The sequence below is a fragment of the Lissotriton helveticus genome, chromosome 4_1, assembly GCF_964261635.1.
Source record: "Lissotriton helveticus chromosome 4_1, aLisHel1.1, whole genome shotgun sequence".
Taxonomy (NCBI): Eukaryota; Metazoa; Chordata; class Amphibia; order Caudata; family Salamandridae; genus Lissotriton; species Lissotriton helveticus.
The window spans coordinates 963,096,870-963,168,958 of record NC_136063.1 but is presented as its reverse complement, the minus strand read 5'-3'; the positions used below and the strand labels follow the sequence as shown (position 1 = coordinate 963,168,958).

The 72,089-nt window shown below is 40.5% G+C and overlaps 1 pseudogene; it reads right to left on the bottom strand.

The window, feature by feature from the left end:
- Nucleotides 1-34,571: 34,571 nt before the first annotated feature.
- Nucleotides 34,572-54,573, bottom strand: LOC144828096 (uncharacterized; annotated as a pseudogene).
- Nucleotides 54,574-72,089: the final 17,516 nt, after the last annotated feature.

The following is a 72,089-nucleotide window of genomic DNA, read 5'->3' as shown; positions in this document are numbered from 1 at the left end:
CCCGTGGAGTGACGAAACTGTATCCGCGGGACGTCGGCGCCAGCCTCACTTTGAATTACTAGAATCCTGCAGACCTCACTTCCGGTGAAAGCACAGTGTGACCCGGTAGGAAAAATTGTTGCACCCCCTCCCCTTTTTGACTGATAGTTCAAACCACCGATCCTTTCCTTTGCCCTTTTAACGGAACTTTGGACTGCCTCCCCCTCTTTTACATTTTCTAGAGAAAACAAAACATTAACCACTACATTAGCATAGCAGTTGACACCAGAACTGTTTTCAAATTGAAAACCAACAACATCTTCAACAGAATCCTTTTTGTTTCTGCTGTGACCCTGCTCCAGCACAGGCATTGTCCCCAGCAGTAATTCTGCAATGCCGGTAAGAATAGCTGTGGTGCCTACTGGACTCACTCACCCCCGCGGCGCCCCACGCCGTTATTTGCTGGGCGGCAACTTGCTAGACATCACCTTCGTGACATCCAGATTTCAGCGCGTTCTGCTGCCTTGGAACTATTCGCACAACAGACCGCTACTGACAAGAATATTTCATTATTGGTGCTGTCAATTTCAATAAATCTATTGGATAATTCAAAAGAAATTGCCACGGTCTCTTCGTTGTTTAAATGTTTTTACTGTTTTTGTTTTGTTGTATATATTTATATGTTATTAAAGTTTTATATTCCTACTACTTTGTTGGAGTGCTATATATTTTTTATGTGACACATAATTGTAAAAACTTTGATGTACAAAGAGTCATTCCTGGAATCTTCCGCTTCAGGCTCGGTCCCCTCCCCAATCACAATACAGGATAGTTTTCAGATAGTAGGAACACGTGTGGTGTGACGGATCTCATCGGGTGTGGGCCTTGATCTACTATAACTCCTTTGAAGAGGGGTGATTCTTTACAGCTGGGGCCATAAACTACATCTGCAGGGCTAGCTGATAGCCTGGACAATCGGACACAGAGGAAGAGGAGTGTCACAGGGTGCGGTAGTGAATAGGGCGAAAGGGAGGTGTCGGGCGGGCACAGTGTGATTCTCAGGGAAGAGCAGCGCAGATGGGGGGAGGTTTATTGCCCATGCATAAGACAGAGAGCGGGGGTGACCAGTGCCTGGGGAAGATGCTTGCGAGGGTGAGGAGCCATGCTACGAATCGACAGCGTGCAGAGAGTGGGTCTGGTCAAGACATCTAAAATGGCTGCCGTGCACGACAAAAGTGTGGCATTTCAAAAAAGGCAAGATGGCGCAGACAATGTTTTTCAACACTTCCTCATTTCCTTCGAATCGAACGTTAACAGACGTTGGGGCATATTACCAAAGTTAAGCGATATTTATCGCTAACGATGCTTACCAACCAATTTTTTACCACTAAGCATCGTCAGAAATTATCGAAGATAAACCTTACTATTATCAAGGTTTATCGCAAATGCGATAATAAACGGCCGCAATGCATGAATATCGCTAAAAACTCAGCGATATTCATGCATTACCGAGCTAATACTCTTAGCCATGTTATCCACCTCCCATTGGATAACATGGCTAAGAACTGCTCAGGGCAGGTGTTACTTTTTGGAGATATTCGCGCTTAGCGCGAATATCTCCAAAAGTTGGTAATAGGAGATAGATATCTTGCATGTTGTAATGCAAGTTATTGTGGTATATGGAACTCATACCATAATCTCTCAGGAAAGCAGAAACTGATCCTTTTGGGACCGCCTAAAAAGGCCTAGGGGGTGAGGAGTACTCTACTTTGCCCCCTTTTCACGTTCCGAACTATTTTATTTTACTCTCTTCTGTAATTACACAAAATACCAGCGATAAGATGCATCGGAGACACACAGTGAGAGAAAGGAGGCCGGAGATGAAGAAGACATGTCAAATACACATTGGAGATAATATAGTGGCAGAAGGGAAGTAAATATGAGTAAACTTACCATGTAACATAAAAATGTTGCACTCTATACTATAAGTCTCATTTTATACTACAATCACTTCGCTACAACCTCATAAATTAAAAATAAAAATAAATAATGTCTCAAACAATTTTTGATTTCTAAATATAAATTTATTCTTCAGAATTTTCTAAATTTGAAACAACTAGTAACATGTCCTCATCAGTAATTTCCTCTTCAATCATCTCATCTGGAATCTCCTCATTAAAAGTCTGCAATGATGATTCTTGTAACTCTATGGTCTCCAAACACTCGATAAATTCGCCATCAAGAGATTGATCAAAAAAATCATTCAAGTCATCTCCTCCTTCTGACAATATTTCATTATTGGTGCTGTCCATTTCAATCAATGTAGTGGAATCATTCAAGTCATCTCCTCGTGACAATATTTCATTATTGGTGCTCTCAATTTCAATCAATGTAGTGGAATCATTCAAGTCATCTCCTCCTTGTGACAATATTTCATTATTGGTGCTGTCCATTTCAATCAATCTAATGGAATCATACAAGCCATCTCCTCCTTGTGACAATATTTCATTATTGGTGCTCTCAATTTCAATCAATGTAGTGGAATCATTCAAGTCATCTCCTTGTGACAATATTTCATTCTTGGTGCTGTCCATTTCAATCAATCTAATGGAATCATACAAGTCATGTCCTCCTTGTGACAATATTTCATTATTGGTGCTCTCAATTTCAATCAATGTAGTGGACAATTCAAAAGAAATTGCCACGGTCTCTTCATTGTGAGCCATTTTATTTTGAAATTGCTTGCTGTAAATTGCAGAAAAAAATAATCACTTTCATTTATCGTTTTTAGTAATACATAATATAAAACTAACTTCATCAAGTATTTAGTATAACAGAAGGACTGCAAATAAATAACAGAAAACATTTTTCAAATTATCTTCAAGTGTACAACATAGTTCCCCTTACAAATTAACAACTCACCTTTTTAAAAGTAGCAGAAGTGTTAGTACTGTGTAAATCAAACACCAGAAATTCACCACCAAAAATTCCTCACAAATGTACCTCAGACAGTAGTATCACAAAATGGCTGTGGTTTCCTCTCATTTGACATATATACATAACCAATTAACTTTCATCACACACAAATACAAAACCAAAGTAACATTTTAATTGGTTCTAAATTTCAACACTTTCAAATGTGTTTTCCCCATGCAATTTTCCATAGGACATTTACATACGTCTACAGCCTGAATGGCTGAACGGAATTACACCAAACTTGGCAAAATGGTACATCAAACCTAAGAGGTCAGGAAGGATCTACTATGCCTCCTTATGGTCATTTCCCCCTTCGCTTTGGCCTCCTCTTGTCTCTCAATCCTACCGAGGGACAAGATGGCGGCCGCTACGGACTGTTTGGAATGTTGACAGACGCCGGAGAACCAATCAGCTTCGCAAAGCTCCGTAACGCGAAAAGTACGCGAAGCGGAGCGCTGTTACAGATATATATCTTTTTTTCAACGTTAATTTCTCAAAATCCACTGGAGCACATATATTGAGACCTAGCAAAGGCACATCGGGCTACCAGTCCCTAATATTTTGCCAAGTTTCGTGCAAATCCATTCAGCCGTTCGATTATTATTATTTTGTTTTTTTTTTGCCCCGCGAGGCCCTTTTAAAACCTCCACATCAAACCTAGGGGGTCAGCGAGGATCTACTATGCCCCCTTATAGTTATTTCCCCCTTTGTTTTGACCTCCTCTTGTCTCTCGATCCTACCGAGAGACAAGATGGCGGCCGCTACGGACTGTTTGGAATGTTGACAGACGCCGGAGAACCAATCAGCTTCGCTTCACAAAGCTCCGTTGCGCGAAAAGTCCGCGAACCAGAGCGCTAACCGGTCCGCTGTTACAGATATATATCTTTTTTTAAACGTTAATTTCTCAAAATCCACTGGAGCACATATATTGAGACCTACAAAAGGCACATCGGGCTACCAGTCCCTACAATTTTGCCAAGTTTCGTGCAAATCCATTCAGCCGTTCGGGCTAAAAGTGAGGCCAACCGCCCTATGGAAAACTCAATGTTAAAAACACGTTTTGGGACCCCCCTTTTTTCTCGGCCCCCACTGGACGAACCCCCCCCAAATTTTCAAGGGCTGCTCAGAAACAAAATGTGCCATTTTCCTGAAAATTTCAGCCGATTCCGTCCACAAACGCCAAAGTTATTAGACATAGAATTTTCAAAAAACCCATAGAGAAAAAATCCTAACTATATATACCTACTGGCGACCGCCAGTAGGTAATATATATATATATATATATATATATATATATATATATTCACTGAAAAAACCATAGGTTATAGACCATATATAGTTAGGAATTAGCATTTACAAAACCTTAAAAATTCACTGAAAAAACCATAGGTTATAGACCATATATAGTTAGGGATTAGCATTTAAAAAACCTTATTTTACTCACACAAAACCATTGAAATTCCATATATAGTTAGTTGTACTAACTATATATCACGCACCCGCAATCCACTGCTGATGATGTCACATATTACATCATTCATGACATGGTCAGTGACATCACTGATGACATCACTGATGACATCTCAAATGACATCACTGATGACATCACTGATGACAACATCCAGTGACTGTATTTTTCTGTAAAGTTAAAATATGTCTTACATATTTATGAATGAGTCGATGTATAAGTGTCTGGACGAAGGATTTAGTAGGTGCATGACTGAATGTATGAGTGAGTGATTAAATGTGTCTCACTGAGTGCATGGGTTAGTGACTAAACTGTCTTAATTTGTGCATCATTATGTCTGTTGTTCTGTAAAGTGCTGCATGTGTTGATCAGTAGCTATATGAGTAACTATATAGGTTATTGATTGGTTGCACAAGCATTTGTATGGGAGACTGAGTGTGTGTGTGGGTGGCTGGGAAGTGTATGACTCTGTGCATAGATGTATGGATTCAAAAGTGCATGTTGGAAACAGCTGTATGGGCGGTTGACTGTGTGCATGACTGTATTGGTGAGTGAATAGATATCTCAGTGCTACATGTCAAATTAAGTACATATGTAAAATACAGTACATGTGAGAGTTGACATATATAAATAACTGTGCATAAGAGCCAGTGAATGTGTGAGTGGCTGTATGGATCATTGTGAACTTGTATCCAGGATTGTATAAGTGAGTAAATATGTTTTAGTATATGTTTGAATAAGTAAGGTGTGTTTAACTGTATAGTTAAGGAAACGGAGGTGTGATTGATTGTTTGCATGACTGTCTAGGTGTGTGTGTAACTTCATGGATGAGTGACAATCTGTGAGTCTGTGTTTACACTGAGTGTATCTAAGGTTATATTAGAGTCTGAAGAGGTTCATCGTATTATCACATGAATGATTTTATCAGTGATGTCATCAGTAATGTCATTTGAGATGTCATCAGTGATGTCATCAGTGATGTCATTTGAGATGTCATCAGTGATGTCATCAGTGATGTCACTGACCATGTCATGAATGATGTAATATGTGACATCATCAGCAGTGGATTGCGGGTGCGTGATATATAGTTAGTACAACTAACTATATATGGAATTTCAATGGTTTTGTGTGAGTAAAATAAGGTTTTTTAAATGCTAATCCCTAACTATATATGGTCTATAACCTATGGTTTTTTCAGTGAATTTTTAAGGTTTTGTAAATGCTAATTCCTAACTATATATGGTCTATAACCTATGGTTTTTTCAGTGAATTTCATTGGTTTTTTAATAGCTAATATCAAAACCTTTACAATGTATTATTCTTTAAAAAGAAAAATATTTTTTACATGTTTTTTATACAATTTTTTTTTTATTTTTTTTTGTTTCGCTCCCAGTACGCGTACCGGTTAGCTTCCCGTTAGCTCAATCCGGAGGCGCGACCCGGTACGCGAACTGGTAAACGTTCCTTTAGCGCACCTCTCGCGTTACAAAACAACATCGCGACGCTTCGCGTCAGCATGACGTTTCGCGTTCTCGCGTAATACGTCATATTACGTGCTACGTTCGCGTACCCGGAAGCGCAGCGGTACGCGAACCGGAAGCGATCCGCGGCGCGGCGCCGACCGCGTAATGTAAACATAGCAGGTCATGTGACTCGATAATAACACTTTTCATTGGTTCATTTCACTTTTGGTTTCCTAATGATGTAATACAAGGTCATGTGATCTAAAATGGACACTTTTCATTGGTTTAGAACTTTTGTTTTTCCCAAATGATGAAAACCCCTCCTTCTTTCATCACTCTGACTTTCATCTTGGTGAGAGAAAGACCCTTTATTGAGACTTTGTGATGGCTTCATTAGTAGCTTCAGCTGGTGCTAGCCCACCACCTCCACCAAATCCAAGAAAGAGAGGACCACCTGCAGAAGTAATTCTGCAAGAAGAGGAAGAACAGGAAGAGGAGGAAGAGGAGGAAGAGCATGAGTTTTTGCCAGAGGAGCCCAGGAGGTACAATCGACAGGAGAATTATATCTGGCAATTCTACAGAATTCCTGAGGGGCAAAAGAAAGTGAATGCTCGTTACGTGTTTTGCCGCATATGCGGTGACAGATTGTCAAGGGGCACCGATAAAAAATATAGTTATGGGAATCATACTATGCATCGGCATATGAGTAGGTGGCACCCAAATAACTATAGTGCTGCCCAGCTACGTGACCAACAACAACATCCCCTCCAAATGGCAAGAAGATCGGTGGTTCCAGAGGTGTCGGGACCAGAGGCGAGGGAGATGATTGCAAACATCCAAATGTTGTTTGGTCACGTAAAACAAGTGTGCGTGGAATGTGGCGCTTTCATCTGCTACAGAGAAAGTAGCATCACTTTGATTTTGCGAGCAATTCAAAATCATATTAATGTTTGCACAAAACGCACCAAAAAATAAATTCTTTTTTTTTTTTTGCTCCTGTTGAGCCCTTTATAATGGATCGTTTTTGTTTCCCCCCCCCCAAAAAAACCAAAAAAATTTTGAAAACGTTCAGAAAATACAAAAAAAGTAAAAAAATGTTCAAAAAATACTAAAAAAAATATAAAACAACAAAAACATAAAAAAAAAGTTCTTTTCAGAACTAACTCCCCATTATAAAAAAATTGGTAGAAAATTTGGAACTCTGCCAACCTGTATTTCTCTTAGTTCGCTCCCGGAGCGCTACCCGGTACGCGTACCGGAAGCTAACCAAAAAAATATTTTTTAAAAAAGAACAGTAACTATAAGGGAAGGAAATACACAGTTATGTTAAAAGAAAGACAGCTCTAGGGAGTAAAATAAGGATACTGTTACCTACAATCCACTGTTGATGATTTCACATATTACATCATTCATGACATGGTCAGTAACATCAACAGCAGTGGATTAAAGGTAACAGTATCGTTAGTTTACTCCCTATAGCTGTCTTTCTTTTAACATAACTGTCTATTTCCTTCCCTTATAGTTACTGTTCTTTTTTAAAAAACATTTTTTTGATCAGTCATAAACAGTGACATTAATAGAAACAGAGAGAGTGAACAAGAGTGAAGAACTATGGTCCTCCTGAGCCACCCTCAGAAAACCAAGGGGGTCAAGATACATCTACCGTGCCCCCTTCTACCTATTCTGAACATTATTTGCCCTCCATCTTGTATCTTGATTCGAACGAAACACAAAATGGTGGACTGCCATAACGCTGCTGGTTTGCGAACCGGGCAACTTCCCAGGAAGCGGTCCCCAAAAAAAAAAAGTTGGGAAAGTAATTCACAGACACTAAGAGTAATAGAGATGGAGTGAGTGAACAAGACTGAGGAACTATGAGAACAGAGGGACTGAGAAAAAGAGTGGAAGGAGTTGAGTAAATAAGTAATAGAGAAAGGAATGAGGAAAGTAGCAAAGGCAGGAAACTGAGGATTAAAGAAGTGAAGCAGTGGATCTAATAGTAGGTGAATGTGATAGAAATGTAACGAAAAGAGTACAACTATTTACCTTGTAATTGCCGTTAAATTAATCACATTTTATTTCTATACTTTCAATCTGTGAAAGAGAGAACCAACATTTGAAAAAAAATTAAAATATGTATTTAAAAATTACAAAAGACAAGGGAAAATATTGAAGGACAAATAGTTTTTCAACAACTTTGACACTGACAGAAGCTTCTGCTTCTCCAGGTCCTCTACACAATGCTAAAGATATACATTTTAAAGTAACAGTATCTTGATGCAGATGAAGTGAGGCCTATCTTAAAACATGGTGCATCTTTTGCATTGCTCTTGTTTCAGAAAAGTGTCGCTTCAGTATGCCAATAACATGTCTCCTATCCAGAGATTTGTTTGAGGTGAGGCCTACTCAGAGTTCAAGATGAGATTTACACTTGTTGAAGTGTACAGAGGAGATAATATCTGTGAAAGTCTACTAATGAAGTGAGTCATGTCCACTGCACTCTTCAACAAAGTAGAAACCTCCTATGTTTCCCTGGACAGACCTAAACTTGATCTGCACAATGTGATTCGTAATGATAGGAAACTCAAGTGATGTAATTGAAATATGTGCAATTTATTTTGCTCATTTCACAATCACATCACTTGTGTTTCCTTTGCTTAGGTATCTCATTGTGCAGATGTAGTCCAGCATATGAAAGAATACGTAGAAGTGCAGCACTGCATACAATAAATTTAACACTTACAGAAAACTCACCTTCTCCATGCCTCCTACACAGTTCTACATATACATCATAAATGCAAACAGTACAGAATTAATTATACATGTTAAATGGTTTATTTTTGCTGTTCTCAGAATGTATCAAAATTCACTAAAAACAGTGACTTGAAGGTATTCATCATGTAACAGCGGGGAAAAAAAAACACAATCAAAATGATTGTGTTTAAAAAACCCATACAACATCAGAAAATAAAATTCAGAACTCCTTAAAGTTAACTTACTTTCCATGACGTCCAAGGATGTCCTATGAACAGCTTACACTCTTTTGTGCTGTTATTACTTTCAGCCCGCCACTTTCTGAAAGAAAACCTCCATCGTTTTTAAAAACACGTTACATGCAATAAATGACTTCTTGCTCTCTACCACTATTTTCCACAAGGCCAAATCTAGTCAGAGATATTTATAACTCTTGGATTTCTTGTAAGCCAATCCCATCATTTGGCATTTCCGCAACTTTCAGAATTAAAATGTTGAAGATCATTTTCACAATCCTGGAATAGTAATATCTTCCCCTTCTTGGTCAGTCATGTTCTACATTTCCTATGACACTGATACTGCTTAATATGAAGCAGACTTACACTACCTCTATGAGTACTACAATTATTTAATTCTCTACATCACTTTTAATCACAAAGCAATGTAAAACAGTAGACAGCATTGCAGACTTACATTCCCTCTACTCCATATTTTGATTGGCTGCTTCAATTAGCTTATGAAAAGAAACAATTTTTCTGAACTCATTTAAAGTGCACATACATCTCCATGATGTCCAATCCTTTGATTAGAAGTTATGTCTCTGAACTACACTTATCCTCAAGGCCAAATTGTGTAGGAGCCATTAGAACTTCTTGAAATTCCACAGATCATATCCCGAGATTATTTTCCTAAAATTTTGGTTTTAAAAACACCAGGTAAGAGTTTTTAAGGTCATACGGCAATTTTTTTTTGAAAATTACAACAGAATCATTACAGAATGACCAGCCATTTCTAGACTTTAAATAAGCTGTGTAATGTCCTGATGATATTGAAGGGCCGTCATGATATATAATTGCTGTAGTTACAAAAGTCCTTCCTGATATTGACAACTGCGAAGCTACAAAATTTTTTATTAAAGTTGTCAATTTTGTTCCATCAGGCCTACATCGTTGGAACATTAAAATGACGTACTTGCCATATGTTCGTATAAATAATGTGGACATCATTTCAGATTTACATTGGCTACACTCCATGCTGTGATTAGCAGCTTTTACTAGCTTATTAAAGGAGACTGATTTACTGTCTGGCAAAGTTAAATATATAAATCTTTCTGAGTCTACACTAGTAGTACTTGATACCATACAGTTCTCGCAGTCATGCTGCCATTGATAAGAAAGCCCAAACAGCTGATCTACATCTACACCTTCAGCATGTAATACATCAAGCATATACATTAAAAACTCCTGACAATCTTGCTGAATATTTTGAGAGAATTGTGTTTGCCCTGAACATCTGTCTAACAGGTTTCGAATTTCAGACACACTTTCTATTTTTGTTCTATCTGTGCTACATTTCTCTAACACAGAATTCAACAAACTGCAAAATCTTTGATCAGAATTGACCACAATCTCTTCTTTTACATTTTTTAGAGAAAACAAAACATTCATTACTACATTAGCATAGCAGTTGACACCAGAACTGTTTTCAAACTGAAAACCAACAACATCTTCAACAGAATCCTCTTTGTTTCTGCTTGTAATTTTAGGTTCATTCACTTTTTGTCTTTTTGCTACAACCTCCCCAGTATTGTTCTCATTTCTTCGTTTCCGGCCTACCAGACGTTTCTCAAACAAAGGAAACTGAGGCAAATGTGGCGCATACTCTCTTCTTAACCTATTGTATTCCTTAACACAATCTAGATCAGCACAAATGTTTGTGACATCACACTCAATCAAGTACAATCCCGATAAAGTCCTAACTCGTGACAATGCCACATATGCCATACCCTCCTTGAACACAGAACTGCCAATATTCACCAATGCACAGTCTACACTTAAACCTTGCGATTTATGGATTGTCACCGCATATGCCAAGCAAACAGGAAACTGCTTACGGCGAACATATAAGTCTTTTACAAGCAAAAATCTAGCAGAACAACGAGCAATTAGCTGTACTTCCTCAATGCCATCAAATTTAATTTTTAAAAATTCAATTCCATCTCTATTTCTGTATTTCACAAAATCAACAACATTACCCATTGATCCATTTACCAGACCTCTTTCAACATGTAAATTCCTTCTTAAAATTATACGGCAGTTCAAGCACACATTCAGAGTCTTTTCAAAACCTGCAGTTTTAGATATAGTCTTCTCTAATGAATCCAATTTTGATTTCAGATTCTCAGACAAAATAATTGTTGATCCCATATGCTCTACTCTATCAATAGCTTCCACTTTCACAATCTCTTGCTTTTCTAAATGCAACATTTTGTTGTTAAATTTGGCACATTCTGCAAGAGTTGGCATCAAACATATTCCAGATTTCTTATCAGTAATTTTCTGAAAAATATTCTCAGGCACAACATCTTGTTCTGGATATAAATTTGACAGTAATCGTGCATGTAAAGCTTCTTTCCCATGCTCGGTCACTTTTCCAATTCTAACATCTTGTAGAATAGTCTTGTAAACTTCATCCTTTGCCTGACGCATATTTTCATGCAGTTCAGCATAATTGAAGTTTAACCATATATTGACGTTGCCAATGCTGCCTAGGCACTTCCTGGTATCTTCATGCGTGAGCATTTTGAACACAGGTTGCCCTTTCACTGGTGTCAGCTGCAGAAGATCTCCGAAAACAATGATGTGTTTGCCACCAAATAACACATCATACTCTGTTTTGAGAACTTCTTGCATCCTCAAATGCACAAAGGCAAGCATGACATTGGAAACCATGCTTACTTCGTCAATGATAAGAAGTTTCATTTTCCTCAAGATTCTTGAAACTTCAAAACAAGCATCTCCAGATAGCTTGTGATATTCTAATTTGTTGTCATGCTCCACTGGCAGCATCAGTAAACGATGTAAAGTAATCCCTTTAATATTATGTGCTGCCAGTCCAGTTGGAGCAGTGACAACACAAGACAGCGATGACTCTGTCCTTTCCTGCAAATAGCATGAAATTGCTTTAATGAGGAAACTTTTTCCAGTTCCCGCTTCTCCACTCACGTACAGTCGGACAGGCTTCAACGACGTACATGAGCACTCTTTCTTATCATGACTTAATCCATGATCAATTTGCATGGTAACTTCGTCATATATTTTCCTCTGCTCAACGTTGAGTTGCCTTTCCAACTCTTCTAAGTTAACCGCATCCTCTTGAGCATGTGCCATGGCTCTTTCCACCTCATTCATAGCAGTGGCAGCTTCATTTTCAATAAGAGGTCCTCCTAGTGGATCCTGACTCAATGAAGCAGAACTCTGACTGTCCTGAGAACTGTCTCTGGCAATCTCGGCTGCAATCGTTGCTTCCTGCTCAATTTCCGCATTCAACATTTCTACATATTTCGGAAAAGCAGGACATTCTATGGTCTCCTTGGCGGCATTGAAAGAGTCTTCATAACAGAGGAAATCTCCAAGCAGTTCCTCTTCTGCACGCCAAGGCTTGAAAAGTTGCAAAAGTGCTAAATAGAAAAACTCCTTTTTTTCAGGAGATTCGCCACTCAATTTTCGATGGTTTATCAAGTGGCATTTTCTTTGCTTCACCAGACATCCCTCACTTCCTATTACAGCATACACTCCTTTCTCAGTATCTTCTTTGATGTTCCTCTTGAACATGTAATTTTGCAGAACCTCATACAGACAAACATTCTCTAGGTGACTGCTTCGATTTGGATAATATGTATCCAACATGTTTGTCTTCAAAATGTCGGTACTGTTTGGCTCCTTTTCCGCCAAATACTCAATTTCCCGCACAGGTTTGAGAACTCGATTACGCGTTGCAGCAAGACCAAGACTCGCCCAAACGATACTCCTGGACTTGGCATAGAGACTTGCTGAAGACAACCGGTCAGAACATTCGTACGCTCCGATTTCTCGATGCGACAACATCTTCAGACTGAAACTGTACAACTTCTTGCTGAGGCTCTTTTCATGGGAAATGTCCTCCCACATATCCTTCAATTCTGTCTTCTCTTTTTTGGTGATGTAAGACGTCACATACCGAGCCACAGCCATACAGTTATCAGCCACAAACTGTATATCCATGTTAGCATTCCACATGGACAAAATCACCGGGTTGTAGTCGTTGATGTACTTGGACTCTTCGTTCCTCTTCAAATTGTAAGTGTTTTTAGGTGATTTCTTCATGACATTGTGTCGCAGCGAAGACATCAAACTGTTTACTCTTCCTTTAGAAATCACCGGTCGTGGAAAGCCGAAACGACATTTAGTGTAGAACTTGTCCTTGTTTCGGAATTTACGACGGCAGTACTTTCCACATCGATGGCTTTGGAAACGCAGAACTTTTTCTCTTAGGCTTTTCTTCTCCTTTGCGTTTGGAACAGCACACGTAGAATACTGTTGGATGAAACTCATCACTGAGTCATCTGGATCCGTTCCAAATTTAGGTGCATCCTTGATCCACAGCAACATATGTATATGAGGAGCACCTCTTGCTTGGTACTCCTTTCTCCAGAAGAAATCCAACACCTCTCCAAGAGGTGGATTCTTCTTATTCATGATGAAAGACATCATAGCTTCAAATCTATGATTGAAGTACCTACATACATTGACTGGATCCAAAGAGCACAGTTCTCCGGGTGTCTTGAATTCGATGTTTTCTACGTTAGCATTTGCCTCTCGTAGAAATTCAAGTAAGTCTTCCCAGCCATACTCGGCACAGCTCAGAGTGAGGAACCATGTGGGAGTACCTAAGTTCCTCAGCATACATTTTAAATCACCATGACGACGGTACCAGTACTCATTAGTACCACGCTGACACGCCATGAGATTAATCAGGTGAGAATCCAAAATACTATCTTGGACATTCACTTTATCCATAAAATCACTTGCCGAGATGTTTTGCATGTGTATACCACTTTTCAAGATGTGGTTCACTGCATATGACAGTCCAGACAGATCGCTTTCAAACAGGAGATGAAACAAATATGGAATGCATTGTCGAAACCTAGCATCTCCTGCATACAATCGCAAAGTCCGGTATTCAGAAGCAGGAATTTGATGAGGTCGCTCATCATATCTTCCTCCCTGACCTGTTGGAAAAAGCTGTGGGAAACACCGAGCTTCCAAACTTTCCTCCCAAACACTAATGGGACTCCCTTTGGCTTGTTTCATTTGAAACAACTCAATAGCATTCCCCATGACTTCCTTTGAATGCAAAGGATGAACACTATAATGTTCATATATTTCCTCACTAGTAGAGGGTTCTACTTTCTCAATTTGACCAGCACACAAATCGCTATCCTCTTCCTCACTTACTTCCTCTTCTTCAACATATACATTCTTATAGTATTTATTATTTTTTTTCAAATACAATGTTGCCTTTTTAACTTTCCTAACATCTACTAAATCTTGCCATATTTTCTTATTCTTTGTCGGAACCCCATTAACTAAGATAACCAGAGGTTCCTCTTCCACTTTTTCTACTCCAATTGTGTTAATGTTTTTCTTCAAATCTAGAGGCAAATAAACAACTCTTCCCTTTAATCCTCTCTGTAAATCTGATGGAGGCAATTTCCCTGTCTTTGGCTCCATTCTTACAATAGCCTGAAAGGGATGGATACTTTGAATCAAAATAGATTCATAAGTATTTAAATCCTTCAATTCAGAAGGAATCTCAACCAATTCCAGATTATTATGAACTGCTCTAGCAGGCATCTGGTTTTGTTTTAATTTGTTACAACAATAAGTACACACACGTTGATCCAATCCCAAATCAAAACAATTTTCTACCATCAAGTATGTTGCAAAATCCTTCCATTCACTATTATTTTCCCTTTCACTTTTTGCATATAAATCCACTAACTTAGTCTGATTCTTATAATAAGTGCGTCGACAACACACACAAGTGAAATTAGGCCTCTCACTTGATTTCATGTCAAACGTCGCAATTTCCCTCTGGAAATTATCTGTACTGGAAACATGTACAGTATCTTCCAAATGACCCTCTATTTCTTGCTCAATTTCAACATTGTCCTCTTTACTTCCAAAGTAACAAAACTCAATTTCTTCACATATATTCTTCACATCTATTTCAGAACCATGCAAAAGAGCAGCACATAATTTTTTAAGCATAATTGCTGGACTCTTAGCATAATACAACATTCTAACTAATTTCCTCACTTTATTATGATGCACTGCTAGCATCCTGAAATGATGAAAAACACTCTGGCATACTCTCCTGGAAAGACAAGCCAGTGAATGACCATGCAAACCTGTCACTTCTCTCACTCTGCAAGGATCTAATTTTTGCAACAACCTCATTTTCTGCTTCAAACTTTTCTTGTTAAATGACCGTACAAAATCACAAAGCAAATTGATGGAATCCTGTCGCACACTGCAAATACTACTACACTTCCAGGTGTACACAGGACCCTTAGCACGTCTTCCTAAAACCTCATTACCTAACAACTCTTCTGCCTCTGTTGTCACAAGTTTTTCTTTTTCAACTGGACAACCATCTTTCACTTCATAAGCACGACCACTGATGTCAACTGCATGCACCAAATCATTATCCTGGAAATAACTCTCTTCATTAAAAAATGCCTCACAGCTTGAACTATGTATCCATTCTCCAGAAAAAACTTCACAAAAATTACTACGATTAACTATTCTCTTCCATCTACTATTTCTTTTGAAATCAAAAATTGCCTTGTTTAGCTTCCTAATTCTATTGATTATCAAAATAAATAACTTACGTTTAATTTCAAAAGCCTGATCAATAACTTTCTCAACTTTTTTTTTTCTCCTATAAAAAACTAATTTCTGTTGACCTTTCTTAATATTTTTTAACAAATTGCCAATTATCCTGTTACGGAACATTCGTTTACGAATCTCCGTAAACTGTTGTTTCCTTCTACTATCATGCACAGATTTATCTCTTGCTCTAGCAGTAACATTTTCATTTGTCCTTTTCTTTCCATTTGATTTACTTGTGTTGTTATGGATTGAAACATTTTCTGTACTAATATTTTTTTTATTAGAAATATTTTTTATGAAATATTTAGAGCTCTTACCCGGTGCTTTCTTCATCGCTTGAGAAATCTTTTTGTTAGAGGACTGCTGCATTTTTTTTTTCTCCTGCTGTCTTTGACGTTTTGCAGCCTTCATCTCTCTTATTTTTGTAGGCATAGTTGAATCTGAGGAAAAATATAATAAAAATGTTAATAAAAAAATATTATCAAACAGTAAATCAGTAATAGTGATCAAAAACATAACACACTACTTGACATTTTAAATAGAAGATTTTTTAGTCCTTGCAAATTTACAATACAGAAGTAGCAGAAAAGAAATGAGATTTATATTTATGTTACCTATGCTATTTTATATGTGAATCTGATCTAATTTTATGAGCATATTTTAATATTTTATTGAAGACACTACACATAACCTGTTTTTGAAGGTGTCTTTATTTTTAAATTAAACGGTTTACCTTTTTACTTTTTATTGATTATAAATTTTAAAAATAAATGTTTATAATTCCAAAGGCTCAAGCAGGTCAGCTTCCCATCCTATATCATATAATTCGGACAAATCTGCATCCTCATCACGCTCTTCTTCATCCTCAGGATTTAAATCATCCAATGGATCAACATCCACTGATGTTTCAATTACAAGTTCAATGATGAGGTCAAAATCAACTGATTGCAGATTGTCGCTCATGTTGAGGTTGTCTTTATCTTTAAAGAAAGACAACAACAATGAGATGTTGCAGAGTAAGAGACAAATCTCACAGATTATAATAGTAAAATTATTTAACAAGAGTAACATTTTGCAGCTATTATTTAGCCATGTCCAGCGATGCTGAGCAGGTGAAGCCTATGTCTAATTTTTCACTGAACAGGACTCATCTGTTCTTAACCTTGGATAAGCCTCAACGACTCTGTGTCCCCTGCACATACTCAAATGTTAAAGTGCAGATTTATATTAAATGGCACATCCCCAGGCATGCACCAGTTAATGTGCACCACTGCTTTACCACCCATGGTGTGCCGCATTTACAATCAGATAGGAGAAAGCTGCTTCAAAACCCTGCACCTGCTTGAAGCTGGCATAGGTCTTGACGCAGCATTGTATAGATGGGGCACCCCTGATCCTTGCTGGAGCTGCATCGCACTTACGATACAACTCCAGCAATGCGCCACCTTTACAGCACAGATGCGTCACGCATCTGTGCCTTTTTTGCCCCATGCTGCGCCGCATTGTAAATGCAGCACACCATGGGTGGCGGAACAGTGGCGCAGGATGACTGTCACATCCCTGGGGATGCGCCACTCATCATAAATCTATCCCTACGCTTCTTATCTTGTTACAGATGAACTGCCATATGTATCATCAAAATATTTTACATATTATAAATAGCAAATTTTAAGGAATAAATAGCGATTCTTTACTATTCCTAATTTGCAATGAGCAAATTGCTAATTGCAAATTACCCATTCATTTCCATAGGCTAGGAGGCTCATAGGAATTAATGTTGCAAGTTGTGATTAGCAATTAGCTCATCACAAAATAGGATTTTTTTCAAGCGTGCAGGGGTATCTCAAGAACAACCTGCTGCACCCCTGAAAAAGAAATTTGGGAGCACATGGCACACCTACATGCCCTAATGGCATGTATGGGCGTCATATGGGACCTTTTTTTTTTTAAAAAAAAAATTCTTTTTGAAAAGAATTCGCAAATTACCACAAACTACAAGTTGGTGGTAGTTTCCAAATCCTTAATATCATTTTTTACATATTTTTTTTTTATACATTGCATTTAAGGAATCACAATTTTTGAATTATTGACATTTTAAGTAATTTCCACATGTGCACTGTTTTCTAAATATAATTTGAAAATCGTTTTTGGGGAAAAGTAATGGTTTGCAAATTTATGACAAGGACATAATGGTGTATGCTTCTCTATAAGGCATTTCAGTATCTCTAATGTCATTTTTCCCATATTACATTATAAGACCTTTCCCCATGAAGCACATTCCTTGTAAATATGCTCCCACCAGTGCATTGCAAATTTAGATTTTGACTGTTTCAGACACATAGCCATGTTGAAAGTGACCCAAAAAAATTGCAAACGTTATTTAGCCATGTCCAGCGATGCTGAGCAGGTGAAGCCTATGTCTAATTTTTCACTGAACAGGACTCATCTGTTCTTAACCTTGGATAAGCCTCAACGACTCTGTGTCCCCTGCACATACTCAAATGTTAAAGTGCAGATTTATATTAAATGGCACATCCCCAGGCATGCACCAGTTAATGTGCACCACTGCTTTACCACCCATGGTGTGCCGCATTTACAATCAGATAGGAGAAAGCTGCTTCAAAACCCTGCACCTGCTTGAAGCTGGCATAGGTCTTGACGCAGCATTGTATAGATGGGGCACCCCTGATCCTTGCTGAAGCTGCATCGCACTTACGATACAACTCCAGCAATGCGCCACCTTTACAGCACAGATGCGTCACGCATCTGTGCCTTTTTTGCCCCATGCTGCGCCGCATTGTAAATGCAGCACACCATGGGTGGCGGAACAGTGGCGCAGGATGACTGTCACATCCCTGGGGATGCGCCACTCATCATAAATCTATCCCTACGCTTCTTATCTTGTTACAGATGAACTGCCATATGTATCATCAAAATATTTTACATATTATAAATAGCAAATTTTAAGGAATAAATAGCGATTCTTTACTATTCCTAATTTGCAATGAGCAAATTGCTAATTGCAAATTACCCATTCATTTCCATAGGCTAGGAGGCTCATAGGAATTAATGTTGCAAGTTGTGATTAGCAATTAGCTCATCACAAAATAGGATTTTTTTCAAGCGTGCAGGGGTATCTCAAGAACAACCTGCTGCACCCCTGAAAAAGAAATTTGGGAGCACATGGCACACCTACATGCCCTAATGGCATGTATGGGCGTCATATGGGACCTTTTTTTTTTTTAAAAAAAAATTCTTTTTGAAAAGAATTCGCAAATTACCACAAACTACAAGTTGGTGGTAGTTTCCAAATCCTTAATATCATTTTTTACATATTTTTTTTTTATACATTGCATTTAAGGAATCACAATTTTTGAATTATTGACATTTTAAGTAATTTCCACATGTGCACTGTTTTCTAAATATAATTTGAAAATCGTTTTTGGGGAAAAGTAATGGTTTGCAAATTTATGACAAGGACATAATGGTGTATGCTTCTCTATAAGGCATTTCAGTATCTCTAATGTCATTTTTCCCATATTACATTATAAGACCTTTCCCCATGAAGCACATTCCTTGTAAATATGCTCCCACCAGTGCATTGCAAATTTAGATTTTGACTGTTTCAGACACATAGCCATGTTGAAAGTGACCCAAAAAAATTGCAAACGTTATTTAGCCATGTCCAGCGATGCTGAGCAGGTGAAGCCTATGTCTAATTTTTCACTGAACAGGACTCATCTGTTCTTAACCTTGGATAAGCCTCAACGACTCTGTGTCCCCTGCACATACTCAAATGTTAAAGTGCAGATTTATATTAAATGGCACATCCCCAGGCATGCACCAGTTAATGTGCACCACTGCTTTACCACCCATGGTGTGCCGCATTTACAATCAGATAGGAGAAAGCTGCTTCAAAACCCTGCACCTGCTTGAAGCTGGCATAGGTCTTGACGCAGCATTGTATAGATGGGGCACCCCTGATCCTTGCTGGAGCTGCATCGCACTTACGATACAACTCCAGCAATGCGCCACCTTTACAGCACAGATGCGTCACGCATCTGTGCCTTTTTTGCCCCATGCTGCGCCGCATTGTAAATGCAGCACACCATGGGTGGCGGAACAGTGGCGCAGGATGACTGTCACATCCCTGGGGATGCGCCACTCATCATAAATCTATCCCTACGCTTCTTATCTTGTTACAGATGAACTGCCATATGTATCATCAAAATATTTTACATATTATAAATAGCAAATTTTAAGGAATAAATAGCGATTCTTTACTATTCCTAATTTGCAATGAGCAAATTGCTAATTGCAAATTACCCATTCATTTCCATAGGCTAGGAGGCTCATAGGAATTAATGTTGCAAGTTGTGATTAGCAATTAGCTCATCACAAAATAGGATTTTTTTCAAGCGTGCAGGGGTATCTCAAGAACAACCTGCTGCACCCCTGAAAAAGAAATTTGGGAGCACATGGCACACCTACATGCCCTAATGGCATGTATGGGCGTCATATGGGACCTTTTTTTTTTTTAAAAAAAAATTCTTTTTGAAAAGAATTCGCAAATTACCACAAACTACAAGTTGGTGGTAGTTTCCAAATCCTTAATATCATTTTTTACATATTTTTTTTTTATACATTGCATTTAAGGAATCACAATTTTTGAATTATTGACATTTTAAGTAATTTCCACATGTGCACTGTTTTCTAAATATAATTTGAAAATCGTTTTTGGGGAAAAGTAATGGTTTGCAAATTTATGACAAGGACATAATGGTGTATGCTTCTCTATAAGGCATTTCAGTATCTCTAATGTCATTTTTCCCATATTACATTATAAGACCTTTCCCCATGAAGCACATTCCTTGTAAATATGCTCCCACCAGTGCATTGCAAATTTAGATTTTGACTGTTTCAGACACATAGCCATGTTGAAAGTGACCCAAAAAAATTGCAAACGTTTAAAAAAAACACATTCATGTGTCTTAATGACATTTTAATTCATTTCCCCATGGACAATGTTTTCTAAGTGGCACAAAAGAGGTATACACCTATCATAAATCTGTCCCTAGAATTATAAATGATTAAATCAGGATGACAATAAGATGTGGCCTATCCAGAAGTTTGTTTAAGGTGAGGCCTACTCAGGATTGCAGATTAAAGTTATGCTTGATGAAGAATACAGAGGAGATAATTTATTGTAAAGGCCTACCAATGAAGTAAGTGATTTCTACTTCATTGCACCAGTCATCATAAATGTATCCATAAGCTTCTTATCTTGTTAGACATCAACCGCCATATGTATCATATAACTATTTTGCATTTCCAAAAAAGCGAATTTTAAGGAATAAATAGCGATTCTTTACCATTCCAAATTTGCGATGAGAAAATTGCTAATTGCAAATTACCCATTCATTTCCATGGGCTAGGAGGCTCATATAAATGAAGGTGCAATTTGCGATTAACAATTTGCTCATCACAAATTAGGAATTTATTCCAAAAGTGCAGGGGTGTCTCAAGAACACCCTGCTGCAACCCTGAGAAAGAAATTTGGGGGCATATGGCGAACATAAATTTTAACAACATTCCTTTACCTCAAAAACGATTTTCAAATCATAACTTCAAAACACTACACATGGGAAAATTACTTAAATTGTCCTTAAGACACATAAAAGCGTATTTTGATTGGCTTTCCTGCATGGTAGGGTCACTTTAAACATGGCTATGTAACATAAACATTCAAAATCAAAATTTTCAATGTACAGGTGGGAGCATATTTACAAGCAATTTGCGCCACAAAGAAAGGTCTGACATTAAAATGGGAAAAATAACATCAGGGACAGTCAATTGCCTTATAAAGAACCATACACCATTATGTCCTTCTCATGAATTTAAAAACAATTCCTTTTTCCCAAAAACGATTTTCAGATCATAATTTCAAAAAACTGCACATGAGAAAATGACTTAAAATGTCATTGAAACACATGAAAGCGTTTTTTTATTGGCTTTCCTGCATGGTTGGTTCACTTTTATCATGGCTATGTAACACAAACATTGATAATTAAAATTTTCATGCACATGTAAGAGCATATTTACAAGCAATTTGAGCCACAGAGAAAGGTCTTACAATAAAATGAGAAAAATAACATCAAGGACAGTCAATTGCCTTATAAATAACCATACACCATTATTTCCTTGTCATGATTTTAAAAACAATTCCTTTTCCACAAAAACGATTTTCAAATCATAATTTCTAAACACTGCACATCAGAAAATGACTTAAAATGTCATTAAAATACATGAAATCATTTTTTGATTGACTTTCCAGCATGGTTGAGTCACTTTTAACATGGCTATATAACAGAAACATTCAAAATCAAAAATTTCCATGCACATGTGAGAGCATATTTACTAGCAAATTGCGCCACATAAATCATAATTTTCTCCTTAAAGCACACTATTCTCTATCTAAAGTAAAGAAATATTTTCTCACCTTAGCAAATACTTTGAGTTTGAAAACAGTCTCAGAAACACACCAATTTGTCTTCAGCAGAGCAAAAGGTATGCACTCCAGAGTCTGCAGCTATCAAAAGCACAGAAATGGTGTAATTCTTCACACATATTTCTCATGTCACCCAATCAAAACTCTTCCCTCACTTTTTTTCAAATGAAAACCCTTCCCCCTCTGCCCTTTCTGCCTATTTTCCATAGCAACCACCTCTTGGAGAAACTCTGGTGTTTGCAAATTCACACAACAATGTTGCAATTGAACTCTGAACTCTCAGTGCACCTGCATATCCAGTGCTTTCTTTCATTTAATGATTTTTTATTGACCACTCAAAATACATCTTTCAAAGAACACATCTCTACACCCTAACTTTCTGTTTTCATCAATCAAAATCCACCAATCACTGTTACTACTTCATGAACACAGAAACTCCACAGTTTTTTTCATTTCAAACTCACATTTTTTCAACTGCCATTTCATTGCCACACTTCATCTGACTGCAGGAGAACCTTCTCTCACCATGTTTTCTGTCTGGATTGTTGGTCATAGTTATATTCACTGGGCTCAAAGGTACGTTGAAAGCAGGAATTTACCTAACCTCAATTTACAAGATGTGGAAATTAAGTGGTTTGGCCAGAGAGGATTAAAATGTCACCAATTGATACCATTGGTGAAAACCTTTATGCATTTGCCAAAACCTGACCTGTTAATTGTGCACTGTGGAGGTAATGACTTGGGCACTTTGACTGGTGTAGGTCTGGAAATGCTTTTAAAGGACACCTTTGAGCAATTAATGGCACTTTTTCCTCAGACTGCCTTGGTATATTCAAATATATGCCAAAGACAGAAATGGAGGTGGTCAAACCAATTTTGTCCACAAATTGAGAAGTCGAGGAAGCATGTAAACAAATCTGTTTCAGCTTACATGAGAGACCATGGAATGGGCTCCCTGTACAACAATAACTTGCGTTACTACATGCAAGATATCTACAGAGGAGATGGAGTTCACTTCTCAGATGAGGGCAACAGAGTTTTCACTCTGAATTTAAAAATGTGCATTGGTACCTACTTATAAGTACCTAAATGTACCATAAACCCAAAAGCTCTTCTCAGAGCTACCCTACATCTAATCACTCACAATTATTTTTTTACTCTAACTATTTTCACTAATTTTCAACAAAATACGCTCCCTGGTGCGCTACCCGGTACGCGTACCGGGAGCTAACCTCGCGAAATTTTTAAAAAAAATGTTTCTTTTTCCGCACATATGGGCCTCCTCAGCCACCCTCACAAAACCTAGGGGGTCAAGATAAGTCTACCGTGCCCCCTTCTACCCATTCTGAACATCATTTGCCCTCCATCTTGTATCATAATTCGACCGAAACACAAAATGGTGAACTCCCGTTACGCTTAAGGTTCGCGTACCAGGGCGCTCACCGGTTCGCGTACCGGGTCGCTTCCTGGGAAGCGCACCATCAAAAAAGGTGGGAAAGTAGTTCACAGAAAAGCCACTGGAGACAATTTCACCAAATATAGAATAACTCATACTACATACCAATCCCTACCATTTTCACAAATTTGATTGGAATTCCATTTAGCCATTTAGCCTGTAGTCCTCTCTAAATACCGTGAGGTAAATTACTTCACAAAACACATCTGAAGTGTTGGAATTGACAACCAATTAAAATGTTACTTTCATTTTCTACTTTTTTTACATGATATTTGATTGGTTATGTACCCGAATATATATAAAGGAAGAGAAGGAAACACAGCCATTTTGACTACTACTTCCTGGTGTACATTTCATTTGGATTTTCATTAATAACTTCAACTTCTTTTTAAAGGTAAGTTGTTATTTTTAAAACTGAAGTATATTGTGCACTTTAAGTTAATATGGCAAACTTTTTCTGTTAGTTATATACTATCCCTCTGTAGTACTTATAAATTTAGATACACTTTTTTATATTCCTACTTCCACTCTGATACTATACACTGCCCAAAGATAAATTCTCTGATAAAAACTGCCTATCTAAAATTAATCCCAACAGTGCCCTACCTCTACTAATATATATTTTTTTTATGCAAATTTCAGGAAAAATGGAAAGTGAACAAAACATTTCATTTGAAATTGTCCTTCCAGAGTCCAACACAGAAATCATTGATCCAAATGAGATTGAATTTATGGATGAAACATGGGACCAAGAACTACTGCAATGTGTGCAAGCAGTAGATAACCTCCTTGCAAATGAGGACATTTTACAACCTCAGAGACTACAATCTATATTCCATGATTATGAAATTTCTGACAATGAAATGTTAGAAAGTTTAATAAATTATGAAACACAATAAAAAAAATTTAAAAAAAAAAAAATAATCAACAAAACCAACAATCAATTAACATACAGCATTTGAAAAGTCTATCATTCATTTTTTATTGTGATACGCTCCCCAGTACGCTTCCCGGTTCGCGTACCGGGCGCTAACCACGAAAAAAAACAAAAATTTTTTTTTATTTTTTTTGCTTAGCGGGGCCCCTTTAAAGCCTCCACATCAAACCTAGGGGGTCAGGGAGTATCTACTATGCCCCCTTAAGGTCATTTGCCCCTTCGCTTTTGACCTCCTCTTGTCTCTCGATCCTACCGAGAGACAAGATGGCGGCCGCTCCGGACTGTTTAGAATGTTGACAGACACCACAGAGCCAATCAACTTCGCTACGCGAAGTTCCGTTACGCGTCAAGTACGCGTACCGGGGCGCTGCCTGGTCCGCGCTTACAGATATATATCTTTTTTTGAACGTTATTTTCTCAAAATCCACTGCAGCACATATATTGAGACCTACAAAAGGCACATCGGGCTACCAGTCCCTACAAATTTGCCAAGTTTCGTGCAAATCCATTCAGCCGTTCGGGCTAAAAGTGAGGCTAACCGCCCTATGGAAAACTCAATGTTAAAAACACGTTTTGGGACCCCCCTTTTTTCTCGGCCCCCCCTGGACCAACTCCCCCCAAATTTCCAGTGGCTGCTCAGAAACAAAATGTTCCATTTTCCAGAAAATTTCAGCCAATTCCGTCCACAAACGCCAAAGTTATTAGACATAGAATTTTCAAAAAACCCATAGAGAAAAAATCCTAACTATATATACCTACTGGCGACCGCCAGTAGGTAATATATATATATATATATATATATATATATAAAAACATATTATTAAATAAACATATATAACATTTTTAGCGTAGCATAGAAAATGGTTAAAATTTATTGTTACAACTATAGTGAGTTCAACATTAGCAAAAGTGTTGGATAGCGTAGAGGTAAAATTTACTATTCCCACTCCAGTGGGTGCAACAGTAGGGAAAGCCTGGATAGCGTAGGGGTTAAAATTACTATTCCCACTCCAGGGATGTATGACGTTACAACGCATACTTTTACAACGCCTACCATTACAACAAAACTTTTACAACGCAAAAACTTTTACAACGCATACATTTACAACACAAGATTTTACAACGCATATACCTTTACAACGCATACCATTACAACGTAAGTATTGGTAAGTATATAATATTTTTTTTAATATAAATAAATTAAAAATATTATAATATAATTTAATTTTATGTAATTTTATTTAATTTAAATGTAATTTTACTTTATTTTTACAAAGTACCCCTGTACCCCAAAAACCCAAAACTGACCCTGAACCCTAAAAATACCCCTTTACCCAAAAACTGAAAACTGACCCTGAACCCTAAAAATACCCCTTTACCCAAAAACTGAAAACTGACCCTGAACCCTAAAAATACCCCTTTACCCCAAAAAACTGAAAACTGACCCTGAACCCTAAAAATACCCCTGTACCCCAAAAACTGAAAATTGACCCTGAACCCTAAAAATACCCCTTTACCCAAAAACTGAAAACTGACCCTGAACCCTAAAAATACCCCTTTACCCAAAAACTGAAAACTGACCCTGAACCCTAAAAATACCCCTTTACCCCAAAAAACTGAAAACTGACTCTGAACCCTAAAAATACCCCTTTACCCAAAAACTGAAAATTGACCCTGAACCCTAAAAATACCCCTTTACCCAAAAACTGAAAACTGACCCTGAACCCTAAAAATACCCCTTTACCCCAAAAACTGAAAACTGACCCTGAACCCTAAAAATACCCCTTTACCCCAAAAACTGAAAACTGACCCTGAACCCTAAAAATACCCCTTTACCCAAAAACTGAAAACTGACCCTGAACCCTAAAAATACCCCTTTACCCCAAAAACTGAAAACTGACCCTGAACCCTAAAAATACCCCTTTACCCCAGAAACTGAAAACTGACCCTGAACGCTAAAAATACCCCTTTACCCCAAAAACTGAAAACTGACCCTGAACCCTAAAAATACCCCTTTACCCAAAAACCCAAACATATAACATTTTAAAAATAATTATATACTTACCAATACTTTCGTTGTAATGGTATGCGTTGTAAAGGTATCTGCGTTGTAAAAACATGCTTTGTAAATGTATGCGTTGTAAAAGTTTTTGCGTTGTAAAATTTTCGTTGTAATGGTAGTGCATAGTAAAAGTTGCGTTGTAAACGTTGCATACCCACTCCAGTGGGTGCAACAGTAGGGAAAGTTTTGGATAGCGTAGGGGTTAAAATTACTATTCCAACTTCAGAGAGTGCAATAGTAGGGAAAGTAAATACTTCACAAATAGATACAAATAACATAAATAGTAATACCAATTACAAATAATTAAAATATTTTACAAGTGTATAAAATATATTAAATATTTATTTATAAATACAAAATAAAATTATTTAATTATAAAAATTGCCTACTCATACTAATTAATTACCTATTAACAATAAATTAATTTACAATTTAAAAATTAATCGATTAATTTTAATTAAAAATTATATTTTAATTTATTTCCTAATAATAATTAATTAACAATTAATTCAAAATAAATACCAATAAATTAAATTACATATTTAATTAATCAGAATTAAATTACTTCCCACCCTATTCCCCTATAAACCAACAACCCGCTACAGAAAATAAATTAATGAAATTAATATATTTATCAAGTAATCAATTAAAATTATTTACCAATTATATTTTAATTAATTACCAATTATTATTTAAGTAACAATTAATTCTAAATAATTAACAATGAATTAATTAACATATTTAATTAATTATAATTAAATTACTTCCCACCCTATTCCCCTATAAACCCACCACCCGCTACAGAAAATAATTTAATAAAATTAACATATTTATAAATTAATCAATTTTAATTAATTACCAATTATATTTTAATTAATTACCAATTATTAATTAATTACAAATTATTTCTAAATAAATATCAGTAAATAAATAAACTTAATTCCCACCCTATTCTCCTATAAACCCACAAGCCGCTTCAGAAAATAAATTAACAAAATTAAAATATTTATCAATTAATCAATTATAATTAATTACCAATTATATTTTAATTAATTACCAATTAATAATTATTTAACAATTAATTCTAAATAAATATCAATACATAAATTAACATATTTAATTAATTATAATTAAAATACTTCCCACCCTATTCCCCTATAAACCCACAACCCGCTACAGAATAATATTACACAAAAAATTAAAAATATTATTAACTTACCTTAAATTCGATATTTTTGTTGTCTATATTATGTCTAGTCGATATTATGTCCATTCTATATTTTTGATTCGATATTATGTCCATTCTATTCGATATACATTTTTTCTAGTCGATATTTTTGTTGTCTATATTATGTCTGGTCGATATTTTGTCCATTCGATATTTTTTACTCGATATTGTGTCTAGTCGATATTATTAACTCGATATTATGACTCTATACCCTTTTTATCAGCTTTTTAAATAGAAGGGGGATGGGAGCACACTGCCTCACATCCCAGCAGAATTTACCCCTTGTAATTTCTAATTGTGAATTGCATTCACCATAATAGTTATAAGTTCATGACCTCAGAAGGTCTAAAGGTGTCAAGCCTCTGCGCTCTGAAAATCTCAAGAAGCGAACTAAAATGGGCTGCACTTGCTACAAATAGATTCGTGAAAATTGCAGCGATGCTGAAGGTGGGTAAATTTTGAGTAACAAAGTCATCCCACTTACTAAAAAGGGGAATTGAGAGAGGCCTGTAAGAGAGAATCTAGGATAGCAGACCTCAATTACGTTGTGAGAAAACCCTCTGCGAGTTATATGCTAATGTTTTGGGACAACCTAAGGAGGTATCCTTTCATAGCAGCATTTCTGAACCCCCAGATCCGCATGTTGGTAATAAAATGCTTCGGTGGCTCTGAATTTCCAATATTTAAAAGTGGAGGTATTTAATGCATTTTCTGACTCTGCGAATAATTGCGCCTGTGGATTACGGTTGACAAATACAAATGTTCATTTTTAGTTAGGGACAGCCTGCACTTTTATAAGATACAACGTCATATTTTAAAGTCGCTATGTTATCTGAAGAAATAGAGCTCTATTTCTTTCCAACTGCCAGAAGAGTCTCTACGGTTGTTGTTGGTATTTAGTAGTATTGGGCTGTGTTTGGAGCCCACTTTGTGTTATTAACCAATCACATAATGCTTTTTTCTTAATTTTATTTCTTATCTATATTTCTATTTGTTTTCATTGTCATATGACCAGAAATGTATGTTTCAATCATCATTGTTGTACACTAGCTTAGTTTTTTTCCCTTATTTTGGTTTTTGGCAGTTTTGTGCTACATTTGTTCCCCAAATTGTGTTCAAGCCAATAATTCTCCTCCTTTCAAAATTAAGTTGCTATAGAGGCTCTAAATTATAATAATCATTGAAGCCCAGCCATGGAGTTTTGCTCATGAAGAATGATTGTAGGATACACAATGGTCAGACAATACTGGCAGTATCATTACTCCTCTACTCTTCACCCAGCTACAGAAACAATTGTATAAGACAATAACATGGTACCCACATGGAAAATAAGAGGCTTTAAGCTTGCTAATGGAAGGAGTGAATCCATAGTTTTGAGGAAAAAAGATGATGGGTAAATGGAAGGAATGGTCAGAAACAAAATGCCAAGTTTAGAGTTTGGTGGAGAGGCTTCTCTGCTGGAACCGTGATGAAGCACCCTCTACGCCAAACTAAATGTCCACCCACATGACTTGGCGATGGTTCAGTTTTAAGAGACGGCTGCCAAGCAGGTGGCCAATCCACAAAACTCTAAATCAGGCCCAAATAGAGGAGGCATATGCCGGATTTGTGTTCTGCTGAAAAAGGTTAAAACATTACTATTTTAGAGTACTTTACTCCTATCATACAGAACGTCATCCTCCTGCCAAATTTAGAGATGTGCACCAGCCCAGGGACATCTCCTAAAATTTGCGCTACCGCCATGGCAATAAAGTCTGAGAAGAACTTTTGTTGCACTGCAGTTACAGATTGACCCGGAGTCATATTGGTTCAAAAGTTTGACCTACTCCTCCTTCAACATTAGAGGATCATCTGTCAAACTTTGAACATGTTTTTGTATTTTCAAAAACAAAATCCCAAATTCAGATTTTATTTTAAAAATTATGAAAACTAACATCCTTCTCACGATGGAAGTTGTCTCCCATTGTTTGGAGGTTATTTTTCAGTTTTCACTGCCCCTTACCACAAAGTTTCACACACAGTGACAGACAGTAAAAAATACCCATTCTACTGCTTGCTCTAAATTGGACAGGCGGTCGAAAGGCCAAACCTCTGATAGCCCTCACTCCATCAAGCCGTAAGAGGAGTATGTCGGTGAGGGAAATGGAGTAGTCTTAGTCGCTGACATAGTTAAAGTCCACCCATCTGTAAGTCACGTGGGCAAATCTTAAGCTTGGCATAAAGGGTACTCTGTTGCTACTGTGCTTCTAGTCATTATTTTCCACTGTTACAGGAATAGGGATCAGAAAGCAACATTAATTAGCAAAAGAAAACTAAAAGTTTGCTGATTACTTTCCCTAACTTCATTACACTGTTAAACCAGCTTGGGAACTCCACAACCTTGGCCAGCAGCCTCACTATTAGAACATTCAAACTGGAATGGCACTCAGAAGTGACTATATCTAAAGGCAGCAGAAGCTGAGGAACCAATAAGTGGTGACTGGTGGCACTGAGGAATGAACAAGCAGGGGCACCCCACTAGTATCAACATTCTGTTCCTCAGTCGGCAAACTATCTGCTGAGTTGCTAGGTCAGCTAGAAAGGAGATACCTATTATAAACTGTATATACCAGAGAAGCTCTCAACTGCTGACCCCATTCAACCTTCATAAGCACAACCTTTTTTAATGAAAGATGGTGGCTAAAAGCCAAAAAGGATCCAATAAATAAAGGAATTTTCAAAAAGATTAGTAATGCCTCAGAAGGGGCTGACATGAGAAAGGCAGTAATGCCCTAGGGAGCTCAACTAAACATATACTCCCTACAAACCTATGATCTGACCTCGATGGAGGCCCTCCCCAACTAGAAAGTCTTGAGGACTTGCAATTGGCACCAACCTCTTCCAGTGCAAGAGCCTCGCTCTCATATTCAAGTGCTGAACAAATGACCTCAGAGTGCCATAAATTTACCTAACCCAGAATTGGCTCTATGTGAGTGTAATGCTAGATAGGCTAATTAAACGGACTAGGAGGGGCTTCATTATAAGATAAAAGGAACCATGAGAGAGCACAACCAAAGATTAAATCCCTTACGGTATAGATGCAATGACACTATAACACCTCACACTTGAACACCTGCTTTCACTATCCCCCTCTTCTATTCAGAAACATTTGGGGGAAGCTTTGGTTTAATTAATAGGCTCTTCAAAGGCAGAGTACTCAAATTAAGCAAACATGGATTGCCACCAAGGCACTTAACGCCATGACTTGGATCCGTTTGACATAACCTTGCTAGGAAATGTACATGAGCTCACTAACGCTTCTGTCTGGGATAACCAACATCAAGAATTCTTAACAGTATCTCCCCCAACTAGAGGCTGTGTTTGTTCTGTTGAAAATGTGCAGAAATGAGACCAACTTCAGGACGCATCATGCATTATCCATTGCAGAATGTAGTAGAGACACTGATTCTGATATCTAGATTCCATTACTTAGCTGATATTTGTTGCTGGCAACCTGCCTTGATCACTGGGAGGCACATCATGATGTATAATAGAGTGCAAAACATAAATCTATCCAATATTAGAACCCCATACCTGCCTTTTGCTCACATTTCAGACAGTCTAAACTAGAAGTCTTCAAACTGTGAGGCACACCCTTCTGGTGCATAGCTGCAATGGTTTCAGATTGCTTATGTGAGATATTTTCATAATTTCGGTGTAATTATGAGTGATATTCAACAACAATGAGTGAAACTTTCTTGTAAGCAAAATCAAGCATTGAAGACAAGGGAAACATATAAATATCAGAAATTACACCCATTTGAACAACAAGAAACTCTATGAAAATCTTAAAACTGCTGCAAAGCTCTAGACAAGGAAGAGCTCTAACCAAGTGCCCTTGTAACCTGATCATACTTTTACCCAAATGTGTAGCCATGACATTAAACATTAAACAAATGTCTTTCAGAGGCAGTACTTTATTAATGTTCTGTGCACATATGCAGACAAACGTGCAGTTACATACAAAAGATAATATTTATGGGTTGTAACAGAATGTCACTTGCATTATAAAATAAACAATATACTATTAAAGTCCAAATGTACATAACATTGAGACTAAGTACAACAAGCAGCAATTAAGATCACACACTTAAGTCCAGTCAGATCCTTCACAGTTTTGATGAAAGAGTATCAGAGGCTGGCTGATGGTGAAATGTTCCTTACACTAACCTGTATCAGGGTTATGGGCACTTTTAAACTGAGACCAAATTAACACACAGGTGACATTTTATTTAGTGCTTCTATGCAACTTGTTGTACTGTAATTTACCCTTCTTGCCTGTTGTAGGAAGCTGGCTCTTTAGGTGATATATCAATACTCTGCTATACCATGTAAAGCGTCCAGGGGTTCCCTTACTAGTGGACAGGAGCTTGCTATGCAATCCCAAAGTGCTCTATTGGGGGAAGTGTGGATGGGCATACTTAGGCTTAACGCATGGGAATGCAAGAAATTTGCAAATACACACAACGTTTAATAAATTACATTCAACTTGAGAAGGAGATCCACACCAATTTATAAAAATACCAGATACCTTTATATATGTTAAGGCATCAGAAAAAAATTGCTCAGGTAAGTATGTTTTTGAAAATAAGGTCTTTTTTAAAGTTTTTTAAACTTTCTTTAAAGAGAGGGCAGCGCAATTTCAGAGTTCTGCAAAGTTATCCTATGGAAGGATGAACAAGTTCTACAAACAGGTACAGTGCATCGATTTCCAAGACCAATCTCCGTGAGTGAAGGTGAGTGGTGGGTATGGTCCAAGGCAGCACCAACAGAGCACCACCAGCAGCACTAGGGCAGCCGGGTGAGGGTGCAAAACTGCACTGGGGCCCAATGCGTTTCAATGGAGATCTGTCACTCTAAAAAGAGGATGCAGGCTCTGTCTAGGAAGCCAGTCGGACTGAACCAGCAAGTGGTCTCAATGCTCGGGGATGGGGGGATACCTTTTGTCCTCATCTCCAATTCCCAGGGAAAAAGGGTGCAAAGGTGTCCTTAGACATTGGGTTTTTCCTTACAGGAGCAGTTGAGGGGGTATGCATGCAAAGGCTGCAGCGACATCGGGGGAGGTCCAAGAGGAGTGAAACCACAATGGACTCGAGCTCGGGAGCTGCAGGATCAGTTAACTTTGCCACCGTTTTTGACAAGGGATGCAGACAGGCAGGCAGGGATGGTACCAGGTCAGCTGCTTCTTCTCTCTTTTATGGCTCTTTGGTGTCCTCTCTCTTCTTATGTCATCAGGATTTGTTTATCTGGTACCTGGGGCTCTCCTAAGTACTGAATTTAGGTGTGTTAGGGGAGAGTAACGTAGTAGCCCTTGGGGTCACGCTGCCCCATATATAACCACTTCCTGTGGGAAGTGGGCATAACCCTGTACCAGAATTCTTAAGTATGCCATCACAAAGTTGGCTACTTCTGAAAAGTCATGTCCACCTCACAGTAGCCCATCTTAGGGGTGGTACTAGCCTAGAGGTGGCATGCTTATCTGTCTAGCTAATTTTTCCGCCTGCCCAGGTGCCAAGGGTTTCTCTGGACCGGGCGGTGGCTTCCACTTCTGTGAGGGGAGCCAGATTCACATTCCAAAGATGCAGCTTCTTTGAAGCTCGCCGGCCCAATGAGGCTGATCAGCAGGTCATCTTGTGGAAAGGGGTGTTACACCCTCTTCCCAGGTACGCCTTTGTTCTGGGTCATCCTAGGAGGTCAGAACAGTGTCTCGGTTGGTAGGCTGGCAGAAACCAGTCAGCAAGCATACCAGAGGCTAGTAGGTTTTCAAGGGGCACATCTAAGGTGCCCTCTGGGTGCATGTATTGATAAATCAAACACTGGCATCAGCGTGAGTTTATCAATATAAGATGTTTGATACAAACATCTCAATTTCCAGTAAAGCCATCATGTAGCAGGGGAACTCGTTTTCACCAGTATCCCACAAGCTGTAAAATGGCTTCCCTGGTCACTTGTACTGGGAGTAATAGGATTGACCAGTACAGGGGCATATCTGCTCATGCCCTCACATGTAATATTCACCACCCTGCCTTAGAGCTGTCAGGCCAGCTGTGGGGGGGGCTTACATATATTACATGCAGTGTTAAGGACATGGGAGGCAGGGATGTGTGACATGTCATTTTTTGACTTTTTGTCTGCACCAAGATAAGCAGCTTGCAATGGCAGTCTTGCATGTGCTTGGTGAGGGGTCCCTTAGGGTCTTATATTTCACGCTGCAGGCTTAGGGACCCTCTTTAGTACCTCAGACTCTAGGTACCAAGGTACCATTTGCTAGGGTGCTAAAGGTTTTGCCAATTGAGGGAACAGTTGTACAGTTTTGGGAAAGAGCTCTGGCACTGGAGACCTGCTTAGCAGGAATTCAGAGACTTTCAGTAAAAATCACATCATGTATCAGGCAAAAAGTGGGGTAACCATGTCAAAAAGGGGCACTTTCCTACACCTTCTTTTTGACATTGTCAGATGGACAATAATTATAACGTGTTTCACCTTGAGGCTTGTTTATTTGAAACATTAATATAGTAGACATTGTTCTATCCAGTGATAAACTGGGGCAGAATTTGGTTATATTCTTCGTTATTCTTGAGAACACCCTTTCTTCAGCAGCATTGCTGTGGGCCAACATAAAGATAAGTTTGACTACTTTTAAAAGACGGAAAAACATGCTTCTCCGAGTGCCAACAGCAGCAAATTATGTGGGAATGCCATCCTGTAAGAGACAACCTCACCAGTACCACAGTTTATTTAGATAGCAGCCCTTTCTCTGGCATTTCTAGTATGTCCTTAAAGTTGGGGACTTGGTAGTTTGCAATTCATACTTTACTCCTTTCTTGTGAAAGCTGCAAATTGCTTCACAGAAAGCTTTCTGGATTCCTGGATCAATGTTCGCTTTCTAGCATATTTCTTAACTTATACAGACTTGAATCTGGGTTCTGGCAATCTTTTGATGTAAAACCAAGTAAACTGGCATCTGGGTTCCTCTTAAAAGACTGTTTGACATCTACATGAAACACTCTACTCAAGAGCGCAGTTAGTTCAATTATGGCATCATACAGGAGGTGAATGACTGGGCCTTCCCTTTGCAGCAAAATGTTAAAACTAACAAAAGCAGGTAACACAGCTTGATAAAATAGACAGTAGATCTTAGTCATGGGGTTCTCAAAACTCTGAACAAGTCTCCTTAACCTGGCCTTGCTAGTTCTACCACTCTCTGGTGTTGACAGGAAGTATAAACGCAGACCAGCAAACCAAAAAATCAGTCTATCCAAACATGTGGACATTCCTAACCACCTGACAGAAATGAATTTCAGCTTAGGGCGGTAATCAGAATCAATAAATTGACATTCAGCATACGTTCTGAAGAATAGCCAAACCAGAAACAGACATCTACAAGCAATTCTTTTATATCAAAATATTTGAAGCTGGAACAGAAAGCAGAGGCAGCATAGGAATCTACATTGTGAGCCATGTGGCATGGGCAAGCCATGAAATTGACATTAGGATTTAGAGACAGTACTCTAGTTTTAATAGAGTTATGCCTTCCCACATTCAAAGAGGCACTATCTACGCCAAAGCCAATACAATTTTCCCAAGGAATGGAATGTTTTCCTATGACATGAGATACTGCAAGGAATATAGGTTCAGCTATATTTTCCTTGCTTAAACAGGTCAAGAAATTTGCAGCATACTAAACCCTGCTTTATATAAAAAATGCGTACAGTTATGGGGTTCATTCGGTTTAATTCCATGATCATTGCAACCATCAACACACAGACCAAAGGCTGAGACTGTCATTTCAGCCACTAAGACAATCGACAACTCTGGTGCAATGGCATCATTTAATACACAGGTTGCTTTTGTTCTGGCACAAACATAAACCTGCATGGTTTTAAAGTCTGGGAAACATGTCTTATGAGGCTTCTCAAATGATCATCAGCAGCTAAAAGCACATTGTGCTCTGCCACAAAAATCCTGTGCATTTTACTTCTGCCTCTGACAAGGGAGTCTTTATTGGATTTTTTCTTTGTCACATAGCCTGAGATGGGCTTCATTTGAACCTTTGTACTCTAAAGGGATGTATGAACTTTACCAGTCATATGGTATTTCAGATCAGGCTCTCCTTGATGCCCACAAGAGACATTCTTCTCACAAATCAAGTAGTGGAAGGCATATGGACCAGTCTTATCAGGAACAATTTCCAACCTTATGATTTTCCCCTATGAGTTATAGCCTTTGAAGATTTTATATCAAAGCACTAGTGCATACAGTGGCTAGGCTGTTCACAAGAAAATAACTCCTAACAACGCATGCAATTTGATCGCATGCAATTACAACACAGTCGTTACAACAACCGTGTTGTTAGTACGCAATACCATTACATCGCAAGTCAATATAATGCCTTGCAGTATGGGGCGTGCTGGATTTATGAATAGTATTATTTACTATTCCTACTCCAGTTTGCGCAACAGCAGGGAAGGTGTTGGATTTTAAATCCAATACCAGTGCCCGGCTACTGCAAGTCGTTGTAATGACTTGCGATGTAATGGTATTGCCTACTAACAATGCAGTCATTGTAACAACAGCGTTGTAATGGCATTGGGATGTGGAGACAGCGTTGTTAACTCTGTTTTCCGTTCATGAGCACCTACTGACCATGCCTAATGCAGACTGCTGTAGTACAACACAAAAGGTCTATGCAATGCATTATTACATTTGTTGAGGGCTGGACTAAACACTGTTTAGGAAAGGACACCAAGCAATGAATTGAGCATACTGGGATCTCCATCCCACTGAAGTCCGATTCATGATAGTGTAACACTTCCAGATGATTGACTGAAATTAAACTGTATGTATAGAGAAACTGAAATGCCCAGGAACACATAATGTGTAGAGCCTTTATACAATTTTGTCTCCTAAATACCTGATGTACATAGTAGAAAATATACATCTCTTCCTATAATTAAAGGGAAACAAACATGGTAAAATGGTTGGCAGTGTGCATTGACTATTAAAACATGTCAGTCAACTCAAAACTGATAACACAAAACTTAAGTGGCAGAATAGGGATAGCAAAAAGAACATACAAAGAAATAGATAAGCTATTGTCAACACACTTTAAAGTATGTATCCTTATGTAACTAGCTTTGTGTTGCTCTGCTTGCATTCAAGATAGGTGGAATTTTCTTTCGATAGTACTGTGCCCCAGATTTCCCCTTTTTGAAAGTCATAGCTGAAGTGCAGGGCTCACAGTCATCAGTATCAGACATTATTCTGCCGAGATAGGGAAATGAAAGAAACTAAAATATGTCCAACATTCTACATGTATGACCGGTGGTTAGGCATACTTTAGGCAATCCATGATGGCATAGTGAAGTGCAGACCAGCAGGTATTGCGTCCCAACTGATAGGGCTTAGTACTTCTTGTCAATCTTTTATGCTCCTGAGCTCCCTCTATGTTTATTTTAGGTAAGATCACTCTTTTGACTGCTCACAACTATCACTATTAAGCATACTTATAGGATTTATGATTGTAGTCAAGGCAGTATCATAATCCAGAATGTATTATATCAATGCAAATTAACATTTCAATGTTGTGTTAGCAAATGGAATTTAAGCACAAACTCAAAGGAGACATGGAAGAAACACTAGGTTGTAGGCTGAGCTATATTAAGTTTGAACATTGTTCACAGCCACTGCTCCTCCACTTCTCAGCTCCCACTGTGCCACGGATGGGCAATATTGCTCAAAGGAAAAGACAGAAAGACGCCAGTTAGTATGACACACCTTGGGAATAACACCACAATATACTGATTCAGCTGGCCAGTATCCCTGTTAATTTGCACACCGTTTGCTTTAGGAACTCGGCACTGGATTGCTGTGTTATTAAAGTTCTGAGCACTGTGAAGTCGGGCTTATCATCATTGCTGCCTTCACCTAGTGCTTTTTTTAGCCTACAGCACACTACATTCTGGAATTAGTGCTTTGTTTGTGATATATAAACAAGTACTATTAAGCATTAACAAAACCAACCAAGCTTAGGGATGGCAGGCAGGTACACTCAAACTATTGAAACATCTGTATATCAGCAACATAGAGTAAAATGTATTATTTGTGCAGGCACTCTCTTCTCTCAACTAATAATGTTTGGAAAAATCCTATTGTACGTTTATCAAATAACACATGTATAAAACACATTCCAGCATAAAAAGTAGACTCTGGAGAAGTTTACCAAGGGCAATTTATAGGTTGCAATAGTAAGGTATCCTGTAACATTAACCACAGCTGTACCACAATAGCTGCTTTTTATGACTTGTTTGCAGGATAAATAGCCTGGTGACACTTATACAAACCACCCTCCACCTCCTTAGCTCAGGTGCCATGAGCAGAAATTCCACATGTAACAAACTGATTTTTTTTGTGAAAATTGCCACAAGACAAAACACTCATCTTACTCCAGCATCTTGCTCTAGTCATCAGAGTTATCATGACATTTTTATTGTTGCCTGAAAACACCTGGACACCCCTAGAATTCAGCCCCACTGCCAGTTCAATTTTAAATCATGTTTTTTAAACAAAGCACCCTCCACCCATCAGGTGAGCACCAGGTGCAGTGTGCAACAGGAGTTCCACAAGCAAACAAAACAGATCTCATCTGTGTGAGAAAAGCAGTAACTCACAGCTATCCTCATAAAATACACAGTTCTGTGAATATGTGTGGTTCAAATTCTTGGCAGCAGGGATATTAACCTCTGCGAGTTGCAAAACTGCCACTAAACAAAAAACTGATCTAGCAAGGAACAATTATAGTCACTGAGTGGTCTTGACATTTTAATTGTTGTGTGAATAGGTGTCCACCATGCGACAGACATTCATTGCACAGGTAAACAAAGCAGGGTTTGTGAAAGTGGTAATCCAGCTATCCTCATAAGTTTTAGGATTAATATATTGGTACAGTGATGTTCTTTCAACAGGGATATTAACCCCTCTCTGCACTATAACATGCAGATGAACTGCCAGTTGCCTGCACATTTAAATCACTGCTGTAGCATTAGTTTAATGACTTACTCTGGGGCATATCAGCAACAGATGGCGATAAATATCGCAAAGCGCGCTTATCGCTTTTATATTTATCGCTGTCTATTGCTGGAATTTATCGCCCGGTTAGCACGTTATCAACAACGCGTTACTCCAGGGCGATAATATTCCAGAGAAATGGGCCAACATTACTGGAAAACCAGCGATGTAGCACCCAAAGCGGAGATAGCCTTGGTGATACGACCCTGTGGTCGCATCACCATAATCCACCTCCCATGTTAGCTATGCCTTAGTTAGGAATGTAACAGACGTTAAATTCCTGCGTTGAGGCATAGTTAAAAGGATTTAAAATCTCGCTACCCTCGTTGATGGTATCATGAAGCTGGAGTAGTGATATTTTTCCATGGTGTTTTGTCAGGCACGCCTCCTTTGCATCTCACTAGCGATGCAATGGGAGGCGTGCTGACAAGGGGCGCTTATGCAAGGAAACACGCGCTAGCGTGTCCTTGTTGATAATGCGATAATATTATCGCCGCTTTCTGCCCGAAAACGGGCTCTAAAGCGGCAATTATATGATTGCCGCCCCTTGTTGATATGCCCCCTTGTCACTTACTCAGAGTGCTACTGTAACTGCTGCACCTAGGTGGAAAAACAAAAATTGGCAGCTGCCGATGTGTCATCAGTGAGAAGTGTCTCTGCGAGTCATTGTCTGTCACACTCACTGGCTCAGCCGACTGCAGACACTCTGCTGTGGCGATCGATGAGACATTGAAGTCAGTCTGTCTCAGTCACAAGGGCAACTGGTGAGAGGAGCTCTCAGTCTCAGAACTGATGGCACCGCAGCTGTTATGAGAGTCTGAGAGGCAATTATCTAACTGGTGTTCACACATAAATACATGACAGTGCGTGAAGTGAGAGTGCTGAGTGACAATAAAACTTTATATCTCATTGAAAACAGTAGTCAAAGACTCCCAATTAGTTAATTACAATTAAAGAGCTTTGATTATGTGGTCGACAGCGTTTCAATCTATTCAAATTAAGATCATCATCAGGACATATAAAGTGATAGCACGTTGAATTGGTGAGAAGGCCTGTGCTGGGTGAAAGAATCACCATAGGAGTTAATTGCAAGGTATTGCAAGAGAACACGTTGCGTCGCTGGAATCGCTGGGTGAGCTTTAATTTGGCGAGATCTCGTAGGAGATGGGAGACAATTTCAGTTTGGATTTGAGGCGAGGTGAATCACTAGTGGAAGGATCCTGGGGACGACGCCACCGTGGCTGAATTGGCCGGGTGGGCAAGACTTGGCGGGATCTTGTGAGAAAGGGAGACAATTCCAGAGTGGATTTGAATTGCAGTGAATCACTAGGGAATGGATCCTGGGGACGACGCTGCTGGCTTTAGTCCGAGCATGGGAAGATAATAAAGCACCACTTGCTCAGCTCTCCCAGACTCAGAGCATGTGTCAAAGTCAGGCACATGTTGTTGCCAGGTGGCAGCAGCAACAATTGCTAGGGGGCCAGGCTAAGGCACAGTCAGGAAATTGAACATCCGACCTGCCACAGCCTAGTCAGACACCTGTTGCTGGGCGGGGCGGCAGAGAAACAATTAAACAGATCTTGCCCTAGCCAGCCTTCGCCTACAGGGCCTACTGGCTCCTCCTTGGCAACCAATCAAATGAATGCAGAAACATCCCCAATTGACACTCTGAGTCTGTCCAGGCTATCCCTGTCCCACGTGGAACCCGACTGGACCAAACAGGATGTGAGAGGTCCCTGTATGATCTCAGCTGCCCGATAGCTTGCTCTCAGCTGTAACTTAAAGTTTTAGGCTCATGCTGACCCAACAACCCCCCCCCCCCCGCCAGAGTCTAGACTGTACTGCAGTGCAGGCTGCCAGCTGAGCCGAGCACCATCACTCCGCTGCCGACCTCAGTCCAGGTTGTGGTTGTCACGTCATTATGACCATGCGGCACAATAACACACGGTGCGAGCAGCGGAAGGCTGTGCTGACAAACTTAACCTGCTCGCCGCGCTGCCCGCTCGGGCCGGCAAATCATGAAGACTGACTTACTTGAGTTGTCACGTGATGTCAGTGAATCTGAATGCAGCGGATGAATGTTACATTGTTGTCTAAGCCAGCCCAGAGCAAGCTGAGCCAGCCCCCAAGCTTGCCACAAGCAGTGCAGACTGCTGAGGAAACTCTATAAATGCATTACTGTGTATTTCATTGCGGTGATGCAGACCACCACACTGAAATGCGTTAGTCTAACGCCTGATGCATGATACTTGACAGGGCTGCTGGTGTGTCCAGGCATCATATTAAGGGGCACACTTCCACATAAAAAGAAATTAATTAATCTCCGTCCTTCCTGACTGAAGAGTGTGAACAGGCAAACAACCACAACTGCCTGTGAAAAAAAGACCAAAGAATGCTTTACTCACATAATGATGGTGATATGTTTATCAACATCTTTCTGTGGTTTAGAGTTATTTTGGACTTCTTTTAACAGGCAGTTGCAGTTGTTTTGTGAAAACGTCCTTGTTAAAGGGTTAAGAGATGGGCTGGAGTAAGGGAGTACTATGGTGGCCTGAAGAACAGCTGGAGACCCGAAGAAATGCTACTGGTGCCTCCAGGGAGACTGAAGGGTGAGGGATCTGCAGGAGCCAGCTAAAATGGGGTGATAATTACAGAGAGCAGTATAAAATGCAGAAGTTAACAAGTAGAAGACATTGGTCCTAACTGTGCAAGCCTGGACAGCTTACACAACAACATTTTAGAACAACAAAGTGGGAGATGTTGAAAGAAAATTGGGGAATGTGTTTCCCTATTGACTTATATTGAAACAGAGGCAAACATTCTGTTGGCATGTGTAGAAGTAGTATATTTGAATGATGGTCAGCTCAGTATTTAGTCTGCTTAAAAAGTACATTATTCTTTAAGCCCCAGTTCCTTGTGGGACTGTTGTCTAGACATTCTTCAGCACTCAGTACAAGCAAATGCTGTCAAGAATCTTCCAAGTTCCCTGCACAACCTTTCAGTGGTATGCCAGTTTAGGAGAAAAACATTTTCTTTTCCCAGATGACAAGTGCCTGAGAATTTGTTTCACATACAACATGTCAGTTTGCTATAGATGAGTTAAGAGTGTGGATGGATATCCGTGACTGAGATCTGTGGAGGAACAGCTAAAAGCAAAGTGATTTTCTCACAGTGCCTTTGACAGGGTCATAAAAAGTTTGTATAATGGTCATTCAAACTTTGGCATCTCTGAAACGCTCACAGAGCGATATTTATTTAAATGCTAATTATAATTTCCAATCTAAAGTGTATGAAAGAAATTAACAGATACTGATACTGGGCTGTGTATGTGTGAGGATGCATGTTCTCATGTGGGTCCAGGAGCCCCTGTGCAGTTTAGGAACCCTAGTGACCAGGGGGTGGCCCATGCCAGGGCAGTTAGCTTGCGCAGGGGGTGATGGTTAGGCACGAGTGGTCTGGCAGAAAGGCGATTTCCGAATAAATACCATTAAATAAGGAGTGATTGTGTGTGAATTATTCTTATTACTCTTCTCCTGTGGGTTTTGCATATGCATGTTGTGGTACCATTGAAACACAGGAAACAAAACCATTATGGGTTGAGGAAGATTTTCAGGGTGGGAGATCCCATTTAGGGAATTGGAGGCATTTTGCTTTTCGAGAGGATACAATTAGTCCATGGGGGACACACTCTAGATGAGGGTGAGTTGAGCAGCGCCCCAGAAGGAATGTGTGCTGCAAGAGTCAGAAAGGAATAGAACAGTGCAAGACATGAGGGAGGGAGAGCTGTAGGAGTAGAAGTAAAGAGGGGCACTACAGAAATTCAGGAGATAGAGAGGGAGACTGTGCAGGCCGGGGGAATTAATGCAGGAGTCAGCAGTGACAGAGGGCTGAAGGAGCTAAGAGGGAGTAGGCAAGAGGGATGACCCACTCCTGTCCCCCTCATGCCCAAGTACATTGCCACTGTGCAATATGAACGAATAAGCTTCCACCCATTACACATGTTTGCTCTCCAAAAATGTGATGCTTCACACGTGCTACAGAATGGGGAATTGACGTAAAAACCTTTTGCTCAAGGGGTGCTCAGTAGTATAAAATTTGAAGTTCACTGATTTATATAGACAAGCAGGAAAGCCATGGATGAATCAGAGTGCCCCCAGATATCTATATTGTCTGCACACACAACTCAGGCCACGTTTAAAAATAGATTAAAGGAAATTAAGATAATCAAGAAAACTCAAATTGAAAAGGGTCCTAAGATGAAAGAACTTGGCACAAAACTAGATGCATTAGATGACAAATTGGGAGTTTTCACACAGGTTCCTCAGGATATTTTATCCAAAGTATACCAGTTGGAAAAATTCTTCAACACATTGGAAGTCAAGTATGCAATGCAGATTAAAACACTAGCTCGAAAATGCGAGGACCTAGGAATAAGACTCAAAAATCCAACTTGAGGATAATTGGAGTACTTGAATTTATTTTATATTTATTTATTTTTTGCACTTATAATGCGCACAGATACCCACAAAGGGTTTCCCGGCGCAACAGATGTGAAAGCTGAAAAAACACCGAAAGCGCAGAAAACAACCCATTAGAAGCCTGCAATTATTTATCAAAAAGCCAGGTTTTTACACCTTTCTTGAAACTGGCGAGATTTACCTCCTTACGCAGGGCTAGAGGCAAAGAGTTCCAAAGAACTGGTCCCAGATGGGAGAAAGACTTTCCCCCCATACGGGCCAGTTTAAATCTAGGAACCACAAAGTTGGCTCCATTTGAAGAACGGAGGTTTCGTTCAGGAACGTAGGGCCTAACCAGATTCTGCAGGTACTTTGGTGCAGTCCCTGCCTTGATCCTAAACATGTAGGTCAATGCTTTGAACCGGACCCGGTTCTCAACCCTAAGCCAGTGAAGATCCTTTAGGTGCTTTGATATCCTAGCTGTCCTAGGGATCTTACAAAGCAGCCTGGCGGCGGAATTTTGGACCAATTGGAGCCGCCTGATCACAGCTAAATTGGAGCCCAGGTATAAGATGTTACCGTAGTCAAGCCTAGATGTAATCAATGCATTGACTACGGTCTTCTGGGTATCTTGAAGAACTCGAATGAGAACAAATGACATGAAGGTGTGGGCCAATGTTTTGTTAAAAGAAAACCTGAGAGAAAACCTTCTTAATAGCTGTCCAAAACAGATCTATCCATTACTATAGCCAAGAGGGTACCCACAATGATACTGATCCAGCGCTAGCCAATGCCTGGTCAGGTATCAATATACAATAACATACAAACGGCCTAAACACATTCATCCAAACCCCATATGCGATGGGGGTCAAGTTTTAATGACATGAGATATGTTTTATTCGCAAGTTTATTATAACAATTCTAGATACATAATAAACCTATACATTAACTTTCTATCCTCTCGGTCGATAGACCAATTAGTTGATGGTTGATGGTAATAATAGCACATTATCTAACTAACTGTTTAGTCAGCTAAATAATCACAGACTCTCAGTAAGATTAATAAAGCTTTATCTCAAAATGAATGCTCATCGCATAAGGTCACAAATTCAAACAATGGATATTCGCAAGAAAGAGATTAACATCAGCATATGCAAAACAGTGACAGACTCATCATCATCTCAAAATGCATATGAAGGAGTGGATAGATTAAGAGACATCAGTTTCAGCAAAAATAATGCGAAACAATAATCATATGACGGAGTGGATAGATTAAGAGACATCAGTTTCAGAGACAGAATTTCATTGCAAATAAATATGCAAAGAACGAGTCAGAATAATACAAACCCAAAGGATCTGTGAAATACCACCCCATTGGCTGAGGAGATGGTGGGGGTCCCCTGAAATAGAGTCAGTGAACAATGATTCAGGAACCAAGAGCGGGACAGGGACAGGAACAGCTTGGCCTCTCTGCGAACCGACGGACAGCCGCGCATCACCCCTCTCTTCTCTCTGTAGCCAGCCTAAGGTAACCACACCCCTACAGGCACCCCAGTTATACCCCAAAACCTACATGTCCGTCCCACATCAGTTGAAACATTTCACGAAACGTGACAGTCGATTGGTGAATTTAGGAGGTGGCGTGTCACACTACTGTGACTTCACTCATATTTTAGTCATGTTATTGTTCTACATCCTTTTCAATAGCCTTATTCTTGACTCGTTCTCACAATTTTAACACACGATTCATTTAAACATGTTTATACATAATTTTCAGCAATGTTCGCGGAAGGAGTCTTTAGTCCCACGGTCAGTCACATCCTTTGGCAGGCACCCAATAGTCTCCTTGAACCTCCGTGTCACATCTGCTGTACTCAGCGCTTCTGTCTGTTCAGACAGGCCAGTTTCACTCTTTTCTCCAACTCCTCCTCTCTCTGGCCAACATAAGGAAAATGGGATGTCATTTGGCTCACTATTACAAATAGTACATAGACATTTATTAGTTATATGATAATGCACTTTTCACTGTTTACCACTCGCCTTTGCACTATTTCCTGTTAACGTTTTTCCTAGCATAAGCCTAAGCAAGAGCGGCAATATTTATTATTTCAAAGCAAGATGCAACATGCAAACTACGAATTGCACATGCGGTCTAGTCAAGCATTATTTCTCGTTTCCTTTTAAAGTACAGCATAAATAAGTTTTTAGTTCTTTCCTGCGTTAACGCACGTTAGTGCATGCACGCGCAAAGCATTTTTCCTCGTGTTCCTGTAAGGTGCATGTTAGTTTTCTATTTCTACTTACTGTTAGTACGTATTATGGGTGTGTTCATCAGAGCTGGTTTCTTTTTGCGAAATCGTGCTCCATCAATCCCCCCTCTGATGGAGCCATCATAAAATACCTACCATACCGAGTGCCATCTTCATTTATGTAAAACTCAGCATTCTTCTCTCTTTTTATGGCACCGTCGTCTAACTCTTTCATCATATCAAAGTATTCTCCTTTCATATCTTCTAATTCTATCTTATCTATTTTTCTCTTTCTTGCTCTTTGTTGATTCTTTGATTCTGTCACTTCTTTTCTTCCACTTACAACATTTATATGTTGTTATTATCACTAAGGCTGCTATGGCTACTGAAATAAGGGGCATTATTATTTTTCCTAAAAAACTACTTCCAAAGGTAGAAAACCATTTACCTACAGAGGAGAAACTCTTACCAAGTCTCTCCCAAACACTGTCAACCTCCAGTTGGGTCAAATCTTCATGTAATTTCATAATATTCTTTATATATCCCTCAATGCCTTTACTTTTGTCAGGGATATAGGTGCAGCAGTGTTGGATTTTCAACATGCCACATACCCCACCCTCTTTTGTAAATAAAATATCAAGGGCAAGTCAATTTTGAAAAACCATTGATCTGATTGCAACCATTTTGGTGTCAATCATCAAGAACCCACCAGCAGTATCCGTTGATAAACGATCAACCACTGTGGATAATTTTAAAATTTTGTGTGAATTCAAAACGACTCCAACTGAGGGTATCAGTGCACCTAAATATCACCTACTATCTCTGAAAAACTTGCTCTCTTGTTACATGTTAGTCTTTGATTTACTTCATTTAGTCTGTTGTTGTCATCTCGGTCCATGTGATAGACCTTTGGAAAAGACGATTGCAAAATAACATCTACCATACCAATGTGCAGGCAACCTATAATAGGCTTTCTTACCACACACATAATAAACTCCTGGAAAAACAGGATCAGTTCCCCCCTTCAATCCCCAACCTCCAGTAGTTTGGAAAGTATGCTCACATTCACTAGTAGCAATAAAATATTTGTTATAGTTAGTTTTCATTCTAAGCAAGCATATTTTTCCCTTCCTATGCCATTCCAAGGACAATGCAGCATATGTCTCGTCTATCTCATATTTTCCCTCTCTGACAGCCCATGGTGGTATCTGTGATTTTTGTTCAGCAGCTTTTCTTTGGAAACTTTCTCTTCTATTTTCTACCATTTCTATAAAAACCTTTTCTTCAACCCGCAAACTACATGTTAGGTTATTCTTATAAGCATATTCTACATCTAAGGTCTTAGTAATATGGAAGAATTCTCCAATATAAAGTACATTTTTACTACTTAGGACTTTATTCAACTCCTTTATAACAGGTATTTCAGAAAACACTAAATCTATATTAGAATAACGATACTCGAGCTTCCCCGTCACATAGAAGAGGCTTGTTAGGACACTGCAAGACACACCATATGTTAAAGGAATGTGATAATATGTCACCCCCTCTGAGACAGACAAAGGTAATTACATGCACACATAACAATGGCTCACATTCAATGTGTCAATATATTCATACAACAATTGAGTAAATACATTTAACGAGAAATCACTAATTGATTTATCATGATGGAGAATGCTTCCATCCATTCTTTTTATGTTAGCATTAGGTGTTCCTTTAGTAACATCACTCATCCTTACACTTGTCACATCATTAGTATTATTTCCATTATTAGTTACCTTTATCCACATAAATGTTATTAACAAGACACTACATAAACAAGCTTTAATACATCTACGTTTTAGATTAAACTTAGGATGTTCAGTCACTTCTGCTTCAGGCATTTGTTTTTATTAGCAAAACATCTATCTAAATCTATGAACACTAAACTTACTAAAAAGTCAAAAATATTGTGGAAAAAAATAGTGTACTTCTACATTTCAAGGCTTTCTTCTTTACCCCCCTTCTTTATTTACTTTTCTTTTGATCTTCTGAGTCATTCAGTTTTTCTTTTAATTACCAACATTTGCACCTTAATTAGTTCACAGTTCTCTTAAGGCGGTCTTAATTTGCTTTCATCAGCTTGCTCAGTGTCAGAACTGTCTTTTTCTTCACTTGGATTAGAACTTTCAATTTCATACAAAATGACGTAAGTCCATTCTGGTGCTGTGTATTTTCTGCTTGGAATTCTTACTCTTCTTGTTTTTCATACCACTTCTTCTCCTGTTCTGTTTGACAAGAGACCTATTACTTTGCTCTGGTCTTCTCTTTGACTTTCTCCTTACAAGAGTCTATTTCAGTCTTTTCACTCCACCTGGCCAATTGACACCTTTTCTTGGTTTCTTAGTTTGAACGGCCTTTTCACCTTCTGTATCTAGTACAAGGGTTCTCTTCTTTGGCCTTTCTTCTACCTGTTATTCCTCTTGACATTCAGTAACTTCTCTTTCTTCTGTTTCAGCGGTAATCTCACCTTCTTCTGGCTCAACCGTAGGCTCACTTTCTTCTGGTTCAACAGCAGACTCACATTTGTCTGATTCAACAGCAGACTCACAAGACCCAGTAGCAGGTGCCCACTCTACTTGACTTGTGCTTGGCCGTTCATCATCAGTTGGTACTTCAGAATCTTTCACTCCAGATTATTCAGCTTCAAACACTTAAGCCTCTGGTCTTTGGCTTTGATTTACCAGTTGCTGCTCTTCTTGTCTTTGAAGGGGTCTTGGGACTGCACCGCACTTCACCGCTGTTGTTGTCACCAGTATCACCTGGTAATGTCCGTTCTACCTGGGTTCTGAACACAATTTCCTCATGTGTTTCCTGATGAGAACCCACTCACCAGGACTCAGATCGTGAGCTTGATTCGGCTGTGTTGTTGTGCCATTTTCTCCAACCTGATGGGACACAGGACGCATCAGATCAGCCAATCCTCTGCAATAATCCAGCACTAGAACAGCAGATATATTCATCAGTTTGTTTGCTGGTATGTATACCTGTCTCATTGCTCTTCCCATTAGGATTTCGTGAGCACTCAAACCCGTCTTTTTGTCAGGAATGCTTCTAAGACTCATCAATACAAGGGGTAAAGCATCAGGCCATTTCAGTGTCGTGGATGCACACACCTTCCCTAACCTAGATTTTATAGTGCCATTGATCTACTCGACCACTCCAGTTGCTTCAGGTCGATAGTCACAATGCAGCTTCTGTTCAATTTGCAATGCTGCACAAATCATCCGAATTATCTCATTATTAAAATGCGTTCCTCTATCTGTTTTCAAAGTGACTGTAAATCCAAATCTAGGGATCAATTCTCTTAGAAGAAGCTTTGCGACGGTGAGGCTATCATTCCTTCTCGTTGGATAGGCTTCCACCCAGCAAGAAAACAAGCAGACGCCTACCAACACATATTTCAGCCCATTGCAAGGGGGTAGCTTTATGAAGTCCAACTGGCGTCGGGTGAATGGACCTGCCGCTTTTCCAATTCTACCCCAACTAACAACTGTCTTTCTGACTGGATTCTGCTGCTGACAGGTGGCGCACCTCTGGCAAAGGCTCTCTGCAATGACCCTAAACTTTGGGTTCTACCATGACTGCTTGAAGAGTCTGATCATTGTATCTCTTCCAACATATGCAATTCCATGGTACACCCTGGCCATGTGGGATAGTAAACTATCTGGCATGACTGGTCTCTCGTCTATATAGACCCACACCTCGTCTTCTGCTCTTTTCCTGAAGCCCGAATTTGTCCAAATTTCCTATTCCTCATCACTTGCTTCTTCCTGTAACTTTCTAACATCCTCCCAAGTTTCAAAAGTAGAAGATGTGAACATAAGATGGCAATTGGTATTTTCTTTTTCAATCCTCTGTTTAAGGCCATTAAATTTCGTGCACAGAAACGTGCTATTTGGTCGGCATATCTGTTTCCCTTCATCACATAATTATCTCCTGATTTATGTGCAGCACATTTGACCACTGCAATTCTTTTGGGCAATTGCAAAGCTTCCAATAAGTCTTTTACAGTTATGCTGTTTCGAATACGGGAACCTGAAAAAGTCAGAAATCCCCTTTGCTTCCATAGCTGTCCAAAATCATGGACGACCCCGAACCCATATTGACTATCAGTGAATATGGTTACCCTCAGGCTTTTGGCAATTTTGCATGCCCTAATCAGAGCTATCAATTCAGTATTTTGGGCAGAGTGTACCCCTTTTACGCAGGATGCTTCAAGAACTCCAGCTCACCCTTCTCATTTCTAAGCCATGACCCATCACCGAGCATCTCACAATCTGATTCTTTCAATGGTTTGTCTTCTATGTCTGGGCTCGGCTTGGTGCATAGTTCTGTCTCACCCAAACAATCATGATCCGCTTCTTCTCTCGCTTCCTTACAATATGAATTTAGCTAAAGGGTTGCCGGATTTACAGCCGTGCACCTCACCACGGTAACATTTTCAGCACTCAGGATCACTCTTCATACTAAGTCAGCCGACTAGAGGTCATATACTGTGTCATGGTATGAGTTAAAAGGATCTCAACTGAATGTGGCACGTACACCTTGACTGGATGTCCCATCAAAATTGCTTCACTCTGTTCCAGACTCATGCAAGTAGCAGCTACTGCTTTTAAACAGCCTGGCAATGATGCAGCCCCTGTATCCAAAGTAGCAGAGAAATATGCCACTGGACGTCGTGCCTTTCCATGTTTCTGAGTTAAAACTGAAAGTGCACATTTCTTTCACAACAGTACAATGCAAATTCGTTTGCATAATCTGGCATTCCCAATGCAGGTGCTCGACAAAGACTGTTTCTCAATTTAGTAATAGCTTCCATACTTTCATCATCCAACACAATCGGATCTTTCACATCTTTTCGTGTCAACCTCTGTAGAGGTTTTGCAATCAGTGAGAAGCCACTAATCTATTGCCTACAGTATCCAACCATACCCAAAAACATTCAGACTTCTTTCTGTGTTTTAGGCAGACTCATTTGTTTAATAACCTAAATTCTTTTCAGGGTTACTTTTCTGACTCCTTTTTCTATTTTGTGTCCTAGGTACTGGACTTCCTGTTTGCAAAATTTTAATTTTGCTGGTGACACTTTGGGGCCCATTAGCATGTCAGGCGGATCGCCACTGCCCAACATTTGTGCCCACCTGGATGCCATAGTAAAATGGCGGGGGGGACCCCGGCGGACGGAAAGACCGTCCGCCGGTTTTCTGCCGGTAGGCAATCCGCCCGATTGCCTGCCGGGCAGCAAAGCTGTTAATATGGTGGCGGTGTCTGGTAGACACCGCCATCCATATTAGTATGCATGCGGGGACATGCATTTTTGCCGCCACTGAAAGGTATGCAGTCTTCGCCATTGGGGGTCCGTAGCGGGCCCCTAGGGATTCTGAGGGGTGGGGGGTGCACATGGGGGGTACCTATGGTACCCCCCTACATTTCAATGTACAACGTGGCAAGCACCGCACGGTGCCTGTCACGTTGTGCATTGAAAGGCACAACTTGCTTTTGTGGCATTGCGGCCTGCGGTGCTTTCAGCACCGCCGGCCGCAATTTTCCAAATGCGGGATGCACCCGCCAGTGTGGTGGGGGCATCCTAATTGTAAGTGGGGGACTGCCGCAAGCATTCCCGGTGGTCCCGTTTCCCAGGGGTAGTCCGCCCACCTTACTAATGACCCCCTTTGTGTCCTCCTTCTGCCAAATGGTTCAATAAGGCAACTATATCTGTCACACATGCCTCTTGTGTCTGAAGCTTCTAACAGGTCATCAATGTATAAAACCAAAACTGAATTTCCTGGCATGACTAACGTCTCCCAAAAATTTTTCAGAATCTGATTAAAGATTGAAGGACTCCCAGTGTACCCTTGAGGAACTGGGAACCATGCTAAAACACGGTCTCGGAACCGGACCGTAAAAAGATTTTGGCTATTGGATGTAAAGGAATTGAGAAGAATGCTTGGCAGAAATCAATCACTGTGTACCATTCAGCATCTCAGGAAATTTGGTGAAGGATCACTGGTGGATTTGACACTACTGGACAACAGGGTACTATGATTTTATTAATTAATCTTCCTTAAATCCTACACTATTCTGTATTTCCCACTGGGTTTCTTAATACCTATAATGGGCAAAATACAAGGAGACTAATATGTATTTCTTTCAAGATTCCCTGTTCAATCATTTGAACTATCACAAGACTAACTCCTGCCATTACTTCCAGACTCATTTTGTACTGCGGTGTATTTGGATACACAGCACCCTCTTTCATTGTAATCTGGATCGGATCTATATTTGTCATTAGGCCAATTTCCTTTCCTGTGAAGTCCCATACATCCAATCTTACTGCACTTTTTAATTTTTCTGGCAAATTTTCTTCTGTGAGAAGTGAAAACAACTCATCCACTCTGCCCCTTGCTTTGCTAGCTTCATCTTAAATTCAACATCCTCATCGGGTGTCTGAAACGCAATACCATCTGGTGTACAATAGATGGTGCAATTCATCTTACACAATAAATCCCTACCTAAAGAGATTTACTGGACTCGAGTCACATACCACAAACCGATGCATGTCTCTGAAATTTCCAATATGTACTTCTATTGGATTTGTGACTGGTGTTTTAATATGCTTATTCGAGACTCCTACAACTTGGATAGTTTCTCCCGAGAGTGGTGGGTTTGGAATTTCTGCTGCTCTCACAGTAGAACGGATAGCACTAGTGTCAACTAAGAATATAATATTACCTTCCACTTTCCCTTCAACAAATGGAACTGACTTATCTACCGCCAAGGATGCGCCAAGTACGCACTCTTCCTCCCCCCTCAGGCACCGTCATTGAGATGAGTCTGAATCACTCTCATTGCACTGCAACCAGTATTGCGGAACCATTTGCACAGTTTGATTCTTACCAACTTGATCACCTCCATGAAATCTAGTGTTCGCACTTAACCTCTGCACTTGAGCATTCACATTATTTTGCATGGGAGCTTGTGGCACCTGTAACTGTGGAGTAATTATCTGCTGCTGCTGTTGATTTACACCCACCTCATTCTGCATCTGTGGGATTATATTTTGATTTTCCCCATTATTCTTTATAGAAGATCTACACTCATTCTTCCAATGTTCATGCTTCCTGCATACATGACAAGGAAATTTCTTCATAGCTTCCTCTCTACTCATTTTACCTCTTCCTCTACCTCTACTGGCATTCTGCCCATTTTGATTCTGCCCATTCATCAGAATACCTGTTTGGGAATTATTGTTTGTTTCTTGCTGCTCTGCCACTTTCGCTTACGCCCATATCATTTTCTCTTTTAACGTTTTATGTCTTGATTCAATATCATCACTACAATGCTTAGCATACCTCAAAATGTCATCATTTGTTTTACTTTGCCAACAAATCAAATGCTGCTGAATCATGTTACTAATTTCAGTTTTTTATCCAAAAACAAAACAATACACAAAATGTCCCATATCCTTGTCTCCAATATTATCAAACCCACTATACTGTTTGAATACCTGCAACAACCTTTCATAGTAGGCATGCACTGACTTCTTTGGTTCGTGGGTCCTGTCAATCTTAACCCAATCCGTTTCTTTCGGAGAAATTTTCCCTTTCAAGAAAGTGATTACCTGATTATACTTTTTCATCACCTCCTCAGATGGTGCACTTGTTTTGGGATCTCTAGGATATTCTTCTTTTGGCCAATCGACAGTGATCTTACACTCTGTCCACAAATCTGCTGGAACGACAATCTCAAACAACCCATCTAAATCCTTTAACAAAACCTTCGAGACTTTCACAAACCTCTCTACCATTCGTGAAAGACAATATATCCTGCCTTGACTATGGGACATGAACATATCCACCACCTGATACTTCTCTCATCGGACACGCCCTTTCAACTTGTTCTGTCTCTTTTAACGGAAACACTCCTTTACTAGATGCTTTTTCCTTCTTTCTCATCCATCTATTTTTCCATCGATCTACAACTTCCCATTTCTTCAAAATGTTCATCAACTCTTTTATCTGTAATCTTTTTCCAGACGCATTCAAACTCTCTAAGTCCTTATCAGTAAAGGCCAATCTGGATGACTTCTGTAACACCTTTGACTTTTCTATGTCTACTCCATACTCACTAGCAGCTTCTGATATTTTCTAGTAAATATTCCTCGCTCTCCAAGTAATACTTTTACACAAAAACAACAATTCATCATCTTGGTAAATTCCTAATATGTCTGGACTTATTGTACCAATAATCATCTCTTCCAAATCTACTTTCAATTGACACACATTTATACTCTGTGGTTGCGGTTTCGGCTTCACCTTTTCTTTTATCCAATTATTCAATTCTTCTGGTGAAGGACCTGCTGACCTCCCTGCCATTGGAGTGCCATTTGGCCCTCTTCTCCTTGGGTCTATTTGTATACTTCTTTTTGAGGTTTCCGTTATCAACTCACAAACCGGAAGATCTAAAAATGTAGTATTCGGATCATCCTGTCCACTCTCATTCTTTACTGTCATCACTCCACTCTTGCTACCACTTCTCGGAACTGCCAATGAATGCACGCTTGACATATTCTGTCTTTCTCCATACAATGGAACTACGGGACCTATTGTTACTGGTACCGTCAATGCTCCGCATTCAAACTTAACTGATTCATTTTCTGGACCTGCTCTAGTCTTGCCTTATTCAATAAATTCACTTCATTTTCTCGCACCACCCTAGCTATTTCTGTGACTTGCAGAGTTAATGGGGTTCCCATTTGTGGGGCACTCGGAGTCACCTCCCCTGAATTTTCTTCATACAGCGGAGGTCTTTTGGTCATGATGTCCTCTAACAACTCATCATCATATTCGTTCGGGTCCTCCCTTAAACTTGAAGTTTCTATATTTTTATTTTTCTCTTTACACTTGCCTCCTGTCTGAGCATCCAGAACTAAAACGGGGTACAAACCTTCCATTAGCACATTTCTCCTCCATCTTTTCAACCTCTCTTCCCTACTCTTCCCAAAGGGATATCCAAACATCATATTTCTGTACCTTCTATTACCTCTATATTTCTCTCTTTCGAATGCCTCAACTTCCCATTACTCTAGGGCTTCATACTGTGTAAGTCTAGGATTTGGTTCCAGTGAATTAATTTGATTCCTCAAATTCTGCAATATCCTTACATTAAACGTACCATGCTGTGGAAAGGCTATAACACCATCATCCTTCGTATATTCTACCCAATTCTCTATCCACAGACACATATGGTATCCTCGCTCTAACATCATATAAGAAGCAGGCATTTTTTGGAGGTGGAATAGGAATTCCCTCTCTAGTCACAATTGGTTTGTCCTTTTTGAAAAAATTCTTTATTTTCTTAGGCAGCTTCATTTTTCTGACCTTTTACGCTAAGCAGCGATTTGCTCTGAGATGTGTTACATCGGATTTATCAAGCCACTCAGGGCCACGTAAGGGGGCCTTGTGTGCCTTGATAAATCATCTTAAGGGTGGTGTCGCTTTTGCACCCTGTTACATGGTGCAGAAGTGACGCAACCCTTTGATAAATATGACCTTTGGTGTGAAGAGTTCTTTGAAAGAGCTTTGAAGGATACACAGAAATTCATCCAAAGGGAAAGGAAGATAGTTCAGGGAACTAATAAAAAAATTAAACAAAGCAGGATTAAACAGGAATTTGATACTCTCAAGCCCGGTATAGTATGTCTCCAAGAAACACAAGTGGCCATGAAGAACAAGGAAGTGTATGCAAGACTTCATGCAAGAAATGTTTTGACAGTTTGTCAATTGCTTGTCCTAAATGTACAAATATTCTCATGTATAATTCAAGTTATCAATTATTTACAATAAAAAGAAGACCCGGTGTAACATGTTTTAAAGTTGAGTGTAAAATAGGACCTTATTTACTGTATATTTGTTCAGTACCTGGTCCTAATGAAGATAAACTGTCAATCCTTATAGAAATCAAGGATTTATTACAGACACTCTCAGATAAATTTATAATAGCAGTTAATTTTACTTGCATAATCTTTCCCATTAAACATAGGTCAACACAACAGGATGCTCTCGGATGCCCAGAGTAAGACGAACTATCTACTCTTCATTAGAAAATGTGGACATGTTTTACCCATAGAGATGGACATATTAAAAAGCTACTGCACATACCTTCTTTTCCGATGCACATGCTCAATTATTTAGAAAAGAATAGTTTCTGTTTAATGTAACATTGGCTGCAAGTATGACAGTTGATTTTAATTCAATATAAGTATTAAATCATCAAGATAAATGACAAGAACATGCAAAAAACTATGATGGACCTTTCTCAAAGCTTTTATCGAGGATGAGATATGAATTTGAGAACTACGATAATTGGCCACAGAATTTCTATCTATAAATTCTTAATATAAGATCATAGATTAGAGCACTGTGTATTAGAGGTATAGCTCAAGGACTGCAGAATACAAGGTATCTGTGATTTGAACTCAGAGATAAAATTGGATCACTCTTGGCTGCTCAAAAGCAACAACATATCATAGCCTAAACAGCCTTAGAAATTAATGCTATAGAAAGGAACCCCTGTAACCAACTCATCTGAGATAGTGTCTGCTTTTGCCCAGTTTTATTCTGAGCTTTATGCGATTTCAATGGAAATGCACAATTCACAATACAATTGCTCCCTTTATACAACAAAGAACCATACCTAAGGAACAAGCTGACAAGATCAAAAAAGCAACTTTTCAAGAACTTTAGAGATAGTCCTCACAACCTCTCCCTAGGCGAAGATACTCTACTTAGTGAGCTGTACATAAAATTGTATATTCAAAATTTGACCTTATTTCCTCCAGATGCTTCATGTAATTATGTTTGGTGGCCCATCCACAGAAACGTGGAAGAATGCTCACATAATGACATGTAATAAGGGTAAGTTTATTTTATGTGTAGCATCATGCTGTCCTATATCTAATCTATGTTCAGAATATAAAATGTATACCTGAATATTGGCCATAGGAGTAATCAGGTTATTGCTGATGTAGATACACCTTGGCAGCATGGGTTTATCCAGGCAGGAAAACCGCCATTCATATGAATTTAGCAGACACTTTAATTGATTAGGCTGAAACACCACTACCACCCATCTCGTTAATGGACTTTGATGCTGAAAAGGCATTTGATTCGGTCAAATGTCTTTTTCCTTCGGAGAAAAATAACAACAAAAGAGTGTTACTTGGTTGGAAACACATAAGTAATCGAGCACAAGAGATAACAACAAGAGTTTCCAACCAAGTAACACTCTTTTGTTGTTATTTTTCTAGTGATAGTGGGGACTAAGAGTGTTGCTTCCTCCCTACCTGCCTTTTTGTTGATTTGTTTCTTTTTCCTTCGGAGGCCATGCAACCCTTTGGAATTTTAGAGTTAGCTAGAAAGTAGACTCACACTATATATCAAAATCCAGTTGGTATTATTACCATTATTGGCTGTGGTTAAATCCCTTTCAAATTAGCCAAGATATGAGACAATATTATCCTCTCTCTCCATGTCTGTACACCCTGTACAACAAACATTTTTTGAGGCTGCTAGTGTCTTAATAGTTAACCTTCACCCAGGAAGAGCACTATAGACGATCAAAAAAGCAGCTTCCTCATTTCGAGTACGTTTTTGGTATACATGAAATAGAGGCAATACAGAGATTCTAAACAAGACACAAGAGCAGTACTTGTACCCCGACTAAAATATTTGGGAGTTTGGTTTACCCAGGAATATGATTTAGTTGAGGCTACTAACTATGAATTAATTCTTAAAGAATTCCCTCATTTGCTCTATAAATGGGAAAGACTCCTCATATCCATTTTAGGTCAGGGTAATTTAATATATATTTTTTATATTTCTTAATATAATGTATCTGTTCGGAGCTCTCCAAATTTACCACCCAATGTAATTTTTTAGGAATGTTGATGCTTTGATTATATCCTTCATATCGGTATACAAATACCTACACACTCCTTGAGATTCATGCAATTAACTGCATTTAGAGAAGGATAAACCGTCCCTAAGTTCCATTTCTACTACGTGCAGCCCAATGTAATTGATCAATAAATCTTATTCAAAACCTGACTAACACCCCACCTTTCAGGAAACTATACTGGAAAAACCACCAACTTTGTTATTATTCCGATCTGCCAATCCCAATTATCACCCTAAACACATCAAGTTTAAGGTAATAATAGCTCTTCTTAAAGCTTGGACAGGTATCTCTAGGTGCCTTAAATATCTACCTAATAACCCTCTGCTCCCTATCTGGATTCAAAGACATCTTTATGGGCAAATAAACATTTCTTATGCCAATTATTTTACCAGTGTAACTTCAAAACTTTTATCCAATTTAATGATGAATTTAATGTTGAAAGAGGTTTTTTTTTAAATAGACAAATTAGATCATTGCTAAATGAAATAATTAAAATAAATAATAGCCCTGGATGAGCTACCGAAAATATGTTTCTTGTTACTAGAGGAAGCGCCACAGAAAATTTCGAAGTACTACCATATGTTGAATTAATTAGCAGACAGCCATTTTACCAAGTGGGTACTAAAGTGGTCTTATTGATTGAGAGAAAATATCACACCAGAACAATCTCTCAGTCAATCTCCGTGAGCTACTCTGTTAATCACACTGCCAGATTGAGGGCGTGGTTAACCGCCGATGGGAATGTCTGCTCGGTAGCTCTGCTCCGGAGCGCCACTCCCAAAGTATCCTGTTAACCCTGTGTCCCGCAGGGCCGATCTGTGCCCCTATGCCCTTGACGCTGTCCAGTGGTGTCTGGCGATGTGGCGACCGAATTTGGGGCTGATCGACGGATTTACTGGGTGTGTGCTCCGCGGGCCGTGTCCTTGCGGCGGTCCCGCCGAAGGTAGTGCAACAGTGCGGCAGGAGTGCACTACGCGAGGCCGCGGATGCGGCCTGCCCCTCCGGAGCCCAGGACGACTGACGGAGGGTACCGGGCACGCAACGCTCCTTCCAAGGACCGGTGAGTGAGGCGGATACCCTCTCTCTGGCCCCCAGAGTGACGAGGCCGAGTGACAGCTGTGGAGGCCCCCGCAGTGAACAGACGGGCCAGCAGATATCGGAGCAAGGAAATGGTGCTGTAGACAGCTCCGCGGCCCCGAGTAATGAGCCAGAGGGGGCTTGTCATGTAGCTACTGAATATCTTTATACCGTGTTAAGTTAGCATAGGCTCATTAGAGGTTTAAACGCCATTTTTCCTTTTTGCAACTTCTGCACACGACACTTAATTGTTGATTTAGCTTTCACCCTAGTAGTTCGTTGTGGTTTACATGAGAATAATATGTTATTACTCTGATATCAGCTTTGCTTAATAAACTATGTCTGTACAGAGAATGCTGAAGTTTCAGGAACAACACGATACAGATTTGTTATGAGGTCTGATCTTCACGGCTTCATAGACATAACATAAGTGCAGCTTCTGCCAACTTTGGGCTTGAGGCTGTTTTTATATTGCTTTGCTTGAGGCACAAAGACACACTTGATGCGGTTCACATGAAGAGAGTGCTGGTGTATGCTGATGTGATTCCTTCATGCTAGGACACTAAGGTATGGGCCCGCCCTAATACAACCCAAAGAGACCTTCTTAGCTAATAATATAATATGTGTGTTAGGGAGGGTGAGATATAAGTGTTGTTAACTCTTATTGTTTTACAGCATGTTATCATGCTGTCACCGTTCGCTGTTTATGTACTAGTAACTATGCTGGTAACTTTGCTATTGATAATATGTTCACTTGTATTATCTAAGATACTGCGCCTGAGAAGACGACATTAGTAAATAAACATTTCAAATGCACATGTGTTCTTCTTTACTCCATGTTCTGGTTTGTAATGATAGTATAACGAAAGAGTGTTCATGAGTTCCACGTATCCTGAGGTACTGTAAGTTCATGTTCTGGTTTGTCTAAACATTGGGAGTTTGTTATGACCAATGAGACACTGTAGCTAGCTCGGTAAGGGGTTTGTTGGGTACTTAGGTGAGTTTTGGGTCACCCTAATTCTCCGAGGTTCCAATCCTCTGTGCACAGTTCTGTGTGAGAACAGAAACCCTGCGACATGGCGCCCAACGTTTTCGGTGGTCTTATATCATGACACTCGAGTAGTATATCGTTCAAACCTTAACCCCTTCACATCCGTTTCCAGAAAACGGGGTGTCGGTGAAACCTACCTATTTATGGTAATAGGTCTTATTCAAGCTTGATTCTTTCTAAAACGGTTTCTTTGAATTACTATCCAGTTGTGCTACAAAGTATTCTTTGTTTTTCCGTGTTTCCAGTGTTAACATGGCGGCGGTGGCAATTGCGCAACATAGTCGTGTAGCGGTGCGCACACATCTACAGACGTACCAAGTCCCGGTGGATGGGATGGCTGTTATTTTAGTGGTGTGTGCTGATCCGGCGTTCCCTTTTGAATTGTTTTACTCTTGGGTTACGTTTCCGGCTGTGGACGCAACTTCTGGTTTGTTCCACTCCTACACGGCCTCCCCTGTACCGGCTGAGTATACACCGTACAGGGCACTGGAAATACCTATTGATCATTGGCAGCATCGCGTTTGGTTTGATGGCACCCTCCCCCACTCTTTGTCCGCTGCGAGGTTAGGTCCACTCTCAATTCCAGGTACTAACTGGCCTGCGTTGGGTGGTTTTACACCGCACCCGAATCACGGTGCTTGTACCCTTGCAGAAATTCGCAGGCTACATGTAGTCTCAATTTCCGTGATTCGTGCATTAGTTCAATACATAGGTCGTCATCTCCCGGGTGGTCCCCCGGGGGGTCCGGCCGTTCAAACGGAACGTGGTGGTTTACGGCTCAATCCAGTTATGGTAAATTCGGTTTTTGGTCAACGCCCTGATAATAAAGATGATTTTCCTTTTTGGCTGGCCGAGAAATTTGACCAACTGGAAGCCGTGTTTCCCAATTCTACTCCTGCTGATAAACATAGAATGTTGACGATTACTTTACCTAAGGATATCACTCCCGAGCTCGTTGACTGTGAAAGTTGGGGTAAGACTTTTGCGGCTGTTTATGCGAGGTGTTTCGGCACCCCATCTATGGCTGTACTGCCTACGATCATAAAACGTGTTCAGGATGATCACGGTCCAGAGGCAGCGGTTGAATTGGGTATGCGCCTGTGTGGTTCTTTTGAGATTGTAAGTGATCTCATACTCTCCAACATCAAGGGAGATGCTGTGAACTTCCAGGTTTTTAATGCACTGGCAGCGTTACCCGATGCCGAAAAGCCCCGCCAGTTGGCGAAAATTGTGGTGGCCGCTTATAAAACTATCGGTCGCACAAGTAAGGGTTTGAAGTACTTCTCGGTTAAGGAGAAGAAACAACCACAAGTGCAATCTGCTGCGGCAGATGTACAACCAAAGTCCAAAAAACAGAATTGGCCTCAGAAACAGAAACAGGGGAAGCAACAGCAGCAAACTCAGGAATCATATCCTGCAACACAAGTCCCTGCGCCGGCTGAGAAAGTTTATGATTTGCGCGATCGCGCGATGATTAAATCACCTGATCGATTTCAGGTTTCTGATCAACGCTCTCCTCGTTCCTTTCAGGACTCATCGGCCCCGAAGACCGGTGGAGGAGGAGGCGGACGGGGACGTGGTGGCCAACAAGGACATGGCGAGCCCCGCCAGACAGAAGGCGCATGGAAGCAGGAGGATTCTACGCCAAAGGGACCGCAGTTTGCGAAAAAGAAAGTCGCATCCTTAACAGCGCATAGATATGCCACAGATAGTGAGAACGCGGCTTCGGAATCTGACGTGGGCTCTGACCTTGCTGGACAGCGCGGCGGAGATAACCATAGTCAGAGAGGCGCTGCGTCCACTACTGAGGGTGACAGCGACTGATGTGTACGTTGTAATAGAAACAGCAGATACGAGGCTTGCTCCCCCTGAAAGACTTTATGAAATTGTCCTGTTAATTGAAGGTGACATACAGCGTACCGTTAAAGGTGTATTTTGGGAAAATCTGTCTTCTACATATGATATTTTGCTTTCGGAGGCTGACTGGCCCCCACCTTTTGTGCTCGCGGCGCCGTGAGGGGAGGAGGTGATCCTCCCCAGTTTCGCGAACACTGTCTCGAAAGAGCATGCGCAGCATTTTGCAGGAGAGTGGGCTCGGGCTCTCGCGCCGGCTCTGTACCGTAACCAATGTGGTTGGGATAAATTGTCGCCTTGCCACGAAATTCCGTTGCGGTCTCAGCCGCAGCCTCAACCTCAATATCCCATTCGGCGTGAAGCAAAATCTTCCGTCGCGGAAATCCTTGAACAATTGGAATATCAGGGAGTTATTGAAACGTGTGTGTCACCGATGAATAATCCCCTTTTTACTGTGAACAAACCTGACAGATCATATCGTTTGGTTTTGGATTACCGGCATTTAAACTCGCATTGCCGTAACTGTGCAGTACAGAATACTCACACCTCTGCCCTTGTGGATAGTCTCGTGCGAAAGCGTTTCAAGACAACGCTTGACATATCCAACGGTTTTTATGCCCACAGATTGGACAGCTTTAGCTCCCAATGGACCAGTTTTACGAGCGCTGGAGTCCAAAAACAATTCCGGCGTCTTCCAATGGGCTATAAGAATAGTCCTGGTATATTTACCGCTCGCATTGTCTCTATTCTGGAGGCACTCGACCCGGATGCTTGTTCGTATGTGGATGACATATATGGCACAGACGACGATATTTGGGAGCATCTGTGTCGTGTAAATTCTGTTATTTGTAACTTCGCTGACATGGGTTACAAATTTAACTTTGCAAAATCGCACATTGCTGAACACACAGTGTTGTTTTTGGGCTATGAGCTCAACAATGAAGGTAGAGGTTTGGCTCCTCACTTCTTAGAGAAGTGCGCACAGTTGCGCGCTCCGACAACACTGAAAAAATTACTGTCCTTGCTGGGTTTCTTGAATTTCGGGAGAACATACATTCCGGAATATGCCCAGCGTATCAAGCCATTGTATGCTTTGATACAACCAACTTTTTCGAAATCATGCTGGCTGCCTGAGCATTCAGCCATTTTGCAATCCTTGCAGGCTGATTTGCTCGCTTCTAAGTTCTTACTGACTCGTGATAACCATACCAACCTGGTGATAAGAATAATACCAGGGACAGTGGGTTTCACGTACCTCACTTTTAATGAAGGAGACACAGTACCTATTGCTTACAAGTCACACTTGTACACTTCGGCTGAGATGCGGTTTCCCACTGTGGAAAAGGTTTTAACAGCTGTACAGATGGCTATTCTTAAAGAACGGGCTCTGTCACAAGGGAAACGCATGTTGGTTGTAACACCCTGTCCTCACTTGGAGGCAGTCACGAAAGCCAGTGTACCAAATTCAAAAGCTTTCCACCCTCGGTGGATTCAGTGGGCTGCGTCCTTGACGTCCACGGATGTCACGTTTATTTTTGACGCCTCGTTGCGGTCGCAGGAGTACTTGCAGTATGAGTTTGTTCACCCTGCTCCTCTAGCTATGCGACCTTTGGAGGACTTCCATTGCATCATTTACACTGATGGTTCGGCGCAGGTTGCGCATGGCTCTAAACATGCCTACGTTTCCGCTTGCGCCATTGTGGTCGGTGCTATGTTGAACGATGAGTTCATATCCAGGGAAGTGCACACGTTGCCGCTTGGAGATTGCACCGCACAATTGGCAGAGCTTCTTGCTCTTTTACTAGCGTTGGAGTACGCGGATCCTAGTGTTACTACTCTTATTGTAAGTGATTCTTTTTACTGTGTACAGTCTTACAATGAAAACTTGTTCTTTTGGATTCAGAATGACTTTCGTGATTCCAAGGGTAGCACAATAAAACATAAATTGATCTGGGTTCGAGTGGCGGAACTTAAGGATAAGTTACCGCTCGTTTATGTAATTCATACTCTTGGCCATCAGCGTCTTGGGGTTCACGCTGTCGGTAACTCGCTTGCAGATGAAGCGGCGAAATCAGTAGTATCTACATACTTAGTTGCAGAAGTTACTAGGTCCAAAACTAAGATTGATAGCGACATCTTAGCAGCAGTTGCTGCCTGTGAGAAGGGAGGTAAACATCCTTCGGGATTCCCTTCGAAGTACAAATACCACTTAAGTCCCGAAAAGGTTCCTTTTGTGACAATTCCAGAAGTTGGTGAACGTCTGATTCCCAACTCGGATCGCAGGGCTGACTTGATTACAGCGGCGCATGAAGGTGTGGCGTCTGCGCATGCGGGCGTCTCGGCCACTGTAACTCAATTACAACAACGTTTCTGGTGGCGGGGACTGTACAAACAGACGCGTGATTATGTCCTTCTTTGTGACATATGCCAGCAGATTAAACCTTCTACTGCTACGCGTCCGCCACAGACACAGTTGTACATTTCTAATAAACCACTGGGTTGTGTTTATTTAGATCACTGCGGTCCTTTTTCCTCTGATACTGCGTATAAGTACATCTTAGTAGCAGTTGACTCATGCACACGCTTTGTGTGGGTATGGCCCCATCGCAGCGCTGATTCACGGACTGTCATTAGAGATTTGCGTGTCTTTATAGGGATTTTTGCCTGTGGTACCTTCCATTCGGATCAGGGTCCGGCTTTCGCCTCTAAGGCGTATAAGGATGCCATGACTTCGTTGGGGGTCCAAGTCAAGTTTTCGTCTCCCTACAGACCTGAGGGTAACAGTGTAGTGGAACGAATGAACCCTGATTTAAAGCAATCATTGACAGCTCGAGTTATAGGCACTGGCAGAAACTGGCTGACCCACCTCAATGGCGTGCAGCGTGCGCTTAATAATCTCCCTAGAAGGTCTCTGGGTGGGCGGACCCCATACGAAATGCTCTTTGGCACCAAGATGTACGTCCCTGACCTTGACGGTCTAGACTGTGTGGTTCGCGCCACTTCCTTTGACGCAGATGAACATTGCAATGTTTTACAGAATCTACAAAAGACCAGAGACAGTCTTGCAAAGGAACATTTGCCCTCCACATCGGATGATGCGTTGCAGATCCCGGTAGTCGGCTGGCTACCCCAAGTTGGAGAACTGGTTCGAGAGAAGATCGATAACAAGAAAGAATTTGGTCCTTCCTATCGAGCTCCGGTTCCAGTCCTTGGAGTGAAGGGCACCAGAACAGTCCTTTTACCACCACTTCCTGGTCGTAAGGAAAACAGGTTTATTTCAATTGACAATGTCAAGATACACAGAGTGGCCGATTCTTCTTAGCATGACACCGGCTGTTTCATGTCCTTCCATTGTGAGAAATTCAGTTATGCCCACTGCTTCTATTATTGAGCCTGAAGTGGCCATCGAGTTACCTGCTGTTTCCAGTCCTTTGTTAAATACTTTACCCGGAACTAACAATGATGAGATAGAATATACCTACCCCACTGATTTGTCCATGCCTGACCTGCAAGCACGTTTAGCCACGGAATCCAGGTTTTCATTTGACTCTGTTTCCCTTGCCTCAAAGAAACCCTCTTGTATTGCAGTTTATGCCAGCCTGTTTAAAAAACATTTTTTGGTTCCCACTTGGACATACATTTGGCTGGTCCTTTTTTCAGTTTACCTCTTTATGTCAATTGGTTTTGTGTTTTATTTTTTTCGACTGATCAATGGACACTATGTCGAGGAAAGAACGTGCATTACACATCTAAATGGAACTTTGGCCCCACTGTCCTCGTCTCATTCTACTCACAGATTGAAAAGAGACTTAACTTTGGTTAACATCACAGCATGGCCTGTCCTTGATGGAATAGTGTGGGATGCGGTTCGGTTTCAAATTCATGGCCCAACGGAAGTCGTTAACGTTCCTAATGTACTTAGAGTGAATATGGGGGATGTAGTGCAACAAAACATTCGTTCTGATGACTGGGATGTTAATACAGTTGAAAGTTTGTTTTCTGATTTGCAATATTATGCTGCCTTTGATGCTGAGGATTTATATTTAGAATCTGCTAATTATGGTGATTTATTTTGCTACCAACATTATGGCAACCACTTCTTACATAAAACATCATCACGAAGGGATACTGTTAATTTTACACAGTGGTAACATTGCCCAGCGCCTGCTCTAGGCAGTTCAGGAACTTTTCTGAAAAAGTATACTTATTTCACTGACTTTAACCAGTCCAATCCCGAGTCCTTTTATTTTAAATTTATTAAAATGCCAAATTCCAAGGTTAGACTTACCGATACTAAATTGTTGTATTCGAAGGCCTTCCTTGATCAATTAGTTATTGGAGGCTACGATGTATGGAAGGAAACAATAGACCTTAAATCAGTCTGGGGTTCAAGAGCCTGGCAGGTACAAGGCATAGAGGCTTTGCACCGTGCATGTCTCATCCCGAATCATATGTTGTTTTTGAATCAAACTATTTCCCAAACCACATGCTTTGGATTGGCTACTTCTAAAAAATTAAACACCCCTACTGTCCCGGATTTGGAGGAATGTGATGGTTGGAGTAATTTTACTCAGTTGTCCATTAGAGAATTACGGGCCCTACTCCTTAATTCTTCCTTTAACATTTCCAGTTTGGATCCAAAAGGTTGGTTGCTTTGGCACCGTGGTGCTGATTCTTGTCAGCATCGATTCTTAGGTTTATCTGACGGTTTTAAAACTGTTAGGTCTGATCCCCGTTTTGACTTAGTCCACACTGTCACAACTTATTCTGTAGGCAAATTGTGTCAAAATTGGCTGAAACATTCTACTTTACCTGCAGTTAAAAGTCACCTTTCTAAACTGAATGCAGACGTGGATTTAAATGATTTCATTAAAGGTCCGGCTAGTGGCAGGTCAAAAAGGTGGATATATGCAGTTTAAAATGAAATTTGGAAAACATCACAGATTGAGGCTGCTACACGCCTTAGGGCCATTGATCAGGCGAATTTGGAGAAAGTGCTTGCAGTTGTTGACAATAGTATTAACGTGCTTTCCTCCCGTATTTACACTTTAGATAATATTGTGTCATCCGTTGTTGATATTGTGCATGATGAAGTGTCAGTATTGTACCATGGTCAAAATCAGTTACGGTCAATCATGCAATTTGCGTGGACCCTTCAGACTCTGAAAAATAATAAGGTTCCCTGGACGTACATGAACGTTTCTTCACTCTTTGCCCCGTTTAATTTGACTGACAAACAACGCTTGCTTTCAATGCGTGATGCTACCTTTAGTATGTTACATATTAAGAGGTTAGAATCTTTGCCTTTTTCCGTGGCAGAGGCCACTGCTGCAACGTGGCTTATCCACGGTTTAATAACGCTGCCTTTTGCTTTATATAAATTTTCTAATTGTATGAAATATGTACCAATGGGTCGTTATGAACCATTGGGTAGTGGTTTTCTTCATGAAGTCTGGTCCCTTCCATACACATACAGGTGTTTCAAAGATGGTCAAGAAGTTTATCTAAATGGGGAGGAGTGTACTGAGACACCAGATCATTCATTGATGTGTAGACACATACAATTACACGGTTCATGCAACCAACACCGACCGAATTTGGCTTGTGTTTTGAAAGGCACACCGGTTCCTGCTATCATCCCCACATTTACCTTATTAGGTAATGGTAGTTATTTACTTTTAAATAATGAAGACTGTTGCGGGTTAATAAAGGGTGTACCTTATATTGTAACAGTAAGTGAACGTGTTATTTGCTGTAGGAATGTTCTGTATCCACCCACACATGAACATAGGGAGTCCTCCATCTGGCCACAGATACCAACCTTGAGAGCAGAATTCAGCGGCATGGCAAGAATAAGGGCTCTTTTGTACCAGAAGGAGGTGGCCTTGAGTTCGGCTCGTGAAACTTTCGTTCTTCACGTAGCGAACACCCGTACAGAGGTTCAGGCCCTTTTAAATACTGATTTGCCTTTACATTTCGGCGAGATGATTCGTACTATCTTTAACGCGTCCTCCACAAAAGGGCCTGGCACATTTTTTTAAAACTGTTAGCAGTGGTCTCGTGACTTCCTTTGAAACAATTTTTGGAGTCATCCCTGCTTTCTTTCATTCTATTTTTTCATCTTTGTTTGGTGGATTCCCAGTTTTACTTGCATTAGCAGCGGGCGCTCTAGTGGTTTTCTGTATCTTTAAATATGGATGTCCTTCCTGTACAAGGCACCGCCCGGCAGCTGCTGACGCTGTTCCGCAATCGCATGCTTGAATATTATGGCACGCTGCCGTTAGCGATATTGAGCACGGCATATGGATTATCTTTTCGATTCTCCTACTTCACCTGTGTCCAGCCTGTATTTCACTGCCTGGCCTGTGATTTCGATTGGGCCATTGATTTGTGTCTCTGCGGACCGGTTTCTCCTGACGTCGACTTTAATCAGCTGATGAGTCCTATCATTACTCACGAGTTGGTTTGTCCTGGCGAAAGGATTATGGCCTTAGCAGTTATGCATGGACTAATTGGTCCCTGGAATATACTGGCAGCAGCACAGGATTTCTTGGAACTGAGCTTTCTTGAAAACCCACCGAGCTGTCCTCTGATGGTGATAGAGGATCCGGTGCTGGGAGAACACGTATGTTCTTTTCCACTTTTAAATTGGATGGCTGAACTGTTTTCGGATGAAGACGGTGATTTCCTGTTGGAGGCTGTTGCTGCTTATTTTGCATACACAGTTATGTCCTAGACACTTCCGTGTATTGACGTGCTGAAGTGCTAGCATGTCATTGACACTTATTGACTTATCTGTCGCAGTTTTTTATTATTCCCTTGCCTATTGGCTTGAGCCACTATTGTTTTTTTGGCTATTTTTTAGCATTAAATTTTATTACAAATTTTGAGGTATTTTTAATGTTTAGTTTGAGAACCATGCTCATATAATGTTGCACTCTGCTCTCATGTGATGGCACTTCTGTTATCTTATTTAGTCCGTTCCCGGATCATGGGGGGGTGTCATGTAGCTACTGAATATCTTTATACCGTGTTAAGTTAGCATAGGCTCATTAGAGGTTTAAACGCCATTTTTCCTTTTTGCAACTTCTGCACACGACCCTTAATTGTTGATTTAGCTTTCACCCTAGTAGTTCGTTGTGGTTTACATGAGAATAATATGTTATTACTCTGATATCAGCTTTGCTTAATAAACTATGTCTGTACAGAGAGTGCTGAAGTTTCAGGAACAACACGATACAGATTTGTTATGAGGTCTGATCTTCACGGCTTCATAGACATAACATAAGTGCAGCTTCTGCCAACTTTGGGCTTGAGGCTGTTTTTATATTGCTTTGCTTGAGGCACAAAGACACACTTGATGCGGTTCACATGAAGAGAGAGCTGGTGTATGCTGATGTGATTCCTTCATGCTAGGACACTAAGGTATGGGCCCGCCCTAATACAACCCAAAGAGACCTTCTTAGCTAATAATATAATATGTGTGTTAGGGAGGGTGAGATATAAGTGTTGTTAACTCTTATTGTTTTACAGCATGTTATCATGCTGTCACCGTTCGCTGTTTATGTACTAGTAACTATGCTGGTAACTTTGCTATTGATAATATGTTCACTTGTATTATCTAAGATACTGCGCCTGAGAAGACGGCATTAGTAAATAAACATTTCAAATGCACATGTGTTCTTCTTTACTCCATGTTCTGGTTTGTAATGATAGTATAACGAAAGAGTGTTCATGAGTTCCACGTATCCTGAGGTACTGTAAGTTCATGTTCTGGTTTGTCTAAACATTGGGAGTTTGTTATGACCAATGAGACACTGTAGCTAGCTCGGTAAGGGGTTTGTTGGGTACTTAGGTGAGTTTTGGGTCACCCTAATTCTCCGAGGTTCCAATCCTCTGTGCACAGTTCTGTGTGAGAACAGAAACCCTGCAACAGGCTTGTGGCTGATTGATTGAAGACTGTATGACGATTCTTGGTGGCCTCAAACCCACCATAAGCCCAGTGTAAATGACATGCGGTCCTCGGGCTGACCGTGAAGACCCGGATTTGGCGCCCTTTACTGGCTTGTCCTTGCTGGCCCACTGAGGCCTGGAGAGAACGTCTGGTGGGACCTAGGTGGCCTGGAAAACTATTGGTCCCCTATGTGGTGCAAGAAGTGTGATGCAGGAGTGCAGTGAGGGTGGAAGCCTTCTGTGATTATCGCAGTAAACTGCGCACTTGTGGACACCCGGGATTCCTGACCCCCGTTCAGCATCGGTCGGATCCAGAGGTGGTGTGGTGGTAGACGTGACGGAGAGGGTGCCCTGATTGCCGTGGAGGACGAGACCTAACCCTGCCCCGGTACCCCTATTGCGACGAGCCTGGTGTGATTGGGCCCCATTGGAACTATATCAGCGCTGTAAATCCTGCCATCTCCCCCTCGGTTAGGGGTGCTCCCTGCAAAATCCGACAGGCCGAGTGTAAGATTCCACTGCAGGCGGTGGGTAGTAGCGGCCGTGCCCGACACCGGGTGGGGACACTGAGACTCGGATCATGGCGTCCAGCCGCAACAACAGGACCACGACCCAGACCAAGCTGGAGAAATTTGCTCGGCAGAAACAACAGAACGCGGACCAAGGAGACAGGGTGGCCCCGGGCGATACGACGGAACCCACCAACAAGGATCTCCTCGAGGCAATAATGGCGATAAAGACATCCCTCGAGGTGAGGATAGACACGGTGGCCACAGATGTGGGACTGATCCAGGAAGACGTGAACAAAATGATGGAGCGAGTGGGCACAGTAGAGAGCACCATAATGGAGCTGATTAATGACACCACCCTTCTCAAGCGACAAGTCACCGAATTACGCTCCTCCCACAAGGCTGTGGCCCTACAGTTGGACGACCATGAAGGTAGAATGCGGCGAAACAACGTCCGCATTCTAAGTGTTCCGGAACACGCAGAAGGGCAGGCAGCGGACCTTTTCGTCAAGGAACTGGTCCTTAAACATCTACAACCCCGAGGGCTCTCCAAATGCTTTTCGATTGAAAGAGCCCACCATGTGCTGGGAGGCCGACCGAGTTCGGGTGTTCAACTTCAGAGACCGGGATGTCATTCTTCAAAGAGCGAGAGCGGCTCGCCGCTAACCCTCAAGAAGAGCAAAGTCATGTTCTTTCCTGACTTTACATTGAGAGTCAAGAAACAACGCCGTAGCTTCCTGGAGGTGAAACGGACCCTCCGAGACCAGGAGGTAAAATATGCAATGATGTTCCCCGCCAAGCTGAGGGTGGAAGCTAATGGGAAGTCGTGGTTTTTCACTCGTCCAGAGGATGCCTGGGACTGGCTATAGGGTTGGCACACAGTCGAAAAGAAGAAGAAGAAAGGATTCTCAGCAGCTGATGATGCCGAGGGCTGGCGCCAGCAGAGACGCTCTCCTCCACAGTCTGACTCTGATTCCCAGGGACACACAGGGGGTCACTAACCTTGGAGGCTGGTAAGACTATGTGGTAATAATCTGGCCCCTAGCAGCCTTCTTGCACGCCTCAGGGCGTGGTCACGGAGTTCCAGCCTTCTAATTGTGGGTACAAGGACTGTGGACTTGGGCAGGAGGGTGTTGTGATACGCAATCTGCTGTTGGTTAAGAGTATGACCTAGAGCTTGAATGACCTACCTCAAGGTGTAATTGGTATATTCTTTCATCATGTCTAGCTGCTTGGAGGCTGTTGTTTCTCATAATGGAGCAGCTACTATGCTGGTCTTTGACCTGGAGCACCATGCAATGATATTGGAGAACTGGTTTGGGTCGGGGTGCTATACATTGTTAAAGGGGTGGGGTCGGGCCGGGGGACCAGGCACTCATGGACAGATTGTGGATAGAAATGGGAGAGGGGTAGCTCACGTTCCCTTAAGTTGTGTATGGGTGGGCAACAGGCACTTTGCATGTTAGGGTGGCGGGCGGTTCTAGTCCTGTTAAGCAGGAAGGCAGGGAGGTTTTTTTTTCGTAGAAGTATGGGCAAGTTCAGGCATGGCTTGTTTGGGGGTTGTTGTAGTTGTTTTTTTGCAGCAGGACAAAATGACTTCTTGTATATTTACATCTTAACAGGAATCACTAGCCAAGTCACTGAGGTCAAGTCTCAAGGCATTGTATTGCGATGTAACAGACTAGGATCCATTCTGAATAACGCCACCGAGGGTTTACTATGCCATAGATTTTCCATGCATACCATTTTCTTACTACTGGAGACGAATGGCAAGAGGTCAGGGACTTAAACTTATTACGTGGAATGTCAACGGGTTAGGGGACAAAATTAAAAGAGGCTCTGTACTGCAATACATCTACCGTCAGGGGCTCGACATAGTGTTGTTTCAAGAAACTCATCTGATAGGCAATTCTTGTACGGCCCTAAATAGGAAAGGGTATCGCATGGTAGCACACTCTGGTTTCACCACGGGGTCCAGAGGGGTTGGGGTTCTCCTGCGTAAAGGCTGCCCTTATGTGATACAAAACACTTGGACGGATCCTCAGGATCAATACGCTGCCTGCACGG